Consider the following 69,474-nt stretch of genomic DNA (forward strand, 5'->3'; position numbering starts at 1 on the left):
TGAGCAGTCTCTTCCCACAAAAAGCTGGCACAAGCCTGCTGTTTTCCGCTCTGGCAGGGTGGAAACGAGAGAGTGGTCCTCACAAGAAAAAAAATCAATCCATGCTAGCAAAGTATGGTTTCGATCCATCGACCTCTGGGTTATGGGCCCAGCACTCTTCCGCTGCGCCACTCTGCTTCCTGCTCAAAATGCTGTGGTTATGCAGATCAGGAGCCTTCAGAGGAGTGGCATGGGATCGCTGGAGCTATTCTGGCAGGGCTCTCACCTCATTTGCCTAAGAATGTCACAAGGCATGCTGGGTGCAGAAAATCTTCGCCTTCCCCTCTCACAGTCAGTCATAGGGGAAAGTCAAGGCCCTCTCAGTCACTAGCCATGTCACGCCTTTGTCAAGACAGAAGCACCCCCACCCGCTCCTTCTCTGTGATCCTGCGCTACCATGCTCAGGTTTTGGCCTTACCTGGGAGCCAGAGGTGCAGCCGGTGAGGGCTTGCCCGGTATGAGCGTTCGGGACGTGAGTGGACTTAGGACTGGAAGTTCTGTCCATTCGAAGCAGCCAACCTTCCTGGTGCAGACAGGGGCTGTTCTCTTGGGTTTCTTTCACCTTGCTCTCGGATAAATTTGGTTGTATGCTGCAGTTGCCTGCGATGACTACAAGGTGGCGCTGCTTTCAGGTAAGAGCACAAATATGCAGAAAATGTTGGGGACTTTTGCCACATTTATCGGTGGTTGGTCTCGCACATTTTTTCCAGGGGAGAGATATTGACCTGAAACACTTTTTACTGCAGAGATGCTGCAGTTCTAAAGGCTGGTCGGGCAGAAGGGCTTAGCCGTTTCATTGCCTGCCCCCCTGCAGCCCATTTATTACCAGCAGTTGTGAGTGGTGACTGCTGTTTGTAAAATATAAAAATTTCAGGACATAGAAAGTCCCAGACGGGGCTTTTAGGATGCCTGCCTATGTCTTTGTTTATTATTTATCTAATAGCTGAGAAATCTGGTCAAGATATTTCTCTTTTTTTTAACATATTGCGTTAGAATAGCTACAGCTTGCTTAATGTATCAATATTAGCACTGCGTTGGCCAGGAATCGAACCCGGGTCAACTGCTTGGAAGGCAGCTATGCTCACCACTATACCACCAACGCTCCGTGGCATATGTTTTTTTTAAACTCTAGACATCACAACCCTGAGTTCAATGACTATATTGCACCAGTATCAGAGGTATTTTTGGTTTACAGACCAACATGAAAATCAGGAAAAAAGTTCTTGCAACTGCTAAGGAACTGGAGATTGAAACCAATGCAAAAGCTGCGCAGAAAAGGAGAAAGGGAAAGCAGCAGTTCAAATCATTGAAATAAGCATATATTGGCAGCAAGGGAAAAACAGCAGGGTAGAGAAAGAAAACAGCTCCACGAAATTCACAGGAGATTGATAATAGCAGGACAAAAAAAGGGTATAATAACGTTCCAAGCAGGCTCAGAAAGAAGTGCGAGGGTCCCATCTTTCGTTAATGGTCATAACTGTGCATCATTTCCTTTGAAGTGTAGGGTTGATTCTCTGACCATCTGTCTCCCTGACTTTGAGCAGAGACCGATAGTTGAGCAGTCTCTTCCCACAAAAAGCTGGCACAAGCCTGCTGTTTTCCGCTCTGGCAGCGTGGAAACGAGAGAGTGGTCCTCACAAGAAAAAAAATCAATCCATGCTAGCAGAGGATGGTTTCGTTCAATCGACCTCTGGGTTATGGGCCCAGCACACTTCCGCTGCGCCACTCTGCTTCCTGCTCAAAATGCTGTGGTTATGCAGATCAGGAGCCTTCAGAGGAGTGGCATGGGATCGCTGGAGCTATTCTGGCAGGGCTCTCACCTCATTTGCCTAAGAATGTCACAAGGCATGCTGGGTGCAGAAAATCTTCGCCTTCCCCTCTCACAGTCAGTCATAGGGGAAAGTCAAGGCCCTCTCAGTCACTAGCCATGTCACGCCTTTGTCAAGACAGAAGCACCCCCACCCGCTCCTTCTCTGTGATCCTGCGCTATCATGCTCAGGTTTTGGCCTTACCTGGGAGCCAGAGGTGCACCCGGTGAGGGCTTGCCCGGTATGAGCGTTTGGGAGCGTTCAGGACGTGAGTGGACTTAGGACTGGAAGTTCTGTCCATTCGAAGCAGCCAACCTTCCTGCTGCAGACAGGGGCTGTTCCCTTGGGTTTCTTTCACCTTGCTCTCGGATAAATTTGGTTGTATGCTGCAGTTGCCTGCGATGACTACAAGGTGGCGCTGCTTTCAGGTAAGAGCACAAATCTGCAGAAAATGTTGGGGACTTTTGCCACATTTATCGGTGGTGGGTCTCGCACATTTTTTTCAGGGGAGAGATATTGACCTGAAACACTTTTTACTGCAGAGATGCTGCAGTTCTAAAGGCTGGTCGGGCAGAAGGGCTTAGACGTTTCATTGCCTGCCCCCCTGCAGCCCATTTATTACCAGCAGTTGTGAGTGGTGACTGCTGTTTGTAAAATATAAAAATTTCAGGACATAGAAAGTCGCAGACGGGGCTTTTAGGATGCCTGCCTATGGCTTTGTTTATTATTTATCTAATAGCTGAGTAATCTGGTCAAGATATTTCTCTTTTTTTTAACATATTGCGTTAGAATAGCTACAGCTTGCTTAATGTATAAATATTAGCACTGCGTTGGCCGGGAATCGAACCCGGGTCAACTGCTTGGAAGGCAGCTATGCTTACCACTATACCACCAACGCTCCGTGGCATATGTTTTTTTTAAACTCTAGACATCACAACCCTGAGTTCAATGACTATATTGCACCAGTATCAGAGGTATTTTTGGTTTACAGACCAACATGAAAATCAGGAAAAAAGTTCTTGCAACTGCTAAGGAACTGGAGATTGAAACCAATGCAAAAGCTGCGCAGAAAAGGAGAAAGGGAAAGCAGCAGTTCAAATCATTGAAATAAGCATATATTGGCAGCAAGGGAAAAACAGCAGGGTAGAGAAAGAAAACAGCTCCACGAAATTCACAGGAGATTGATAATAGCAGGACAAAAAAAGGGAATAATAACGTTCCAAGCAGGCTCAGAAAGAAGTGCGAGGGTCCCATCTTTCTTTAATGGTCATAACTGTGCATCATTTCCTTTGAAGTGTAGGGTTGATTCTCTGACCATCTGTCTCCCTGACTTTGAGCAGAGACCGATAGTTGAGCAGTCTCTTCCCACAAAAAGCTGGCACAAGCCTGCTGTTTTCCGCTCTGGCAGCGTGGAAACGAGAGAGTGGTCCTCACAAGAAAAAAATTCAATCCATGCTAGCAGAGGATGGATTCAATCCATCGACCTCTGGGTTATGGGCCCAGCACGCTTCCGCTGTGCCACTCTGCTTCCTGCTCAAAATGCTGTGGTTATGCAGATCAGGAGCCTTCAGAGGAGTGGCATGGGATCGCTGGAGCTATTCTGGCAGGGCTCTCACCTCATTTGCCTAAGAATGTCACAAGGCATGCTGGGTGCCGAAAATCTTCGCCTTCCCCTCTCACAGTCAGTCATAGGGGAAAGTCAAGGCCCTCTCAGTCACTAGCCATGTCACGCCTTTTTCAAGACAGAAGCACCCCCACCCGCTCCTTCTCTGTGATCCTGCGCTACCATGCTCAGGTTTTGGCCTTACCTGGGAGCCAGAGGTGCACCCGGTGAGGGCTTGCCCGGTATGAGCGTTTGAGAGCGTTCGGGATGTGAGTGGACTTAGGACTGGAAGTTCTGTCCATTCGAAGCAGCCAACCTTCCTGCTGCAGACAGGGGCTGTTCCCTTGGGTTTCTTTCACCTTGCTCTCGGATAAATTTGGTTGTATGCTGCAGTTGCCTGCGATGACTACAAGGTGGCGCTGCTTTCAGGTAAGAGCACAAATATGCAGAAAATGTTGGGGACTTTTGCCACATTTATCGGTGGTGGGTCTCGCACATTTTTTCCAGGGGAGAGATATTGACCTGAAACACTTTTTACTGCTGAGATGCTGCAGTTCTAAAGGCTGGTCGGGCAGAAGGGCTTAGCCGTTTCATTGCCTGCCCCCCTGCAGCCCATTTATTACCAGCAGTTGTGAGTGGTGACTGCTGTTTGTAAAATATAAAAATTTCAGGACATAGAAAGTCGCAGACGGGGCTTTTGGGATGCCTGCCTATGTCTTTGTTTATTATTTATCTAATAGCTGAGTAATCTGGTCAAGATATTTCTCTTTTTTTTAACATATTGCGTTAAAATAGCTACAGCTTGCTTAATGTATAAATATTAGCACTGCGTTGGCCGGGAATCGAACCCGGGTCAACTGCTTGGAAGGCAGCTATGCTCACCACTATACCACCAACGCTCCATGGCATATGTTTTTTTTAAACTCTAGACATCACAACCCTGAGTTCAGTGACTATATTGCACCAGTATCAGAGGTATTTTTGGTTTACAGACCAACATGAAAATCAGGAAAAAAGTTCTTGCAACTGCTAAGGAACTGGAGATTGAAACCAATGCAAAAGCTGCGCAGAAAAGGAGAAAGAGAAAGCAGCAGTTCAAATCATTGAAATAAGCATATATTGGCAGCAAGGGAAAAACAGCAGGGTAGAGAAAGAAAACAGCTCCACGAAATTCACAGGAGATTGATAATAGCAGGACAAAAAAAGGGAATAATAACGTTCCAAGCAGGCTCAGAAAGAAGTGCGAGGGCCCATCTTTCTTTAATGGTCATAACTGTGCATCATTTCCTTTGAAGTGTAGGGTTGATTCTCTGACCATCTGTCTCCCTGACTTTGAGCAGAGACCGATAGTTGAGCAGTCTCTTCCCACAAAAAGCTGGCACAAGCCTGCTGTTTTCCGCTCTGGCAGCGTGGAAACGAGAGAGTGGTCCTCACAAGAAAAAAAATCAATCCATGCTAGCAGAGGATGGTTTCGATCCATCGACCTCTGGGTTATGGGCCCAGCACGCTTCCGCTGCGCCACTCTGCTTCCTGTTCAAAATGCTGTGGTTATGCAGATCAGGAGCCTTCAGAGGAGTGGCATGGGATCGCTGGAGCTATTCTGGCAGGGCTCTCACCTCATTTGCCTAAGAATGTCACAAGGCATGCTGGGTGCAGAAAATCTTCGCCTTCCCCTCTCACAGTCAGTCATAGGGGAAAGTCAAGGCCCTCTCAGTCACTAGCCATGTCACGCCTTTGTCAAGACAGAAGCACCCCCACCCGCTCCTTCTCTGTGATCCTGCGCTACCATGCTCAGGTTTTGGCCTTACCTGGGAGCCAGAGGTGCACCCGGTGAGGGCTTGCCCGGTATGAGCGTTCGGGACGTGAGTGGACTTAGGACTGGAAGTTCTGTCCATTCGAAGCAGCCAACCTTCCTGCTGCAGACAGGGGCTGTTCCCTTGGGTTTCTTTCACCTTGCTCTCGGATAAATTTGGTTGTATGCTGCAGTTGCCTGCGATGACTACAAGGTGGCGCTGCTTTCAGGTAAGAGCACAAATATGCAGAAAATGTTGGGGACTTTTGCCACATTTATCAGTGGTGGGTCTCGCACATTTTTTCCAGGGGAGAGATATTGACCTGAAACACTTTTTACTGCAGAGATGCTGCAGTTCTAAAGGCTGGTCGGGCAGAAGGGCTTAGCCGTTTCATTGCCTGCCCCCCTGCAGCCCATTTATTACCAGCAGTTGTGAGTGGTGACTGCTGTTTGTAAAATATAAAAATTTCAGGACATAGAAAGTCGCAGACGGGGCTTTTGGGATGCCTGCCTATGTCTTTGTTTATTATTTATCTAATAGCTGAGTAATCTGGTCAAGATATTTCTCTTTTTTTTAACATATTGCGTTAGAATAGCTACAGCTTGCTTAATGTATAAATATTAGCACTGCGTTGGCCGGGAATCAAACCCAGGTCAACTGCTTGGAAGGCAGCTATGCTCACCACTATACCACCAACGCTCCGTGGCATATGTTTTTTTTAAACTCTAGACATCACAACCCTGAGTTCAATGACTATATTGCACCAGTATCAGAGGTATTTTTGGTTTACAGACCAACATGAAAATCAGAAAAAAGTTCTTGCAACTGCTAAGGAACTGGAGATTGAGACCAATGCAAAAGCTGCGCAGAAAAGGAGAAAGGGAAAGCAGCAGTTCAAATCATTGAAATAAGCATATATTGGCAGCAAGGGAAAAACAGCAGGGTAGAGAAAGAAAACAGCTCCACGAAATTCACAGGAGATTGATAATAGCAGGACAAAAAAAGGGAATAATAACGTTCCAAGCAGGCTCAGAAAGAAGTGCGAGGGTCCCATCTTTCTTTAATGGTCATAACTGTGCATCATTTCCTTTGAAGTGTAGGGTTGATTCTCTGAACATCTGTTTCCCTGACTTTGAGCAGAGACCGATAGTTGAGCAGTCTCTTCCCACAAAAAGCTGGCACAAGCCTGCTGTTTTCCGCTCTGGCAGCGTGGAAACGAGAGAGTGGTCCTCACAAGAAAAAAAATCAATCCATGCTAGCAGAGGATGGTTTCGATCCATCGACCTCTGGGTTATGGGCCCAGCACGCTTCCGCTGCGCCACTCTGCTTCCTGTTCAAAATGCTGTGGTTATGCAGATCAGGAGCCTTCAGAGGAGTGGCATGGGATCGCTGGAGCTATTCTGGCAGGGCTCTCACCTCATTTGCCTAAGAATGTCACAAGGCATGCTGGGTGCAGAAAATCTTCGCCTTCCCCTCTCACAGTCAGTCATAGGGGAAAGTCAAGGCCCTCTCAGTCACTAGCCATGTCACGCCTTTGTCAAGACAGAAGCACCCCCACCCGCTCCTTCTCTGTGATCCTGCGCTACCATGCTCAGGTTTTGGCCTTACCTGGCAGCCAGAGGTGCACCCGGTGAGGGCTTGCCCGGTATGAGCGTTTGGGAGCGTTCAGGACGTGAGTGGACTTAGGACTGGAAGTTCTGTCCATTCGAAGCAGCCAACCTTCCTGCTGCAGACAGGGGCTGTTCCCTTGGGTTTCTTTCACCTTGCTCTCGGATAAATTTGGTTGTATGCTGCAGTTGCCTGCGATGACTACAAGGTGGCGCTGCTTTCAGGTAAGAGCACAAATATGCAGAAAATGTTGGGGACTTTTGCCACATTTATCGGTGGTGGGTCTCGCACATTTTTTCCAGGGGAGAGATATTGACCTGAAACACTTTTTACTGCAGAGATGCTGCAGTTCTAAAGGCTGGTCGGGCAGAAGGGCTTAGCCGTTTCATTGCCTGCCCCCCTGCAGCCCATTTATTACCAGCAGTTGTGAGTGGTGACTGCTGTTTGTAAAATATAAAAATTTCAGGACATAGAAAGTCGCAGACGGGGCTTTTAGGATGCCTGCCTATGTCTTTGTTTATTATTTATCTAATAGCTGAGTAATCTGGTCAAGATATTTCTCTTTTTTTTAACATATTGCGTTAGAATAGCTACAGCTTGCTTAATGTATAAATATTAGCACTGCGTTGGCCAGGAATCGAACCCGGGTCAACTGCTTGGAAGGCAGCTATGCTTACCACTATACCACCAACGCTCCGTGGCATATGTTTTTTTTAAACTCTAGACATCACAACCCTGAGTTCAATGACTATATTGCACCAGTATCAGAGGTATTTTTGGTTTACAGACCAACATGAAAATCAGGAAAAAAGTTCTTGCAACTGCTAAGGAACTGGAGATTGAAACCAATGCAAAAGCTGCGCAGAAAAGGAGAAAGGGAAAGCAGCAGTTCAAATCATTGAAATAAGCATATATTGGCAGCAAGGAAAAAACAGCAGGGTAGAGAAAGAAAACAGCTCCACGAAATTCACAGGAGATTGATAATAGCAGGACAAAAAAAGGGAATAATAACGTTCCAAGCAGGCTCAGAAAGAAGTGCGAGGGTCCCATCTTTCTTTAATGGTCATAACTGTGCATCATTTCCTTTGAAGTGTAGGGTTGATTCTCTGACCATCTGTCTCCCTGACTTTGAGCAGAGACCGATAGTTGAGCAGTCTCTTCCCACAAAAAGCTGGCACAAGCCTGCTGTTTTCCGCTCTGGCAGCGTGGAAACGAGAGAGTGGTCCTCACAAGAAAAAAAATCAATCCATGCTAGCAGAGGATGGTTTCGATCCATCGACCTCTGGGTTATGGGCCCAGCACGCTTCCGCTGCGCCACTCTGCTTCCTGCTCAAGATGCTGTGGTTATGCAGATCAGGAGCCTTCAGAGGAGTGGCATGGGATCGCTGGAGCTATTCTGGCAGGGCTCTCACCTCATTTGCCTAAGAATGTCACAAGGCATGCTGGGTGCAGAAAATCTTCGCCTTCCCCTCTCACAGTCAGTCATAGGGGAAAGTCAAGGCCCTCTCAGTCACTAGCCATGTCACGCCTTTGTCAAGACAGAAGCACCCCCACCCGCTCCTTCTCTGTGATCCTGCGCTACCATGCTCAGGTTTTGGCCTTACCTGGGAGCCAGAGGTGCACCCAGTGAGGGCTTGCCCGGTATGAGCGTTTGGGAGCGTTCGGGACGTGAGTGGACTTAGGACTGGAAGTTCTGTCCATTCGAAGCAGCCAACCTTCCTGGTGCAGACAGGGGCTGTTCCCTTGGGTTTCTTTCACCTTGCTCTCGGATAAATTTGGTTGTATGCTGCAGTTGCCTGCGATGACTAAAAGGTGGCGCTGCTTTCAGGTAAGAGCACAAATATGCAGAAAATGTTGGGGACTTTTGCCACATTTATCGGTGGTGGGTCTCGCACATTTTTTCCAGGGGAGAGATATTGACCTGAAACACTTTTTACTGCAGAGATGCTGCAGTTCTAAAGGCTGATCGGGCAGAAGGGCTTAGACGTTTCATTGCCTGCCCCCCTGCAGCCCATTTATTACCAGCAGTTGTGAGTGGTGACTGCTGTATGTAAAATATAAAAATTTCAGGACATAGAAAGTCGCAGACGGAGCTTTTGGGATGCCTGCCTATGTCTTTGTTTATTATTTATCTAATAGCTGAGTAATCTGGACAAGATATTTCTCTTTTTTTTAACATATTGCGTTAGAATAGCTACAGCTTGCTTAATGTATAAATATTAGCACTGCGTTGGCCGGGAATCAAACCCGGGTCAACTGCTTGGAAGGCAGCTATGCTCACCACTATACCACCAACACTCCATGGCATATGTTTTTTTTAAACTCTAGACATCACAACCCTGAGTTCAATGACTATATTGCACCAGTATCAGAAGCATTTTTGGTTTACAGACCAACATGAAAATCAGTAAAAAAGTTCTTGCAACTGCTAAGGAACTGGAGATTGAAACCAATGCAAAAGCTGCGCAGAAAAGGAGAAACGGAAAGCAGCAGTTCAAATCATTGAAATAAGCATATATTGGCAGCAAGGGAAAAACAGCAGGGTAGAGAAAGAAAACAGCTCCACGAAATTCACAGGAGATTGATAATAGCAGGACAAAAAAAGGGAATAATAACGTTCCAAGCAGGCTCAGAAAGAAGTGCGAGGGTCCCATCTTTCGTTAATGGTCATAACTGTGCATCATTTCCTTTGAAGTGTAGGGTTGATTCTCTGACCATCTGTCTCCCTGACTTTGAGCAGAGACCGATAGTTGAGCAGTCTCTTCCCACAAAAAGCTGGCACAAGCCTGCTGTTTTCCGCTCTGGCAGGGCGGAAACGAGACAGTGGTCCTCACAAGAAAAAAAATCAATCCATGCTAGCAGAGGATGGTTTCGATCCATCAACCTCTGGGTTATGGGCCCAGCACGCTTCCGCTGCGCCACTCTGCTTCCTGCTCAAAATGCTGTGGTTATGCAGATCAGGAGCCTTCAGAGGAGTGGCATGGGATCGCTGGAGCTATTCTGGCAGTGCTCTCACCTCATTTGCCTAAGAATGTCACAAGGCATGCTGGGTGCAGAAAATCTTCGCCTTCCCCTCTCACAGTCAGTCATAGGGGAAAGTCAAGGCCCTCTCAGTCACTAGCCATGTCACGCCTTTGTCAAGACAGAAGCACCCCCACCCGCTCCTTCTCTGTGATCCTGCGCTACCATGCTCAGGTTTTGGCCTTACCTGGGAGCCAGAGGTGCACCTGGTGAGGGCTTGCCCGGTATGAGCGTTCGGGACGTGAGTGGACTTAGGACTGGAAGTTCTGTCCATTCGAAGCAGCCAACCTTCCTGCTGCAGACAGGGGCTGTTCCCTTGGGTTTCTTTCACCTTGCTCTCGGATAAATTTGGTTGTATGCTGCAGTTGCCTGCGATGACTACAAGGTGGCGCTGCTTTTAGGTAAGAGCACAAATATGCAGAAAATGTTGGGGACTTTTGCCACATTTATCGGTGGTGGGTCTCGCACATTTTTTCCAGGGGAGAGATATTGACCTGAAACACTTTTTACTGCAGAGATGCTGCAGTTCTAAAGGCTGGTCGGGCAGAAGGGCTTAGCCGTTTCATTGCCTGCCCCCCTGCAGCCCATTTATTACCAGCAGTTGTGAGTGGTGACTGCTGTTTGTAAAATATAAAAATTTCAGGACATAGAAAGTCGCAGACGGGGCTTTTAGGATGCCTGCCTATGTCTTTGTTTATTATTTATCTAATAGCTGAGTAATCTGGTCAAGATATTTCTCTTTTTTTTAACATATTGCGTTAGAATAGCTACAGCTTGCTTAATGTATAAATATTATCACTGCGTTGGCCAGGAATCGAACCCGGGTCAACTGCTTGGAAGGCAGCTATGCTTACCACTATACCACCAACGCTCCGTGGCATATGTTTTTTTTAAACTCTAGACATCACAACCCTGAGTTCAATGACTATATTGCACCAGTATCAGAGGTATTTTTGGTTTACAGACCAACATGAAAATCAGGAAAAAAGTTCTTGCAACTGCTAAGGAACTGGAGATTGAAACCAATGCAAAAGCTGCGCAGAAAAGGAGAAAGGGAAAGCAGCAGTTCAAATCATTGAAATAAGCATATATTGGCAGCAAGGGAAAAACAGCAGGGTAGAGAAAGAAAACAGCTCCACGAAATTCACAGGAGATTGATAATAGCAGGACAAAAAAAGGGAATAATAACGTTCCAAGCAGGCTCAGAAAGAAGTGCGAGGGTCCCATCTTTCTTTAATGGTCATAACTGTGCATCATTTCCTTTGAAGTGTAGGGTTGATTCTCTGACCATCTGTCTCCCTGACTTTGAGCAGAGACCGATAGTTGAGCAGTCTCTTCCCACAAAAAGCTGGCACAAGCCTGCTGTTTTCCGCTCTGGCAGCGTGGAAACGAGAGAGTGGTCCTCACAAGAAAAAAATTCAATCCATGCTAGCAGAGGATGGTTTCGATCCATCGATCTCTGGGTTATGGGCCCAGCACGCTTCCGCTGCGCCACTCTGCTTCCTGCTTAAAATGCTGTGGTTATGCAGATCAGGAGCCTTCAGAGGAGTGGCATGGGATCGCTGGAGCTATTCTGGCAGGGCTCTCACCTCATTTGCCTAAGAATGTCACAAGGCATGCTGGGTGCAGAAAATCTTCGCCTTCCCCTCTCACAGTCAGTCATAGGGGAAAGTCAAGGCCCTCTCAGTCACTAGCCATGTCACGCCTTTGTCAAGACAGAAGCACCCCCACCCGCTCCTTCTCTGTGATCCTGCGCTACCATGCTCAGGTTTTGGCCTTACCTGGGAGCCAGAGGTGCACCCGGTGAGGGCTTGCCCGGTATGAACGTTTGGGAGCGTTCGGGACGTGAGTGGACTTAGGACTGGAAGTTCTGTCCATTCGAAGCAGCCAACCTTCCTGCTGCAGACAGGGGCTGTTCCCTTGGGTTTCTTTCACCTTGCTCTCGGATAAATTTGGTTGTATGCTGCAGTTGCCTGCGATGACTACAAGGTGGCGCTGCTTTCAGGTAAGAGCACAAATATGCAGAAAATGTTGGGGACTTTTGCCACATTTATCGGTGGTGGGTCTCGCACATTTTTTCCAGGGGAGAGATATTGACCTGAAACACTTTTTACTGCAGAGATGCTGCAGTTCTAAAGGCTGGTCGGGCAGAAGGGCTTAGCCGTTTCATTGCCTGCCCCCCTGCAGCCCATTTATTACCAGCAGTTGTGAGTGGTGACTGCTGTTTGTAAAATATAAAAATTTCAGGACATAGAAAGTCGCAGACGGGGCTTTTGGGATGCCTGCCTATGTCTTTGTTTATTATTTATCTAATAGCTGAGTAATCTGGTCAAGATATTTCTCATTTTTTTAACATATTGCGTTAGAATAGCTACAGCTTGCTTAATGTATAAATATTAGCACTGCGTTGGCCGGGAATCGAACCCGGGTCAACTGCTTGGAAGGCAGCTATGCTCACCACTATACCACCAACGCTCCGTGGCATATGTTTTTTTTAAACTCTAGACATCACAACCCTGAGTTCAATGACTATATTGCACCAGTATCAGAGGTATTTTTGGTTTACAGACCAACATGAAAATCAGGAAAAAAGTTATTGCAACTGCTAAGGAACTGGAGATTGAAACCAATGCAAAAGCTGCGCAGAAAAGGAGAAAGGGAAAGCAGCAGTTCAAATCATTGAAATAAGCATATATTGGCAGCAAGGGAAAAACAGCAGGGTAGAGAAAGAAAACAGCTCCACGAAATTCACAGGAGATTGATAATAGCAGGACAAAAAAAGGGAATAATAACGTTCCAAGCAGCCTCAGAAAGAAGTGCGAGGGTCCCATCTTTCGTTAATGGTCATAACTGTGCATCATTTCCTTTGAAGTGTAGGGTTGATTCTCTGACCATCTGTCTCCCTGACTTTGAGCAGAGACCGATAGTTGAGCAGTCTCTTCCCACAAAAAGCTGGCACAAGCCTGCTGTTTTCCGCTCTGGCAGCGTGGAAACGAGAGAGTGGTCCTCACAAGAAAAAAAATCAATCCATGCTAGCAGAAGATGGCTTCGAAACATCGACCTCTGGGTTATGGGCCCAGCACGCTTCCGCTGCGCCACTCTGCTTCCTGCTCAAAATACTGTGGTTATGCAGATCAGGAGCCTTCAGAGGAGTGGCATGGGATCGCTGGAGCTATTCTGGCAGGGCTCTCACCTCATTTGCCTAAGAATGTCACAAGGCATGCTGGGTGCAGAAAATCTTCGCCTTCCCCTCTCACAGTCAGTCATAGGGGAAAGTCAAGGCCCTCTCAGTCACTAGCCATGTCACGCCTTTGTCAAGACAGAAGCACCCCCACCCGCTCCTTCTCTGTGATCCTGCGCTACCATGCTCAGGTTTTGGCCTTACCTGGGAGCCAGAGGTGCACCCGGTGAGGGCGAGCGTTTGGGAGCGTTCGGGACGTGAGTGGACTTAGGACTGGAAGTTCTGTCCATTCGAAGCAGCCAAACTTCCTGCTGCAGACAGGGGCTGTTCCCTTGGGTTTCTTTCACCTTGCTCTCGGATAAATTTGGTTGTATGCTGCAGTTGCCTGCGATGACTACAAGGTGGCGCTGCTTTCAGGTAAGAGCACAAATATGCAGAAAATGTTGGGGACTTTTGCCACATTTATCGGTGGTGGGTCTCGCACATTTTTTCCAGGGGAGAGATATTGACCTGAAACACTTTTTACTGCAGAGATGCTGCAGTTCTAAAGGCTGGTCGGGCAGAAGGGCTTAGCCGTTTCATTGCCTGCCCCCCTGCAGCCCATTTATTACCAGCAGTTGTGAGTGGTGACTGCTGTTTGTAAAATATACAAATTTCAGGATATAGAAAGTCCCAGACGGGGCTTTTGGGATGCCTGCCTATGTCTTTGTTTATTATTTATCTAATAGCTGAGTAATCTGGTCAAGATATTTCTCTTTTTTTTAACATATTGCGTTAGAATAGCTACACCTTGCTTAATGTATAAATATTAGCACTGCGTTGGCCAGGAATCGAACCCGGGTCAACTGCTTGGAAGGCAGCTATGCTCACCACTATACCACCAACGCTCCGTGGCATATGTTTTTTTTAAACTCTAGACATCACAACCCTGTGTTCAATGACTATATTGCGCCAGTATCAGAGGTATTTTTGGTTTACAGACCAACATGAAAATCAGGAAAAAAGTTCTTGCAACTGCTAAGGAACTGGAGATTGAAACCAATGCAAAAGCTGCGCAGAAAAGGAGAAAGGGAAAGAAGCAGTTCAAATCATTGAAATAAGCATATATTGGCAGCAAGGGAAAAACAGCAGGGTAGAGAAAGAAAACAGCTCCACGAAATTCACAGGAGATTGATAATAGCAGGACAAAAAAAGGGAATAATAACGTTCCAAACAGGCTCAGAAAGAAGTGCGAGGGTCCCATCTTTCGTTAATGGTCATAACTGTGCATCATTTCCTTTGAAGTGTAGGGTTGATTCTCTGACCATCTGTCTCCCTGACTTTGAGCAGAGACCGATAGTTGAGCAGTCTCTTCCCACAAAAAGCTGGCACAAGCCTGCTGTTTTCCGCTCTGGCAGCGTGGAAACGAGAGAGTGGTCCTCACAAGAAAAAAAATCAATCCATGCTAGCAGAGGATGGTTTCGATCCATCGACCTCTGGGTTATGGGCCCAGCACACTTCCGCTGCGCCACTCTGCTTCCTGCTCAAAATGCTGTGGTTATGCAGATCAGGAGCCTTTAGAGGAGTGGCATGGGATCGCTGGAGCTATTCTGGCAGGGCTCTCACCTCATTTGCCTAAGAATGTCACAAGGCATGCTGGGTGCAGAAAATCTTCGCCTTCCCCTCTCACAGTCAGTCATAGGGGAAAGTCAAGGCCCTCTCAGTCACTAGCCATGTCACGCCTTTGTCAAGACAGAAGCACCCCCACCCGCTCCTTCTCTGTGATCCTGCGCTACCATGCTCAGGTTTTGGCCTTACCTGGGAGCCAGAGGTGCACCCGGTGAGGGCTTGCCCGGTATGAGCGTTCGGGACGTGAGTGGACTTAGGACTGGAAGTTCTGTCCATTCGAAGCAGCCAACCTTCCTGCTGCAGACACGGGCTGTTCCCTTGGGTTTCTTTCACCTTGCTCTCGGATAAATTTGGTTGTATGCTGCAGTTGCCTGCGATGACTACAAGGTGGCGCTGCTTTCAGGTAAGAGCACAAATATGCAGAAAATGTTGGGGACTTTTGCCACATTTATCGGTGGTGGGTCTCGCACATTTTTTCCAGGGGAGAGATATTGACCTGAAACACTTTTTACTGCAGAGATGCTGCAGTTCTAAAGGCTGGTCGGGCAGAAGGGCTTAGCCGTTTCATTGCCTGCCCCCCTGCAGCCCATTTATTACCAGCAGTTGTGAGTGGTGACTGCTGTTTGTAAAATATAAAAATTTCAGGACATAGAAAGTCGCAGACGGGGCTTTTAGGATGCCTGCCTATGTCTTTGTTTATTATTTATCTAATAGCTGAGTAATCTGGTCAAGATATTTCTCTTTTTTTTAACATATTGCGTTAGAATAGCTACAGCTTGCTTAATGTATAAATATTAGCACTGCGTTGGCCGGGAATCGAACCCGGGTCAACTGCTTGGAAGGCAGCTATGCTTACCACTATACCACCAACGCTCCGTGGCATATGTTTTTTTTAAACTCTAGACATCACAACCCTGAGTTCAATGACTATATTGCACCAGTATCAGAGGTATTTTTGGTTTACAGACCAACATGAAAATCAGGAAAAAAGTTCTTGCAACTGCTAAGGAACTGGAGATTGAAACCAATGCAAAAGCTGCGCAGAAAAGGAGAAAGGGAAAGCAGCAGTTCAAATCATTGAAATAAGCATATATTGGCAGCAAGGGAAAAACAGCAGGGTAGAGAAAGAAAACAGCTCCACGAAATTCACAGGAGATTGATAATAGCAGGACAAAAAAAGGGAATAATAACGTTCCAAGCAGGCTCAGAAAGAAGTGCAAGGGTCCCATCTTTCTTTAATGGTCATAACTGTGCATCATTTCCTTTGAAGTGTAGGGTTGATTCTCTGACCATCTGTCTCCCTGACTTTGAGCAGAGACCGATAGTTGAGCAGTCTCTTCCCACAAAAAGCTGGCACAAGCCTGCTGTTTTCCGCTCTGGCAGCGTGGAAACGAGAGAGTGGTCCTCACAAGAAAAAAATTCAATCCATGCTAGCAGAGGATGGTTTCGATCCATCGACCTCTGGGTTATGGGCCCAGCACGCTTCTGCTGCGCCACTCTGCTTCCTGCTCAAAATGCTGTGGTTATGCAGATCAGGAGCCTTCAGAGGAGTGGCATTGGATCGCTGGAGCTATTCTGGCAGGGCTCTCACCTCATTTGCCTAAGAATGTCACAAGGCATGCTGGGTGCAGAAAATCTTCGCCTTCCCCTCTCACAGTCAGTCATAGGGGAAAGTCAAGGCCCTCTCAGTCACTAGCCATGTCACGCCTTTGTCAAGACAGAAGCACACCCACCCGCTCCTTCTCTGTGATCCTGCGCTACCATGCTCAGGTTTTGGCCTTACCTGGGAGCCAGAGGTGCACCCGGTGAGGGCTTGCCCGGTATGAGCGTTTGGGAGCGTTCGGGACGTGAGTGGACTTAGGACTGGAAGTTCTGTCCATTCGAAGCAGCCAAACTTCCTGCTGCAGACAGGGGCTGTTCCCTTGGGTTTCTTTCACCTTGCTCTCGGATAAATTTGGTTGTATGCTGCAGTTGCCTGCGATGACTACAAGGTGGCGCTGCTTTCAGGTAAGAGCACAAATATGCAGAAAATGTTGGGGACTTTTGCCACATTTATCGGTGGTGGGTCTCGCACATTTTTTCCAGGGGAGAGATATTGACCTGAAACACTTTTTACTGCAGAGATGCTGCAGTTCTAAAGGCTGGTCGGGCAGAAGGGCTTAGCCGTTTCATTGCCTGCCCCCCTGCAGCCCATTTATTACCAGCAGTTGTGAGTGGTGACTGCTGTTTGTAAAATATACAAATTTCAGGATATAGAAAGTCCCAGACGGGGCTTTTGGGATGCCTGCCTATGTCTTTGTTTATTATTTATCTAATAGCTGAGTAATCTGGTCAAGATATTTCTCTTTTTTTTAACATATTGCGTTAGAATAGCTACAGCTTGCTTAATGTATAAATATTAGCACTGCGTTGGCCAGGAATCGAACCCGGGTCAACTGCTTGGAAGGCAGCTATGCTCACCACTATACCACCAACGCTCCGTGGCATATGTTTTTTTTAAACTCTAGACATCACAACCCTGTGTTCAATGACTATATTGCGCCAGTATCAGAGGTATTTTTGGTTTACAGACCAACATGAAAATCAGGAAAAAAGTTCTTGCAACTGCTAAGGAACTGGAGATTGAAACCAATGCAAAAGCTGCGCAGAAAAGGAGAAAGGGAAAGAAGCAGTTCAAATCATTGAAATAAGCATATATTGGCAGCAAGGGAAAAACAGCAGGGTAGAGAAAGAAAACAGCTCCACGAAATTCACAGGAGATTGATAATAGCAGGACAAAAAAAGGGAATAATAACGTTCCAAACAGGCTCAGAAAGAAGTGCGAGGGTCCCATCTTTCGTTAATGGTCATAACTGTGCATCATTTCCTTTGAAGTGTAGGGTTGATTCTCTGACCATCTGTCTCCCTGACTTTGAGCAGAGACCGATAGTTGAGCAGTCTCTTCCCACAAAAAGCTGGCACAAGCCTGCTGTTTTCCGCTCTGGCAGCGTGGAAACGAGAGAGTGGTCCTCACAAGAAAAAAAATCAATCCATGCTAGCAGAGGATGGTTTCGATCCATCGACCTCTGGGTTATGGGCCCAGCACACTTCCGCTGCGCCACTCTGCTTCCTGCTCAAAATGCTGTGGTTATGCAGATCAGGAGCCTTTAGAGGAGTGGCATGGGATCGCTGGAGCTATTCTGGCAGGGCTCTCACCTCATTTGCCTAAGAATGTCACAAGGCATGCTGGGTGCAGAAAATCTTCGCCTTCCCCTCTCACAGTCAGTCATAGGGGAAAGTCAAGGCCCTCTCAGTCACTAGCCATGTCACGCCTTTGTCAAGACAGAAGCACCCCCACCCGCTCCTTCTCTGTGATCCTGCGCTACCATGCTCAGGTTTTGGCCTTACCTGGGAGCCAGAGGTGCACCCGGTGACAGCTTGCCCGGTATGAGCGTTCGGGACGTGAGTGGACTTAGGACTGGAAGTTCTGTCCATTCGAAGCAGCCAACCTTCCTGCTGCAGACAGGGGCTGTTCCCTTGGGTTTCTTTCACCTTGCTCTCGGATAAATTTGGTTGTATGCTGCAGTTGCCTGCGATGACTACAAGGTGGCGCTGCTTTCAGGTAAGAGCACAAATATGCAGAAAATGTTGGGGACTTTTGCCACATTTATCGGTGGTGGGTCTCGCACATTTTTTCCAGGGGAGAGATATTGACCTGAAACACTTTTTACTGCAGAGATGCTGCAGTTCTAAAGGCTGGTCGGGCAGAAGGGCTTAGCCGTTTCATTGCCTGCCCCCCTGCAGCCCATTTATTACCAGCAGTTGTGAGTGGTGACTGCTGTTTGTAAAATATAAAAATTTCAGGACATAGAAAGTCGCAGACGGGGCTTTTAGGATGCCTGCCTATGTCTTTGTTTATTATTTATCTAATAGCTGAGTAATCTGGTCAAGATATTTCTCTTTTTTTTAACATATTGCGTTAGAATAGCTACAGCTTGCTTAATGTATAAATATTAGCACTGCGTTGGCCAGGAATCGAACCCGGGTCAACTGCTTGGAAGGCAGCTATGCTCACCACTATACCACCAACGCTCCGTGGCATATGTTTTTTTTAAACTCTAGACATCACAACCCTGAGTTCAATGACTATATTGCACCAGTATCAGAGGTATTTTTGGTTTACAGACCAACATGAAAATCAGGAAAAAAGTTCTTGCAACTGCTAAGGAACTGGAGATTGAAACCAATGCAAAAGCTGCGCAGAAAAGGAGAAAGGGAAAGCAGCAGTTCAAATCATTGAAATAAGCATATATTGGCAGCAAGGGAAAAACAGCAGGGTAGAGAAAGAAAACAGCTCCACGAAATTCACAGGAGATTGATAATAGCAGGACAAAAAAAGGGAATAATAACGTTCCAAGCAGGCTCAGAAAGAAGTGCGAGGGTCCCATCTTTCTTTAAAGGTCATAACTGTGCATCATTTCCTTTGAAGTGTAGGGTTGATTCTCTGACCATCTGTCTCCCTGACTTTGAGTAATCTGGTCAAGATATTTCTCTTTTTTTTAACATATTGCGTTAGAATAGCTACAGCTTGCTTAATGTATAAATATTAGCACTGCGTTGGCCGGGAATCGAACCCGGGTCAACTGCTTGGAAGGCAGCTATGCTCACCACTATACCACCAACACTCCATGGCATATGTTTTTTTTAAACTCTAGACATCACAACCCTGAGTTCAATGACTATATTGCACCAGTATCAGAAGTATTTTTGGTTTACAGACCAACATGAAAATCAGTAAAAAAGTTCTTGCAACTGCTAAGGAACTGGAGATTGAAACCAATGCAAAAGCTGCGTAGAAAAGGAGAAACGGAAAGCAGCAGTTCAAATCATTGAAATAAGCATATATTGGCAGCAAGGGAAAAACAGCAGGGTAGAGAAAGAAAACAGCTCCACGAAATTCACAGGAGATTGATAATAGCAGGACAAAAAAAGGGAATAATAACGTTCCAAGCAGGCTCAGAAAGAAGTGCGAGGGTCCCATCTTTCGTTAATGGTCATAACTGTGCATCATTTCCTTTGAAGTGTAGGGTTGATTCTCTGACCATCTGTCTCCCTGACTTTGAGCAGAGACCGATAGTTGAGCAGTCTCTTCCCACAAAAAGCTGGCACAAGCCTGCTGTTTTCCGCTCTGGCAGGGTGGAAACGAGAGAGTGGTCCTCACAAGAAAAAAAATCAATCCATGCTAGCAGAGGATGGTTTCGATCCATCGACTTCTGGGTTATGGGCCCAGCACGCTTCCGCTGCGCCACTCTGCTTCCTGCTCAAAATGCTGTGGTTATGCAGATCAGGAGCCTTCAGAGGAGTGGCATGGGATCGCTGGAGCTATTCTGGCAGGGCTCTCACCTCATTTGCCTAAGAATGTCACAAGGCATGCTGGGTGCAGAAAATCTTCGCCTTCCCCTCTCACAGTCAGTCATAGGGGAAAGTCAAGGCCCTCTCAGTCACTAGCCATGTCACGCCTTTGTCAAGACAGAAGCACCCCCACCCGCTCCTTCTCTGTGATCCTGCGCTACCATGCTCAGGTTTTGGCCTTACCTGGGAGCCAGAGGTGCACCCGGTGAGGGCTTGCCCGGTATGAGCGTTCGGGACGTGAGTGGACTTAGGACTGGAAGTTCTGTCCATTCGAAGCAGCCAACCTTCCTGCTGCAGACAGGGGCTGTTCCCTTGGGTTTCTTTCACCTTGCTCTCGGATAAATTTGGTTGTATGCTGCAGTTGCCTGCGATGACTACAAGGTGGCGCTGCTTTCAGGTAAGAGCACAAATATGCAGAAAATGTTGGGGACTTTTGCCACATTTATCGGTGGTGGGTCTCGCACATTTTTTCCAGGGGAGAGATATTGACCTGAAACACTTTTTACCGCAGAGATGCTGCAGTTCTAAAGGCTGGTCGGGCAGAAGGGCTTAGCCGTTTCATTGCCTGCCCCCCTGCAGCCCATTTATTACCAGCAGTTGTGAGTGGTGACTGCTGTTTGTAAAATATAAAAATGTCAGGACATAGAAAGTCGCAGACGGGGCTTTTAGGATGCCTGCCTATGTCTTTGTTTATTATTTATCTAATAGCTGAGTAATCTGGTCAAGATATTTCTCTTTTTTTTAACATATTGCGTTAGAATAGCTACAGCTTGCTTAATGTATAAATATTAGCACTGCGTTGGCCAGGAATCGAACCCGGGTCAACTGCTTGGAAGGCAGCTATGCTCACCACTATACCACCAACGCTCCGTGGCATATGTTTTTTTTAAACTCTAGACATCACAACCCTGAGTTCAATGACTATATTGCACCAGTATCAGAGGTATTTTTGGTTTACAGACCAACATGAAAATCAGGAAAAAAGTTCTTGCAACTGCTAAGGAACTGGAGATTGAAACCAATGCAAAAGCTGCGCAGAAAAGGAGAAAGGGAAAGCAGCAGTTCAAATCATTGAAATAAGCATATATTGGCAGCAAGGGAAAAACAGCAGGGTAGAGAAAGAAAACAGCTCCACGAAATTCACAGGAGATTGATAATAGCAGGACAAAAAAAGGGAATAATAACGTTCCAAGCAGGCTCAGAAAGAAGTGCGAGGGTCCCATCTTTCTTTAATGGTCATAACTGTGCATCATTTCCTTTGAAGTGTAGGGTTGATTCTCTGACCATCTGTCTCCCTGACTTTGAGCAGAGACCGATAGTTGAGCAGTCTCTTCCCACAAAAAGCTGGCACAAGCCTGCTGTTTTCTGCTCTGGCAGCGTGGAAACGAGAGAGTGGTCCTCACAAGAAAAAAAATCAATCCATGCTAGCAGAGGATGGTTTCGATCCATCGACCTCTGGGTTATGGGCCCAGCACGCTGCCGCTGCACCACTCTGCTTCCTGCTCAAAATGCTGTGGTTATGCAGATCAGGAGCCTTCAGAGGAGTGGCATGGGATCGCTGGAGCTATTCTGGCAGGGCTCTCACCTCATTTGCCTAAGAATGTCACAAGGCATGCTGGGTGCAGAAAATCTTCGCCTTCCCCTCTCACAGTCAGTCATAGGGGAAAGTCAAGGCCCTCTCAGTCACTAGCCATGTCACGCCTTTGTCAAGACAGAAGCACCCCCACCCGCTCCTTCTCTGTGATCCTGCGCTACCATGCTCAGGTTTTGGCCTTTCCTGGGAGCCAGAGGTGCACCCGGTGAGGGCTTGCCCGGTATGAGCGTTTGGGAGCGTTCGGGACGTGAGTGGACTTAGGACTGGAAGTTCTGTCCATTCGAAGCAGCCAACCTTCCTGCTGCAGACAGGGGCTGTTCCCTTGGGTTTCTTTCACCTTGCTCTCGGATAAATTTGGTTGTATGCTGCAGTTGCCTGCGATGACTACAAGGTGGCGCTGCTTTCAGGTAAGAGCACAAATATGCAGAAAATGTTGGGGACTTTTGCCACATTTATCGGTGGTGGGTCTCGCACATTTTTTCCAGGGGAGAGATATTGACCTGAAACACTTTTTACTGCAGAGATGCTGCAGTTCTAAAGGCTGGTCGGGCAGAAGGGCTTAGCCGTTTCATTGCCTGCCCCCCTGCAGCCCATTTATTACCAGCAGTTGTGAGTGGTGACTGCTGTTTGTAAAATATAAAAATTTCAGGACATAGAAAGTCGCAGACGGGGCTTTTGGGATGCCTGCCTATGTCTTTGTTTATTATTTATCTAATAGCTGAGTAATCTGGTCAAGATATTTCTCTTTTTTTTAACATATTGCGTTAGAATAGCTACAGCTTGCTTAATGTATAAATATTAGCACTGCGTTGGCCGGGAATCAAACCCGGGTCAACTGCTTGGAAGGCAGCTATGCTCACCACTATACCACCAACGCTCCATGGCATATGTTTTTTTTAAACTCTAGACATCACAACCCTGAGTTCAATGACTATATTGCACCAGTATCAGAGGTATTTTTGGTTTACAGACCAACATGAAAATCAGGAAAAAAGTTCTTGCAACTGCTAAGGAACTGGAGATTGAAACCAATGCAAAAGCTGCGCAGAAAAGGAGAAAGGGAAAGCAGCAGTTCAAATCATTGAAATAAGCATATATTGGCAGCAAGGGAAAAACAGCAGGGTAGAGAAAGAAAACAGCTCCACGAAATTCACAGGAGATTGATAATAGCAGGACAAAAAAAGGGAATAATAACGTTCCAAGCAGGCTCAGAAAGAAGTGCGAGGGTCCCATCTTTCTTTAATGGTCATAACTGTGCATCATTTCCTTTGAAGTGTAGGGTTGATTCTCTGACCATCTGTCTCCCTGACTTTGAGCAGAGACCGATAGATGAGCAGTCTCTTCCCACAAAAAGCTGGCACAAGCCTGCTGTTTTCCGCTCTGGCAGCGTGGAAACGAGAGAGTGGTCCTCACAAGAATAAAAATCAATCCATGCTAGCAGAGGATGGTTTCGATCCATCGACCTCTGGGTTATGGGCCCAGCACGCTTCCGCTGCGCCACTCTGCTTCCTGTTCAAAATGCTGTGGTTATGCAGATCAGGAGCCTTTAGAGTAGTGGCATGGGATCGCTGGAGCTATTCTGGCAGGGCTCTCACCCCATTTGCCTAAGAATGTCACAAGGCATGCTGGGTGCAGAAAATCTTCGCCTTCCCCTCTCACAGTCAGTCATAGGGGAAAGTCAAGGCCCTCTCAGTCACTAGCCATGTCACGCCTTTGTCAAGACAGAAGCACCCCCACCCGCTCCTTCTCTGTGATCCTGCGCTACCATGCCCAGGTTTTGGCCTTACCTGGGAGCCAGAGGTGCACCCAGTGAGGGCTTGCCCGGTATGAGCGTTTGGGAGCGTTCGGGACGTGAGTGGACTTAGGACTGGAAGTTCTGTCCATTCGAAGCAGCCAACCTTCCTGGTGCAGACAGGGGCTGTTCCCTTGGGTTTCTTTCACCTTGCTCTCGGATAAATTTGGTTGTATGCTGCAGTTGCCTGCGGTGACTAAAAGGTGGCGCTGCTTTCAGGTAAGAGCACAAATATGCAGAAAATGTTGGGGACTTTTGCCACATTTATCGGTGGTGGGTCTCGCACATTTTTTCCAGGGGAGAGATATTGACCTGAAACACTTTTTACTGCAGAGATGCTGCAGTTCTAAAGGCTGGTCGGGCAGAAGGGCTTAGCCGTTTCATTGCCTGCCCCCCTGCAGCCCATTTATTACCAGCAGTTGTGAGTGGTGACTGCTGTATGTAAAATATAAAAATTTCAGGACATAGAAAGTCGCAGACGGGGCTTTTAGGATGCCTGCCTATGTCTTTGTTTATTATTTATCTAATAGCTGAGTAATCTGGTCAAGATATTTCTCTTTTTTTTAACATATTGCGTTAGAATAGCTACAGCTTGCTTAATGTATAAATATTAGCACTGCGTTGGCTGGGAATCGAACCCGGGTCAACTGCTTGGAAGGCAGCTATGCTTACCACTATACCACCAACGCTCCGTGGCATATGTTTTTTTTAAACTCTAGACATCACAACCCTGAGTTCAATGACTATATTGCACCAGTATCAGAGGTATTTTTGGTTTACAGACCAACATGAAAATCAGGAAAAAAGTTCTTGCAACTGCTAAGGAACTGGAGATTGAAACCAATGCAAAAGCTGCGCAGAAAAGGAGAAAGGGAAAGCAGCAGTTCAAATCATTGAAATAAGCATATATTGGCAGCAAGGGAAAAACAGCAGGGTAGAGAAAGAAAACAGCTCCACGAAATTCACAGGAGATTGATAATAGCAGGACAAAAAAAGGGAATAATAACGTTCCAAGCAGGCTCAGAAAGAAGTGCGAGGGTCCCATCTTTCGTTAATGGTCATAACTGTGCATCATTTCCTTTGAAGTGTAGGGTTGATTCTCTGACCATCTGTCTCCCTGACTTTGAGCAGAGACCGATAGTTGAGCAGTCTCTTCCCACAAAAAGCTGGCACAAGCCTGCTGTTTTCCGCTCTGGCAGCGTGGAAACGAGAGAGTGGTCCTCACAAGAAAAAAAATCAATCCATGCTAGCAGAGGATGGTTTCGATCCATCGACCTCTGGGTTATGGGCCCAGCACGCTTCCGCTGGGCCACTCTGCTTCCTGCTCAAAATGCTGTGGTTATGCAGATCAGGAGCCTTCAGAGGAGTGGCATGGGATCGCTGGAGCTATTCTGGCAGGGCTCTCACCTCATTTGCCTAAGAATGTCACAAGGCATGCTGGGTGCAGAAAATCTTCGCCTTCCCCTCTCACAGTCAGTCATAGGGGAAAGTCAAGGCCCTCTCAGTCACTAGCCATGTCACGCCTTTGTCAAGACAGAAGCACCCCCACCCGCTCCTTCTCTGTGATCCTGCGCTACCTTGCTCAGGTTTTGGCCTTACCTGGGAGCCAGAGGTGCACCCGGTGAGGGCTTGCCCGGTATGAGCGTTCGGGACGTGAGTGGACTTAGGACTGGAAGTTCTGTCCATTCGAAGCAGCCAACCTTCCTGCTGCAGACAGGGGCTGTTCCCTTGGGTTTCTTTCACCTTGCTCTCGGATAAATTTGGTTGTATGCTGCAGTTGCCTGCGATGACTACAAGGTGGCGCTGCTTTCAGGTAAGAGCACAAATATGCAGAAAATGTTGGGGACTTTTGCCACATTTATCGGTGGTGGGTCTCGCACATTTTTTCCAGGGGAGAGATATTGACCTGAAACACTTTTTACTGCAGAGATGCTGCAGTTCTAAAGGCTGGTCGGGCAGAAGGGCTTAGCCGTTTCATTGCCTGCCCCCCTGCAGCCCATTTATTACCAGCAGTTGTGAGTGGTGACTGCTGTTTGTAAAATATAAACATTTCAGGACATAGAAAGTCGCAGACGGGGCTTTTAGGATGCCTGCCTATGTCTTTGTTTATTATTTATCTAATAGCTGAGTAATCTGGTCAAGATATTTCTCTTTTTTTTAACATATTGCGTTAGAATAGCTACAGCTTGCTTAATGTATAAATATTAGCACTGCGTTGGCCAGGAATCGAACCCGGGTCAACTGCTTGGAAGGCAGCTATGCTCACCACTATACCACCAACGCTCCATGGCATATGTTTTTTTTAAACTCTAGACATCACAATCCTGAGTTCAATGACTATATTGCACCAGTATCAGAGGTATTTTTGGTTTACAGACCAACATGAAAATCAGGAAAAAAGTTCTTGCAACTGCTAAGGAACTGGAGATTGAAACCAATGCAAAAGCTGCGCAGAAAAGGAGAAAGGGAAAGCAGCAGTTCAAATCATTGAAATAAGCATATATTGGCAGCAAGGGAAAAACAGCAGGGTAGAGAAAGAAAACAGCTCCACGAAATTCACAGGAGATTGATAATAGCAGGACAAAAAAAGGGAATAATAACGTTCCAAGCAGGCTCAGAAAGAAGTGCGAGGGTCCCATCTTTCTTTAATGGTCATAACTGTGCATCATTTCCTTTGAAGTGTAGGGTTGATTCTCTGACCATCTGTCTCCCTGACTTTGAGCAGAGACCGATAGTTGAGCAGTCTCTTCCCACAAAAAGCTGGCACAAGCCTGCTGTTTTCCGCTCTGGCAGCGTGGAAACGAGAGAGTGGTCCTCACAAGAAAAAAAATGAATCCATGCTAGCAGAGGATGGTTTCGATCCATCGACCTCTGGGTTATGGGCCCAGCACGCTTCCGCTGCGCCACTCTGCTTCCTGCTCAAGATGCTGTGGTTATGCAGATCAGGAGCCTTCAGAGGAGTGGCATGGGATCGCTGGAGCTATTCTGGCAGGGCTCTCACCTCATTTGCCTAAGAATGTCACAAGGCATGCTGGGTGCAGAAAATCTTCGCCTTCCCCTCTCACAGTCAGTCATAGGGGAAAGTCAAGGCCCTCTCAGTCACTAGCCATGTCACGCCTTTGTCAAGACAGAAGCACCCCCACCCGCTCCTTCTCTGTGATCCTGCGCTACCATGCTCAGGTTTTGGCCTTACCTGGGAGCCAGAGGTGCACCCGGTGAGGGCTTGCCCGGTATGAGCGTTTGTGAGCGTTCGGGACGTGAGTGGACTTAGGACTGGAAGTTCTGTCCATTCGAAGCAGCCAACCTTCCTGCTGCAGACAGGGGCTGTTCCCTTGGGTTTCTTTCACCTTGCTCTCGGATAAATTTGGTTGTATGCTGCAGTTGCCTGCGATGACTACAAGGTGGCGCTGCTTTCAGGTAAGAGCACAAATATGCAGAAAATGTTGGGGACTTTTGCCACATTTATCGGTGGTGGGTCTCGCACATTGTTTCCAGGGGAGAGATATTGACCTGAAACACTTTTTACTGCAGAGATGCTGCAGTTCTAAACACTGTTCGGGCAGAAGGGCTTAGCCGTTTCATTGCCTGCCCCCCTGCAGCCCATTTATTACCAGCAGTTGTGAGTGGTGACTGCTGTTTGTAAAATATAAAAATTTCAGGACATAGAAAGTCGCAGACGGGGCTTTTGGGATGCCTGCCTATATCTTTGTTTATTATTTATCTAATAGCTGAGTAATCTGGTCAAGATATTTCTCTTTTTTTTAACATATTGCGTTAGAATAGCTACAGCTTGCTTAATGTATAAATATTAGCACTGCGTTGGCTGGGAATCAAACGCGGGTCAACTGCTTGGAAGGCAGCTATGCTCACCACTATACCACCAACGCTCCATGGCATATGTTTTTTTTAAACTCTAGACATCACAACCCTGAGTTCAATGACTATATTGCACCAGTATCAGAGGTATTTTTGGTTTACAGACCAACATGAAAATCAGGAAAAAAGTTCTTGCAACTGCTAAGGAACTGGAGATTGAAACCAATGCAAAAGCTGCGCAGAAAAGGAGAAAGGGAAAGCAGCAGTTCAAATCATTGAAATAAGCATATATTGGCAGCAAGGGAAAAACAGCAGGGTAGAGAAAGAAAACAGCTCCACGAAATTCACAGGAGATTGATAATAGCAGGACAAAAAAAGGGAATAATAACGTTCCAAGCAGGCTCAGAAAGAAGTGTGAGGGTCCCATCTTTCTTTAATGGTCATAACTGTGCATCATTTCCTTTGAAGTGTAGGGTTGATTCTCTGACCATCTGTCTCCCTGACTTTGAGCAGAGACCGATAGTTGAGCAGTCTCTTCCCACAAAAAGCTGGCACAAGCCTGCTGTTTTCCGCTCTGGCAGCGTGGAAACGAGAGAGTGGTCCTCACAAGAAAAAAAATCAATCCATGCTAGCAGAGGATGGTTTCGATCCATCGACCTCTGGGTTATGGGCCCAGCACGCTTCCGCTGCGCCACTCTGCTTCCTGTTCAAAATGCTGTGGTTATGCAGATCAGGAGCCTTCAGAGGAGTGGTATGGGATCGCTGGAGCTATTCTGGCAGGGCTCTCACCTCATTTGCCTAAGAATGTCACAAGGCATGCTGGGTGCAGAAAATCTTCGCTTTCCCCTCTCACAGTCAGTCATAGGGGAAAGTCAAGGCCCTCTCAGTCACTAGCCATGTCACGCCTTTGTCAAGACAGAAGCACCCCCACCCGCTCCTTCTCTGTGATCCTGCGCTACCATGCTCAGGTTTTGGCCTTACCTGGGAGCCAGAGGTGCACCCAGTGAGGGCTTGCCCGGTATGAGCGTTTGGGAGCGTTCGGGACGTGAGTGGACTTAGGACTGGAAGTTCTGTCCATTCGAAGCAGCCAACCTTCCTGCTGCATACAGGGGCTGTTCCCTTGGGTTTCTTTCACCTTGCTCTCGGATAAATTTGGTTGTATGCTGCAGTTGCCTGCGATGACTAAAAGGTGGCGCTGCTTTCAGGTAAGAGCACAAATATGCAGAAAATGTTGGGGACTTTTGCCACATTTATCGGTGGTGGGTCTCGCACATTTTTTCCAGGGGAGAGATATTGACCTGAAACACTTTTTACTGCAGAGATGCTGCAGTTCTAAAGGCTGGTCGGGCAGAAGGGCTTAGACGTTTCATTGCCTGCCCCCCTGCAGCCCATTTATTACCAGCAGTTGTGAGTGGGGACTGCTGTATGTAAAATATAAAAATTTCAGGACATAGAAAGTCGCAAACGGAGCTTTTGGGATGCCTGCCTATGTCTTTGTTTATTATTTATCTAATAGCTGAGTAATCTGGTCAAGATATTTCTCTTTTTTTTAACATATTGCGTTAGAATAGCTACAGCTTGCTTAATGTATAAATATTAGCACTGCGTTGGCCGGGAATCGAACCCGGGTCAACTGCTTGGAAGGCAGCTATGCTCACCACTATACCACCAACACTCCATGGCATATGTTTTTTTTAAACTCTAGACATCACAACCCTGAGTTCAATGACTATATTGCACCAGTATCAGAAGTATTTTTGGTTTACAGACCAACATGAAAATCAGTAAAAAAGTTCTTGCAACTGCTAAGGAACTGGAGATTGAAACCAATGCAAAAGCTGCGTAGAAAAGGAGAAACGGAAAGAAGCAGTTCAAATCATTGAAATAAGCATATATTGGCAGCAAGGGAAAAACAGCAGGGTAGAGAAAGAAAACAGCTCCACGAAATTCACAGGAGATTGATAATAGCAGGACAAAAAAAGGGAATAATAACGTTCCAAGCAGGCTCAGAAAGAAGTGCGAGGGTCCCATCTTTCGTTAATGGTCATAACTGTGCATCATTTCCTTTGAAGTGTAGGGTTGATTCTCTGACCATCTGTCTCCCTGACTTTGAGCAGAGACCGATAGTTGAGCAGTCTCTTCCCACAAAAAGCTGGCACAAGCCTGCTGTTTTCCGCTCTGGCAGGGTGGAAACGAGAGAGTGGTCCTCACAAGAAAAAAAATCAATCCATGCTAGCAGAGGATGGTTTTGATCCATCGACCTCTGGGTTATGGGCCCAGCACGCTTCCGCTGCGCCACTCTGCTTCCTGCTCAAAATGCTGTGGTTATGCAGATCAGGAGCCTTCAGAGGAGTGGCATGGGATCGCTGGAGCTATTCTGGCAGGGCTCTCACCTCATTTGCCTAAGAATGTCACAAGGCATGCTGGGTGCAGAAAATCTTCGCCTTCCCCTCTCACAGTCAGTCATAGGGGAAAGTCAAGGCCCTCTCAGTCACTAGCCATGTCACGCCTTTGTCAAGACAGAAGCACCCCCACCCGCTCCTTCTCTGTGATCCTGCGCTACCATGCTCAGGTTTTGGCCTTACCTGGGAGCCAGAGGTGCACCCGGTGAGGGCTTGCCCGGTATGAGCGTTCGGGACGTGAGTGGACTTAGGACTGGAAGTTCTGTCCATTCGAAGCAGCCAACCTTCCTGCTGCAGACAGGGGCTGCTCCCTTGGGTTTCTTTCACCTTGCTCTTGGATAAATTTGGTTGTATGCTGCAGTTGCCTGCGATGACTACAAGGTGGCGCTGCTTTCAGGTAAGAGCACAAATATGCAGAAAATGTTGGGGACTTTTGCCACATTTATCGGTGGTGGGTCTCGCACATTTTTTCCAGGGGAGAGATATTGACCTGAAACACTTTTTACTGCAGAGATGCTGCAGTTCTAAAGGCTGGTCGGGCAGAAGGGCTTAGCCGTTTCATTGCCTGCCCCCCTGCAGCCCATTTATTACCAGCAGTTGTGAGTGGTGACTGCTGTTTGTAAAATATAAAAATTTCAGGACATAGAAAGTCGCAGACGGGGCTTTTAGGATGCCTGCCTATGTCTTTGTTTATTATTTATCTAATAGCTGAGTAATCTGGTCAAGATATTTCTCTTTTTTTTAACATATTGCGTTAGAATAGCTACAGCTTGCTTAATGTATAAATATTAGCACTGCGTTGGCCAGGAATCGAACCCGGGTCAACTGCTTGGAAGGCAGCTATGCTCACCACTATACCACCAACGCTCCGTGGCATATGTTTTTTTTAAACTCTAGACATCACAACCCTGAGTTCAATGACTATATTGCACCAGTATCAGAGGTATTTTTGGTTTACAGACCAACATGAAAATCAGGAAAAAAGTTCTTGCAACTGCTAAGGAACTGGAGATTGAAACCAATGCAAAAGCTGCGCAGAAAAGGAGAAAGGGAAAGCAGCAGTTCAAATCATTGAAATAAGCATATATTGGCAGCAAGGGAAAAACAGCAGGGTAGAGAAAGAAAACAGCTCCACGAAATTCACAGGAGATTGATAATAGCAGGACAAAAAAAGGGAATAATAACGTTCCAAGCAGGCTCAGAAAGAAGTGCGAGGGTCCCATCTTTCTTTAATGGTCATAACTGTGCATCATTTCCTTTGAAGTGTAGGGTTGATTCTCTGACCATCTGTCTCCCTGACTTTGAGCAGAGACCGATAGTTGAGCAGTCTCTTCCCACAAAAAGCTGGCACAAGCCTGCTGTTTTCCGCTCTGGCAGCGTGGAAACGAGAGAGTGGTCCTCACAAGAAAAAAAATCAATCCATGCTAGCAGAGGATGGTTTCGATCCATCGACCTCTGGGTTATGGGCCCAGCACGCTTCCGCTACGCCACTCTGCTTCCTGCTCAAGATGCTGTGGTTATGCAGATCAGGAGCCTTCAGAGGAGTGGCATGGGATCGCTGGAGCTATTCTGGCAGGGCTCTCACCTCATTTGCCTAAGAATGTCACAAGGCATGCTGGGTGCAGAAAATCTTCGCCTTCCCCTCTCACAGTCAGTCATAGGGGAAAGTCAAGGCCCTCTCAGTCACTAGCCATGTCACGCCTTTGTCAAGACAGAAGCACCCCCACCCGCTCCTTCTCTGTGATCCTGCGCTACCATGCTCAGGTTTTGGCCTTACCTGGGAGCCAGAGGTGCACCCGGTGAGTGCTTGCCCGGTATGAGCGTTTGGGAGCGTTCGGGACGTGAGTGGACTTAGGACTGGAAGTTCTGTCCATTTGAAGCAGCCAACCTTCCTGCTGCAGACAGGGGCTGTTCCCTTGGGTTTCTTTCACCTTGCTCTCGGATAAATTTGGTTGTATGCTGCAGTTGCCTGCGATGACTACAAGGTGGCGCTGCTTTCAGGTAAGAGCACAAATATGCAGAAAATGTTGGGGACTTTTGCCACATTTATCGGTGGTGGGTCTCGCACATTTTTTCCAGGGGAGAGATATTGACCTGAAACACTTTTTACTGCAGAGATGCTGCAGTTCTAAACACTGGTCGGGCAGAAGGGCTTAGCCGTTTCATTGCCTGCCCCCCTGCAGCCCATTTATTACCAGCAGTTGTGAGTGGTGACTGCTGTTTGTAAAATATAAAAATTTCAGGACATAGAAAGTCGCAGACGGGGCTTTTGGGATGCCTGCCTATATCTTTGTTTATTATTTATCTAATAGCTGAGTAATCTGGTCAAGATATTTCTCTTTTTTTTAACATATTGCGTTAGAATAGCTACAGCTTGCTTAATGTATAAATATTAGCACTGCGTTGGCCGGGAATCAAACCCGGGTCAACTGCTTGGAAGGCAGCTATGCTCACCACTATACCACCAACGCTCCATGGCATATGTTTTTTTTAAACTCTAGACATCACAACCCTGAGTTCAATGACTATATTGCACCAGTATCAGAGGTATTTTTGGTTTACAGACCAACATGAAAATCAGGAAAAAAGTTCTTGCAACTGCTAAGGAACTGGAGATTGAAACCAATGCAAAAGCTGCGCAGAAAAGGAGAAAGGGAAAGCAGCAGTTCAAATCATTGAAATAAGCATATATTGGCAGCAAGGGAAAAACAGCAGGGTAGAGAAAGAAAACAGCTCCACGAAATTCACAGGAGATTGATAATAGCAGGACAAAAAAAGGGAATAATAACGTTCCAAGCAGGCTCAGAAAGAAGTGTGAGGGTCCCATCTTTCTTTAATGGTCATAACTGTGCATCATTTCCTTTGAAGTGTAGGGTTGATTCTCTGACCATCTGTCTCACTGACTTTGAGCAGAGACCGATAGTTGAGCAGTCTCTTCCCACAAAAAGCTGGCACAAGCCTGCTGTTTTCCGCTCTGGCAGCGTGGAAACGAGAGAGTGGTCCTCACAAGAAAAAAAATCAATCCATGCTAGCAGAGGATGGTTTCGATCCATCGACCTCTGGGTTATGGGCCCAGCACGCTTCCGCTGCGCCACTCTGCTTCCTGTTCAAAATGCTGTGGTTATGCAGATCAGGAGCCTTCAGAGGAGTGGCATGGGATCGCTGGAGCTATTCTGGCAGGGCTCTCACCTCATTTGCCTAAGAATGTCACAAGGCATGCTGGGTGCAGAAAATCTTCGCTTTCCCCTCTCACAGTCAGTCATAGGGGAAAGTCAAGGCCCTCTCAGTCACTAGCCATGTCACGCCTTTGTCAAGACAGAAGCACCCCCACCCGCTCCTTCTCTGTGATCCTGCGCTACCATGCTCAGGTTTTGGCCTTACCTGGGAGCCAGAGGTGCACCCAGTGAGGGCTTGCCCGGTATGAGCGTTTGGGAGCGTTCGGGACGTGAGTGGACTTAGGACTGGAAGTTCTGTCCATTCGAAGCAGCCAACCTTCCTGGTGCAGACAGGGGCTGTTCCCTTGGGTTTCTTTCACCTTGCTCTCGGATAAATTTGGTTGTATGCTGCAGTTGCCTGCGATGACTAAAAGGTGGCGCTGCTTTCAGGTAAGAGCACAAATATGCAGAAAATGTTGGGGACTTTTGCCACATTTATCAGTGGTGGGTCTCGCACATTTTTTCCAGGGGAGAGATATTGACCTGAAACACTTTTTACTGCAGAGATGCTGCAGTTCTAAAGGCTGGTCGGGCAGAAGGGCTTAGACGTTTCATTGCCTGCCCCCCTGCAGCCCATTTATTACCAGCAGTTGTGAGTGGTGACTGCTGTATGTAAAATATAAAAATTTCAGGACATAGAAAGTCGCAGACGGAGCTTTTGGGATGCCTGCCTATGTCTTTGTTTATTATTTTTCTAATAGCTGAGTAATCTGGTCAAGATATTTCTCTTTTTTTTTAACATATTGCGTTAGAATAGCTACAGCTTGCTTAATGTATAAATATTAGCACTGCGTTGGCCGGGAATCGAACCCGGGTCAACTGCTTGGAAGGCAGCTATGCTCACCACTATACCACCAACACTCCATGGCATATGTTTTTTTTAAACTCTAGACATCACAACCCTGAGTTCAATGACTATATTGCACCAGTATCAGAAGTATTTTTGGTTTACAGACCAACATGAAAATCAGTAAAAAAGTTCTTGCAACTGCTAAGGAACTGGAGATTGAAACCAATGCAAAAGCTGCGCAGAAAAGGAGAAACGGAAAGCAGCAGTTCAAATCATTGAAATAAGCATATATTGGCAGCAAGGGAAAAACAGCAGGGTAGAGAAAGAAAACAGCTCCACGAAATTCACAGGAGATTGATAATAGCAGGACAAAAAAAGGGAATAATAACGTTCCAAGCAGGCTCAGAAAGAAGTGCGAGGGTCCCATCTTTCGTTAATGGTCATAACTGTGCATCATTTCCTTTGAAGTGTAGAATTGATTCTCTGACCATCTGTCTCCCTGACTTTGAGCAGAGACCGATAGTTGAGCAGTCTCTTCCCACAAAAAGCTGGCACAAGCCTGCTGTTTTCCGCTCTGGCAGGGTGGAAACGAGAGAGTGGTCCTCACAAGAAAAAAAATCAATCCATGCTAGCAGAGGATGGTTTCGATCCATCGACCTCTGGGTTATGGGCCCAGCACGCTTCCGCTGCGCCACTCTGCTTCCTGCTCAAAATGCTGTGGTTATGCAGATCAGGAGCCTTCAGAGGAGTGGCATGGGATCGCTGGAGCTATTCTGGCAGGGCTCTCACCTCATTTGCCTAAGAATGTCACAAGGCATGCTGGGTGCAGAAAATCTTCGCCTTCCCCTCTCACAGTCAGTCATAGGGGAAAGTCAAGGCCCTCTCAGTCACTAGCCATGTCACGCCTTTGTCAAGACAGAAGCACCCCCACCCGCTCCTTCTCTGTGATCCTGCGCTACCATGCCCAGGTTTTGGCCTTACCTGGGAGCCAGAGGTGCACCCAGTGAGGGCTTGCCCGGTATGAGCGTTTGGGAGCGTTCGGGACGTGAGTGGACTTAGGACTGGAAGTTCTGTCCATTCGAAGCAGCCAACCTTCCTGGTGCAGACAGGGGCTGTTCCCTTGGGTTTCTTTCACCTTGCTCTCGAATAAATTTGGTTGTATGCTGCAGTTGCCTGCGATGACTAAAAGGTGGCGCTGCTTTCAGGTAAGAGCACAAATATGCAGAAAATGTTGGGGACTTTTGCCACATTTATCGGTGGTGGGTCTCGCACATTTTTTCCAGGGGAGAGATATTGACCTGAAACACTTTTTACTGCAGAGATGCTGCAGTTCTAAAGGCTGGTCGGGCAGAAGGGCTTAGACGTTTCATTGCCTGCCCCCCTGCAGCCCATTTATTACCAGCAGTTGTGAGTGGTGACTGCTGTATGTAAAATATAAAAATTTCAGGACATAGAAAGTCGCAGACGGAGCTTTTGGGATGCCTGCCTATGTCTTTGTTTATTATTTATCTAATAGCTGAGTAATCTGGTCAAGATATTTCTCTTTTTTTTAACATATTGCATTAGAATAGCTACAGCTTGCTTAATGTATAAATATTAGCACTGCGTTGGCTGGGAATCGAACCCGGGTCAACTGCTTGGAATGCAGCAATGCTCACCACTATACCACCAACGCTCCATGGCATATGTTTTTTTTAAACTCTAGACATCACAACCCTGAGTTCAATGACTATATTGCACCAGTATCAGAGGTATTTTTGGTTTACAGACCAACATGAAAATCAGTAAAAAAGTTCTTGCAACTGCTAAGGAACTGGAGATTTAAACCAATGCAAAAGCTGGGCAGAAAAGGAGAAACGGAAAGCAGCAGTTCAAATCATTGAAATAAGCATATATTGGCAGCAAGGGAAAAACAGCAGGGTAGAGAAAGAAAACAGCTCCACGAAATTCACAGGAGATTGATAATAGCAGGACAAAAAAAGGGAATAATAACGTTCCAAGCAGGCTCAGAAAGAAGTGCGAGGGTCCCATCTTTCGTTAATGGTCATAACTGTGCATCATTTCCTTTGAAGTGTAAGGTTGATTCTCTGACCATCTGTCTCCCTGACTTTGAGCAGAGACCGATAGTTGAGCAGTCTCTTCCCACAAAAAGCTGGCACAAGCCTGCTGTTTTCCGCTCTGGCAGCGTGGAAACGAGAGAGTGGTCCTCACAAGAAAAAAAATCAATCCATGCTAGCAGAGGATGGTTTCGATCCATCGACCTCTGGGTTATGGGCCCAGCACGCTTCCGCTGGGCCACTCTGCTTCCTGCTCAAAATGCTGTGGTTATGCAGATCAGGAGCCTTCAGAGGAGTGGCATGGGATCGCTGGAGCTATTCTGGCAGGGCTCTCACCTCATTTGCCTAAGAATGTCACAAGGCATGCTGGGTGCAGAAAATCTTCGCCTTCCCCTCTCACAGTCAGTCATAGGGGAAAGTCAAGGCCCTCTCAGTCACTAGCCATGTCACGCCTTTGTCAAGACAGAAGCACCCCCACCCGCTCCTTCTCTGTGATCCTGCGCTACCTTGCTCAGGTTTTGGCCTTACCTGGGAGCCAGAGGTGCACCCGGTGAGGGCTTGCCAGGTATGAGCGTTCGGGACGTGAGTGGACTTAGGACTGGAAGTTCTGTCCATTCGAAGCAGCCAACCTTCCTGCTGCAGACAGGGGCTGTTCCCTTGGGTTTCTTTCACCTTGCTCTCGGATAAATTTGGTTGTATGCTGCAGTTGCCTGCGATGACTACAAGGTGGCGCTGCTTTCAGGTAAGAGCACAAATATGCAGAAAATGTTGGGGACTTTTGCCACATTTATCGGTGGTGGGTCTCGCACATTTTTTCCAGGGGAGAGATATTGACCTGAAACACTTTTTACTGCAGAGATGCTGCAGTTCTAAAGGCTGGTCGGGCAGAAGGGCTTAGCCGTTTCATTGCCTGCCCCCCTGCAGCCCATTTATTACCAGCAGTTGTGAGTGGTGACTGCTGTTTGTAAAATATAAAAATTTCAGGACATAGAAAGTCGCAGACGGGGCTTTTAGGATGCCTGCCTATGTCTTTGTTTATTATTTATCTAATAGCTGAGTAATCTGGTCAAGATATTTCTCTTTTTTTTAACATATTGCGTTAGAATAGCTACAGCTTGCTTAATGTATAAATATTAGCACTGCGTTGGCCAGGAATCGAACCCGGGTCAACTGCTTGGAAGGCAGCTATGCTCACCACTATACCACCAACGCTCCGTGGCATATGTTTTTTTTAAACTCTAGACATCACAACCCTGAGTTCAATGACTATATTGCACCAGTATCAGAGGTATTTTTGGTTTACAGACCAACATGAAAATCAGGAAAAAAGTTCTTGCAACTGCTAAGGAACTGGAGATTGAAACCAATGCAAAAGCTGCGCAGAAAAGGAGAAAGGGAAAGCAGCAGTTCAAATCATTGAAATAAGCATATATTGGCAGCAAGGGAAAAACAGCAGGGTAGAGAAAGAAAACAGCTCCACGAAATTCACAGGAGATTGATAATAGCAGGACAAAAAAAGGGAATAATAACGTTCCAAGCAGGCTCAGAAAGAAGTGCGAGGGTCCCATCTTTCGTTAATGGTCATAACTGTGCATCATTTCCTTTGAAGTGTAGAATTGATTCTCTGACCATCTGTCTCCCTGACTTTGAGCAGAGACCGATAGTTGAGCAGTCTCTTCCCACAAAAAGCTGGCACAAGCCTGCTGTTTTCCGCTCTGGCAGGGTGGAAACGAGAGAGTGGTCCTCACAAGAAAAAAAATCAATCCATGCTAGCAGAGGATGGTTTCGATCCATCGACCTCTGGGTTATGGGCCCAGCACGCTTCCACTGCGCCACTCTGCTTCCTGCTCAAAATGCTGTGGTTATGCAGATCAGGAGCCTTCAGAGGAGTGGCATGGGATCGCTGGAGCTATTCTGGCAGGGCTCTCACCTCATTTGCCTAAGAATGTCACAAGGCATGCTGGGTGCAGAAAATCTTCGCCTTCCCCTCTCACAGTCAGTCATAGGGGAAAGTCAAGGCCCTCTCAGTCACTAGCCATGTCACGCCTTTGTCAAGACAGAAGCACCCCCACCCGCTCCTTCTCTGTGATCCTGCGCTACCATGCCCAGGTTTTGGCCTTACCTGGGAGCCAGAGGTGCACCCAGTGAGGGCTTGCCCGGTATGAGCGTTTGGGAGCGTTCGGGACGTGAGTGGACTTAGGACTGGAAGTTCTGTCCATTCGAAGCAGCCAACCTTCCTGCTGCAGACAGGGGCTGTTCCCTTGGGTTTCTTTCACCTTGCTCTCGGATAAATTTGGTTGTATGCTGCAGTTTCCTGCGATGACTACAAGGTGGCGCTGCTTTCAGGTAAGAGCACAAATATGCAGAAAATGTTGGGGACTTTTGCCACATTTATCGGTGGTGGGTCTCGCACATTTTTTCCAGGGGAGAGATATTGACCTGAAACACTTTTTACTGCAGAGATGCTGCAGTTCTAAAGGCTGGTCGGGCAGAAGGGCTTAGCCGTTTCATTGCCTGCCCCCCTGCAGCCCATTTATTACCAGCAGTTGTGAGTGGTGACTGCTGTTTGTAAAATATAAAAATTTCAGGACATAGAAAGTCGCAGACGGGGCTTTTAGGATGCCTGCCTATGTCTTTGTTTATTATTTATCTAATAGCTGAGTAATCTGGTCAAGATATTTCTCTTTTTTTTAACATATGGCGTTAGAATAGCTACAGCTTGCTTAATGTATAAATATTAGCACTGCGTTGGCCAGGAATCGAACCCGGGTCAACTGCTTGGAAGGCAGCTATGCTCACCACTATACCACCAACGCTCCGTGGCATATGTTTTTTTTAAACTCTAGACATCACAACCCTGAGTTCAATGACTATATTGCACCAGTATCAGAGGTATTTTTGGTTTACAGACCAACATGAAAATCAGGAAAAAAGTTCTTGCAACTGCTAAGGAACTGGAGATTGAAACCAATGCAAAAGCTGCGCAGAAAAGGAGAAAGGGAAAGCAGCAGTTCAAATCATTGAAATAAGCATATATTGGCAGCAAGGGAAAAACAGCAGGGTAGAGAAAGAAAACAGCTCCACGAAATTCACAGGAGATTGATAATAGCAGGACAAAAAAAGGGAATAATAACGTTCCAAGCAGGCTCAGAAAGAAGTGCGAGGGTCCCATCTTTCGTTAATGGTCATAACTGTGCATCATTTCCTTTGAAGTGTAGGGTTGATTCTCTGACCATCTGTCTCCCTGACTTTGAGCAGAGACCGATAGTTGAGCAGTCTCTTCCCACAAAAAGCTGGCACAAGCCTGCTGTTTTCCGCTCTGGCAGCGTGGAAACGAGAGAGTGGTCCTCACAAGAAAAAAAATCAATCCATGCTAGCAGAGGATGGTTTCGATCCATCGACCTCTGGGTTATGGGCCCAGCACGCTTCCGCTGCGCCACTCTGCTTCCTGCTCAAGATGTTGTGGTTATGCAGATCAGGAGCCTTCAGAGGAGTGGCATGGGATCGCTGGAGCTATTCTGGCAGGGCTCTCACCTCATTTGCCTAAGAATGTCACAAGGCATGCTGGGTGCAGAAAATCTTCGCCTTCCCCTCTCACAGTCAGTCATAGGGGAAAGTCAAGGCCCTCTCAGTCACTAGCCATGTCACGCCTTTGTCAAGACAGAAGCACCCCCACCCGCTCCTTCTCTGTGATCCTGCGCTACCATGCTCAGGTTTTGGCCTTACCTGGGAGCCAGAGGTGCACCCGGTGAGGGCTTGCCTGGTATGAGCGTTTGGGACGTGAGTGGACTTAGGACTGGAAGTTCTGTCCATTCGAAGCAGCCAACCTTCCTGCTGCAGACAGGGACTGTTCCCTTGGGTTTCTTTCACCTTGCTCTCGGATAAATTTGGTTGTATGCTGCAGTTGCCTGTGATGACTACAAGGTGGTGCTGCTTTCAGGTAAGAGCACAAATATGCAGAAAATGTTGGGGACTTTTGCCACATTTATCGGTGGTGGGTCTCGCACATTTTTTCCAGGGGAGAGATATTGACCTGAAACACTTTTTACTGCAGAGATGCTGCAGTTCTAAAGGCTGGTCGGGCAGAAGGGCTTAGCCGTTTTATTGCCTGCCCCCCTGCAGCCCATTTATTACCAGCAGTTGTGAGTGGTGACTGCTGTTTGTAAAATATAAAAATTTCAGGACATAGAAAGTCGCAGACGGGGCTTTTAGGATGCCTGCCTATGTCTTTGTTTATTATTTATCTAATAGCTGAGTAATCTGGTCAAGATATTTCTCTTTTTTTTAACATATTGCGTTAGAATAGCTACAGCTTGCTTAATGTATAAATATTAGCACTGCGTTGGCCGGGAATCGAACCCGGGTCAACTGCTTGCAAGGCAGCTATGCTCACCACTATACCACCAACGCTCCGTTGCATATGTTTTTTTTAAACTCTAGACATCACAACCCTGAGTTCAATGACTATATTGCACCAGTATCAGAGGTATTTTTGGTTTACAGACCAACATGAAAATCAGGAAAAAAGTTCTTGCAACTGCTAAGGAACTGGAGATTGAAACCAATGCAAAAGCTGCGCAGAAAAGGAGAAAGGGAAAGCAGCAGTTCAAATCATTGAAATAAGCATATATTGGCAGCAAGGGAAAATCAGCAGGGTAGAGAAAGAAAACAGCTCCACGAAATTCACAGGAGATTGATAATAGCAGGACAAAAAAAGGGAATAATAATGTTCCAAGCAGGCTCAGAAAGAAGTGCGAGGGTCCAATCTTTCTTTAATGGTCATAACTGTGCATCATTTCCTTTGAAGTGTAGGGTTGATTCTCTGACCATCTGTCTCCCTGACTTTGAGCAGAGACCGATAGTTGAGCAGTCTCTTCCCACAAAAAGCTGGCACAAGCCTGCTGTTTTCCGCTCTGGCAGCGTGGAAACGAGAGAGTGGTCCTCACAAGAAAAAAAATCAATCCATGCTAGCAGAGGATGGTTTCGATCCATCGACCTCTGGGTTATGGGCCCAGAACGCTTCCGCTGCGCCACTCTGCTTCCTGTTCAAAATGCTGTGGTTATGCAGATCAGGAGCCTTCAGAGGAGTGGCATGGGATCGCTGGAGCTATTCTGGCAGGGCTCTCACCTCATTTGCCTAAGAATGTCACAAGGCATGCTGGGTGCAGAAAATCTTCGCCTTCCCCTCTCACAGTCAGTCATAGGGGAAAGTCAAGGCCCTCTCAGTCACTAGCCATGTCACGCCTTTGTCAAGACAGAAGCACCCCCACCCGCTCCTTCTCTGTGATCCTGCGCTACCATGCTCAGGTTTTGGCCTTACCTGGGAGCCAGAGGTGCACCCGGTGAGGGCTTGCCCGGTATGAGCGTTTGGGAGCGTTCGGGACGTGAGTGGACTTAGGACTGGAAGTTCTGTCCATTCTAAGCAGCCAACCTTCCTGCTGCAGACAGGGGCTGTTCCCTTGGGTTTCTTTCACCTTGCTCTCGGATAAATTTGGTTGTATGCTGCAGTTGCCTGCGATGACTACAAGGTGGCGCTGCTTTCAGGTAAGAGCACAAATATGCAGAAAATGTTGGGGACTTTTGCCACATTTATCGGTGGTGGGTCTCGCACATTTTTTCCAGGGAAGAGATATTGACCTGAAACACTTTTTACTGCAGAGATGCTGCAGTTCTAAAGGCTGGTCGGGCAGAAGGGCTTAGCCGTTTCATTGCCTGCCCCCCTGCAGCCCATTTATTACCAGCAGTTGTGAGTGGTGACTGCTGTTTGTAAAATATAAAAATTTCAGGACATAGAAAGTCGCAGACGGGGCTTTTGGGATGCCTGCCTATGTCTTTGTTTATTATTTATCTAATAGCTGAGTAATCTGGTCAAGATATTTCTCTTTTTTTTAACATTTTGCGTTAGAATAGCTACAGCTTGCTTAATGTATAAATATTAGCACTGCGTTGGCCGGGAATCAAACCCGGGTCAACTGCTTGAAAGGCAGCTATGCTCACCACTATACCACCAACGCTCCATGGCATATGTTTTTTTTAAACTATAGACATCACAACCCTGAGTTCAATGACTATATTGCACCAGTATCAGAGGTATTTTTGGTTTACAGACCAACATGAAAATCAGGAAAAAAGTTCTTGCAACTGCTAAGGAACTGGAGATTGAAACCAATGCAAAAGCTGCGCAGAAAAGGAGAAAGGGAAAGCAGCAGTTCAAATCATTGAAATAAGCATATATTGGCAGCAAGGGAAAAACAGCAGGGTAGAGAAAGAAAACAGCTCCACGAAATTCACAGGAGATTGATAATAGCAGGACAAAAAAAGGGAATAATAACATTCCAAGCAGGCTCAGAAAGAAGTGCGAGGGTCCCATCTTTCTTTAATGGTCATAACTGTGCATCATTTCCTTTGAAGTGTAGGGTTGATTCTCTGACCATCTGTCTCCCTGACTTTGAGCAGAGACCGATAGTTGAGCAGTCTCTTCCCACAAAAAGCTGGCACAAGCCTGCTGTTTTCCGCTCTGGCAGCGTGGAAACGAGAGAGTGGTCCTCACAAGAAAAAAAATCAATCCATGCTAGCAGAGGATGGTTTCGATCCATCGACCTCTGGGTTATGGGCCCAGCACGCTTCCGCTGCGCCACTCTGCTTCCTGTTCAAAATGCTGTGGTTATGCAGATCAGGAGCCTTTAGAGTAGTGGCATGGGATCGCTGGAGCTATTCTGGCAGGGCTCTCACCTCATATGCCTTAGAATGTCACAAGGCATGCTGGGTGCAGAAAACCTTCGCCTTCCCCTCTCACAGTCAGTCATAGGGGAAAGTCAAGGCCCTCTCAGTCACTAGCCATGTCACGCCTTTGTCAAGACAGAAGCACCCCCACCCGCTCCTTCTCTGTGATCCTGCGCTACCATGCCCAGGTTTTGGCCTTACCTGGGAGCCAGAGGTGCACCCAGTGAGGGCTTGCCCGGTATGAGCGTTTGGGAGCGTTCGGGACGTGAGTGGACTTAGGACTGGAAGTTCTGTCCATTCGAAGCAGCCAACCTTCCTGGTGCAGACAGGGGCTGTTCCCTTGGGTTTCTTTCACCTTGCTCTCGGATAAATTTGGTTGTATGCTGCAGTTGCCTGCGATGACTAAAAGGTGGCGCTGCTTTCAGGTAAGAGCACAAATATGCAGAAAATGTTGGGGACTTTTGCCACATTTATCGGTGGTGGGTCTCGCACATTTTTTCCAGGGGAGAGATATTGACCTGAAACACTTTTTACTGCAGAGATGCTGCAGTTCTAAAGGCTGGTCGGGCAGAAGGGCTTAGACGTTTCATTGCCTGCCCCCCTGCAGCCCATTTATTACCAGCAGTTGTGAGTGGTGACTGCTGTATGTAAAATATAAAAATTTCAGGACATAGAAAGTCGCAGACGGAGCTTTTGGGATGCCTGCCTATGTCTTTGTTTATTATTTATCTAATAGCTGAGTAATCTGGTCAAGATATTTCTCTTTTTTTTAACATATTGCGTTAGAATAGCTACAGCTTGCTTAAAGTATAAATATTAGCACTGCGTTGGCCGGGAATCGAACCCGGGTCAACTGCTTGGAATGCAGCAATGCTCACCACTATACCACCAACGCTCCATGGCATATGTTTTTTTTAAACTCTAGACATCACAACCCTGAGTTCAATGACTATATTGCACCAGTATCAGAGGTATTTTTGGTTTACAGACCAACATGAAAATCAGTAAAAAAGTTCTTGCAACTGCTAAGGAACTGGAGATTGAAACCAATGCAAAAGCTGGGCAGAAAAGGAGAAACGGAAAGCAGCAGTTCAAATCATTGAAATAAGCATATATTGGCAGCAAGGGAAAAACAGCAGCGTAGAGAAAGAAAACAGCTCCACGAAATTCACAGGAGATTGATAATAGCAGGACAAAAAAAGGGAATAATAACGTTCCAAGCAGGCTCAGAAAGAAGTGCGAGGGTCCCATCTTTCGTTAATGGTCATAACTGTGCATCATTTCCTTTGAAGTGTAGGGTTGATTCTCTGACCATCTGTCTCCCTGACTTTGAGCAGAGACCGATAGTTGAGCAGTCTCTTCCCACAAAAAGCTGGCACAAGCCTGCTGTTTTACGCTCTGGCAGCGTGGAAACGAGAGAGTGGTCCTCACAAGAAAAAAAATCAATCCATGCTAGCAGAGGATGGTTTCGATTCATCGACCTCTGGGTTATGGGCCCAGCACGCTTCCGCTGGGCCACTCTGCTTCCTGCTCAAAATGCTGTGGTTATGCAGATCAGGAGCCTTCAGAGGAGTGGCATGGGATCGCTGGAGCTATTCTGGCAGGGCTCTCACCTCATTTGCCTAAGAATGTCACAAGGCATGCTGGGTGCAGAAAATCTTCGCCTTCCCCTCTCACAGTCAGTCATAGGGGAAAGTCAAGGCCCTCTCAGTCACTAGCCATGTCACGCCTTTGTCAAGACAGAAGCACCCCCACCCGCTCCTTCTCTGTGATCCTGCGCTACCTTGCTCAGGTTTTGGCCTTACCTGGGAGCCAGAGGTGCACCCGGTGAGGGCTTGCCCGGTATGAGCGTTCGGGACGTGAGTGGACTTAGGACTGGAAGTTCTGTCCATTCGAAGCAGCCAACCTTCCTGCTGCAGACAGGGGCTGTTCCCTTGGGTTTCTTTCACCTTGCTCTCGGATAAATTTGGTTGTGTGCTGCAGTTGCCTGCGATGACTACAAGGTGGCGCTGCTTTCAGGTAAGAGCACAAATATGCAGAAAATGTTGGGGACTTTTGTCACATTTATCGGTGGTGGGTCTCGCACATTTTTTCCAGGGGAGAGATATTGACCTGAAACACTTTTTACTGCAGAGATGCTGCAGTTCTAAAGGCTGGTCGGGCAGAAGGGCTTAGCCGTTTCATTGCCTGCCCCCCTGCAGCCCATTTATTACCAGCAGTTGTGAGTGGTGACTGCTGTTTGTAAAATATAAAAATTTCAGAACATAGAAAGTCGCAGACGGGGCTTTTGGGATGCCTGCCTATGTCTTTGTTTATTATTTATCTAGTAGCTGAGTAATCTGGTCAAGATATTTCTCTTTTTTTTAACATATTGCGTTAGAATAGCTACAGCTTGCTTAATGTATAAATATTAGCGCTGCGTTGGCCGGGAATCAAACCCGGGTCAACTGCTTGGAAGGCAGCTATGCTCACCACTATACCACCAACGCTCCATGGCATATGTTTTTTTTAAACTCTAGACATCACAACCCTGAGTTCAATGACTATATTGCACCAGTATCAGAGGTATTTTTGGTTTACAGACCAACATGAAAATCAGGAAAAAAGTTCTTGCAACTGCTAAGGAACTGGAGATTGAAACCAATGCAAAAGCTGCGCAGAAAAGGAGAAAGGGAAAGCAGCAGTTCAAATCATTGAAATAAGCATATATTGGCAGCAAGGGAAAAACAGCAGGGTAGAGAAAGAAAACAGCTCCACGAAATTCACAGGAGATTGATAATAGCAGGACAAAAAAAGGGAATAATAACGTTCCAAGCAGGCTCAGAAAGAAGTGCGAGGGTCCCATCTTTCTTTAATGGTCATAACTGTGCATCATTTCCTTTGAAGTGTAGGGTTGATTCTCTGACCATCTGTCTCCCTGACTTTGAGCAGAGACCGATAGTTGAGCAGTCTCTTCCCACAAAAAGCTGGCACAAGCCTGCTGTTTTCCGCTCTGGCAGCGTGGAAACGAGAGAGTGGTCCTCACAAGAAAAAAAATCAATCCATGCTAGCAGAGGATGGTTTCGATCCATCGACCTCTGGGTTATGGGCCCAGTACGCTTCCGCTGCGCCACTCTGCTTCCTGTTCAAAATGCTGTGGTTATGCAGATCAGGAGCCTTCAGAGGAGTGGCATGGGATCGCTGGAGCTATTCTGGCAGGGCTCTCACCTCATTTGCCTAAGAATGTCACAAGGCATGCTGGGTGCAGAAATTCTTCGCCTTCCCCTCTCACAGTCAGTCATAGGGGAAAGTCAAGGCCCTCTCAGTCACTAGCCATGTCACGCCTTTGTCAAGACAGAAGCACCCCCACCCGCTCCTTCTCTGTGATCCTGCGCTACCATGCTCAGGTTTTGGCCTTACCTGGGAGCCAGAGGTGCACCCAGTGAGGGCTTGCCCGGTATGAGTGTTCGGGACGTGAGTGGACTTAGGACTGGAAGTTCTGTTCATTCGAAGCAGCCAACCTTCCTGCTGCAGACAGGGGCTGTTCCCTTGGGTTTCTTTCACCTTGCTCTCGGATAAATTTGGTTGTATGCTGCAGTTGCCTGCTATGACTACAAGGTGGCGCTGCTTTCAGGTAAGAGCACAAATATGCAGAAAATGTTGGGGACTTTTGCCACATTTATCGGTGGTGGGTCTCGCACATTTTTTCCAGGGGAGAGATATTGACCTGAAACACTTTTTACTGCAGAGATGCTGCAGTTCTAAAGGCTGGTCGGGCAGAAGGGCTTAGCCGTTTCATTGCCTGCCCCCCTGCAGCCCATTTATTACCAGCAGTTGTGAGTGGTGACTGCTGTTTGTAAAATATAAAAATTTCAGGACATAGAAAGTCGCAGACGGGGCTTTTGGGATGCCTGCCTATGTCTTTGTTTATTATTTATCTAATAGCTGAGTAATCTGGTCAAGATATTTCTCTTTTTTTTAACATATTGCGTTAGAATAGCTACAGCTTGCTTAATGTATAAATATTAGCACTGCGTTGGCCAGGAATCGAACCCGGGTCAACTGCTTGGAAGGCAGCTATGCTCACCACTATACCACCAACGCTCCGTGGCATATGTTTTTTTTAAACTCTAGACATCACAACCCTGAGTTCAATGACTATATTGCACCAGTATCAGAGGTATTTTTGGTTTACAGACCAACATGAAAATCAGGAAAAAAGTTCTTGCAACTGCTAAGGAACTGGAGATTGAAACCAATGCAAAAGCTGCGCAGAAAAGGAGAAAGGGAAAGCAGCAGTTCAAATCATTGAAATAAGCATATATTGGCAGCAAGGGAAAAACAGCAGGGTAGAGAAAGAAAACAGCTCCACGAAATTCACAGGAGATTGATAATAGCAGGACAAAAAAAGGGAATAATAACGTTCCAAGCAGGCTCAGAAAGAAGTGCGAGGGTCCCATCTTTCGTTAATGGTCATAACTGTGCATCATTTCCTTTGAAGTGTAGGGTTGATTCTCTGACCATCTGTCTCCCTGACTTTGAGCAGAGACCGATAGTTGAGCAGTCTCTTCCCACAAAAAGCTGGCACAAGCCTGCTGTTTTCCGCTCTGGCAGCGTGGAAACGAGAGAGTGGTCCTCACAAGAAAAAAAATCAATCCATGCTAGCAGAGGATGGTTTCGATCCATCGACCTCTGGGTTATGGGCCCAGCACGCTTCCGCTGCGCCACTCTGCTTCCTGCTCAAAATGCTGTGGTTATGCAGATCAGGAGCCTTCAGAGGAGTGGCATGGGATCGCTGGAGCTATTCTGGCAGGGCTCTCACCTCATTTGCCTAAGAATGTCACAAGGCATGCTGGGTGCAGAAAATCTTCGCCTTCCCCTCTCACAGTCAGTCATAGGGGAAAGTCAAGACCCTCTCAGTCACTAGCCATGTCACGCCTTTGTCAAGACAGAAGCACCCCCACCCGCTCCTTCTCTGTGATCCTGCGCTACCATGCTCAGGTTTTGGCCTTACCTGGGAGCCAGAGGTGCACCCAGTGAGGGCTTGCCTGGTATGAGCGTTTGGGAGCGTTCGGGACGTGAGTGGACTTAGGACTGGAAGTTCTGTCCATTCGAAACAGCCAACCTTCCTGGTGCAGACAGGGGCTGTTCCCTTGGGTTTCTTTCACCTTGCTCTCGGATAAATTTGGTTGTATGCTGCAGTTGCCTGCGATGACTAAAAGGTGGCGCTGCTTTCAGGTAAGAGCACAAATATGCAGAAAATGTTGGGGACTTTTGCCACATTTATCGGTGGTGGGTCTCGCACATTTTTTCCAGGGGAGAGATATTGACCTGAAACACTTTTTACTGCAGAGATGCTGCAGTTCTAAAGGCTGGTCGGGCAGAAGGGCTTAGACGTTTCATTGCCTGCCCCCCTGCAGCCCATTTATTACCAGCAGTTGTGAGTGGTGACTGCTGTATGTAAAATATAAAAATTTCAGGACATAGAAAGTCGCAGACGGAGCTTTTGGGATGCCTGCCTATGTCTTTGTTTATTATTTATCTAATAGCTGAGTAATCTGGTCAAGATATTTCTCTTTTTTGTAACATATTGCGTTAGAATAGCTACAGCTTGCTTAATGTATAAATATTAGCACTGCGTTGGCCGGGAATCGAACCCTGGTCAACTGCTTGGAATGCAGCAATGCTCACCACTATACCACCAACGCTCCATGGCATATGTTTTTTTTAAACTCTAGACATCACAACCCTGAGTTCAATGACTATATTGCACCAGTATCAGAGGTATTTTTGGTTTACAGACCAACATGAAAATCAGTAAAAAAGTTCTTGCAACTGCTAAGGAACTGGAGATTGAAACCAATGCAAAAGCTGGGCAGAAAAGGAGAAACGGAAAGCAGCAGTTCAAATCATTGAAATAAGCATATATTGGCAGCAAGGGAAAAACAGCAGGGTAGAGAAAGAAAACAGCTCCACGAAATTCACAGGAGATTGATAATAGCAGGACAAAAAAAGGGAATAATAACGTTCCAAGCAGGCTCAGAAAGAAGTGCGAGGGTCCCATCTTTCGTTAATGGTCATAACTGTGCATCATTTCCTTTGAAGTGTAGGGTTGATTCTCTGACCATCTGTCTCCCTGACTTTGAGCAGAGACCGATAGTTGAGCAGTCTCTTCCCACAAAAAGCTGGCACAAGCCTGCTGTTTTCCGCTCTGGCAGCGTGGAAACGAGAGAGTGGTCCTCACAAGAAAAAAAATCAATCCATGCTAGCAGAGGATGGTTTCGATCCATCGACCTCTGGGTTATGGGCCCAGCACGCTTCCGCTGGGCCACTCTCCTTCCTGCTCAAAATGCTGTGGTTATGCAGATCAGGAGCCTTCAGAGGAGTGGCATGGGATCGCTGGAGCTATTCTGGCAGGGCTCTCACCTCATTTGCCTAAGAATGTCACAAGGCATGCTGGGTGCAGAAAATCTTCGCCTTCCCCTCTCACAGTCAGTCATAGGGGAAAGTCAAGGCCCTCTCAGTCACTAGCCATGTCACGCCTTTGTCAAGACAGAAGCACCCCCACCCGCTCCTTCTCTGTGATCCTGCGCTACCTTGCTCAGGTTTTGGCCTTACCTGGGAGCCAGAGGTGCACCCGGTGAGGGCTTGCCCGGTATGAGCGTTCGGGACGTGAGTGGACTTAGGACTGGAAGTTCTGTCCATTCGAAGCAGCCAACTTTCCTGCTGCAGACAGGGGCTGTTCCCTTGGGTTTCTTTCACCTTGCTCTCGGATAAATTTGGTTGTGTGCTGCAGTTGCCTGCGATGACTACAAGGTGGCGCTGCTTTCAGGTAAGAGCACAAATATGCAGAAAATGTTGGGGACTTTTGTCACATTTATCGGTGGTGGGTCTCGCACATTTTTTCCAGGGGAGAGATATTGACCTGAAACACTTTTTACTGCAGAGATGCTGCAGTTCTAAAGGCTGGTCGGGCAGAAGGGCTTAGCCGTTTCATTGCCTGCCCCCCTGCAGCCCATTTATTACCAGCAGTTGTGAGTGGTGACTGCTGTTTGTAAAATATAAAAATTTCAGGACATAGAAAGTCAAAGACGGGGCTTTTGGGATGCCTGCCTATGTCTTTGTTTATTATTTATCTAGTAGCTGAGTAATCTGGTCAAGATATTTCTCTTTTTTTTAACATATTGCGTTAGAATAGCTACAGCTTGCTTAATGTATAAATGTTAGCACTGCGTTGGCCGGGAATCAAACCCAGGTCAATTGCTTGGAAGGCAGCTATGCTCACCACTATACCACCAACGCTCCATGGCATATGTTTTTTTTAAACTCTAGACATCACAACCCTGAGTTCAATGACTATATTGCACCAGTATCAGAGGTATTTTTGGTTTACAGACCAACATGAAAATCAGGAAAAAAGTTCTTGCAACTGCTAAGGAACTGGAGATTGAAACCAATGCAAAAGCTGCGCAGAAAAGGAGAAAGGGAAAGCAGCAGTTCAAATCATTGAAATAAGCATATATTGGCAGCAAGGGAAAAACAGCAGGGTAGAGAAAGAAAACAGCTCCACGAAATTCACAGGAGATTGATAATAGCAGGACAAAAAAAGGGAATAATAACGTTCCAAGCAGGCTCAGAAAGAAGTGCGAGGGTCCCATCTTTCTTTAATGGTCATAACTGTGCATCATTTCCTTTGAAGTGTAGGGTTGATTCTCTGACCATCTGTCTCCCTGACTTTGAGCAGAGACCGATAGTTGAGCAGTCTCTTCCCACAAAAAGCTGGCACAAGCCTGCTGTTTTCCGCTCTGGCAGCGTGGAAACGAGAGAGTGGTCCTCACAAGAAAAAAAATCAATCCATGCTAGCAGAGGATGGTTTCGATCCATCGACCTCTGGGTTATGGGCCCAGCACGCTTCCGCTGCGCCACTCTGCTTCCTGTTCAAAATGCTGTGGTTATGCAGATCAGGAGCCTTCAGAGGAGTGGCATGGGATCGCTGGAGCTATTCTGGCAGGGCTCTCACCTCATTTGCCTAAGAATGTCACAAGGCATGCTGGGTGCAGAAAATCTTCGCCTTCCCCTCTCACAGTCAGTCATAGGGGAAAGTCAAGGCCCTCTCAGTCACTAGCCATGTCACGCCTTTGTCAAGACAGAAGCACCCCCACCCGCTCCTTCTCTGTGATCCTGCGCTACCATGCTCAGGTATTGGCCTTACCTGGGAGCCAGAGGTGCACCCAGTGAGGGCTTGCCCGGTATGAGCGTTCGGGACGTGAGTGGACTTAGGACTGGAAGTTCTGTTCATTCGAAGCAGCCAACCTTCCTGTTGCAGACAGGGGCTGTTCCCTTGGGTTTCTTTCACCTTGCTCTCGGATAAATTTGGTTGTATGCTGCAGTTGCCTGCGATGACTACAAGGTGGCGCTGCTTTCAGGTAAGAGCACAAATATGCAGAAAATGTTGGGGACTTTTGCCACATTTATCGGTGGTGGGTCTCGCACATTTTTTCCAGGGGAGAGATATTGACCTGAAACACTTTTTACTGCAGAGATGCTGCAGTTCTAAAGGCTGGTCGGGCAGAAGGGCTTAGCCGTTTCATTGCCTGCCCCCCTGCAGCCCATTTATTACCAGCAGTTGTGAGTGGTGACTGCTGTTTGTAAAATATAAAAATTTCAGGACATAGAAAGTCGCAGACGGGGCTTTTGGGATGCCTGCCTATGTCTTTGTTTATTATTTATCTAATAGCTGAGTAATCTGGTCAAGATATTTCTCTTTTTTTAACATATTGCGTTAGAATAGCTACAGCTTGCTTAATGTATAAATATTAGCACTGCGTTGGCCAGGAATCGAACCCGGGTCAACTGCTTGGAAGGCAGCTATGCTCACCACTATACCACCAACGCTCCGTGGCATATGTTTTTTTTAAACTCTAGACATCACAACCCTGAGTTCAATGACTATATTGCACCAGTATCAGAGGTATTTTTGGTTTACAGACCAACATGAAAATCAGGAAAAAAGTTCTTGCAACTGCTAAGGAACTGGAGATTGAAACCAATGCAAAAGCTGCGCAGAAAAGGAGAAAGGGAAAGCAGCAGTTCAAATCATTGAAATAAGCATATATTAGCAGCAAGGGAAAAACAGCAGGGTAGAGAAAGAAAACAGCTCCACGAAATTCACAGGAGATTGATAATAGCAGGACAAAAAAAGGGAATAATAACGTTCCAAGCAGGCTCAGAAAGAAGTGCGAGGGTCCCATCTTTCGTTAATGGTCATAACTGTGCATCATTTCCTTTGAAGTGTAGGGTTGATTCTCTGACCATCTGTCTCCCTGACTTTGAGCAGAGACCGATAGTTGAGCAGTCTCTTCCCACAAAAAGCTGGCACAAGCCTGCTGTTTTCCGCTCTGGCAGCGTGGAAACGAGAGAGTGGTCCTCACAAGAAAAAAAATCAATCCATGCTAGCAGAGGATGGTTTCGATCCATCGACCTCTGGGTTATGGGCCCAGCACGCTTCCGCTGCGCCACTCTGCTTCCTGCTCAAAATGCTGTGGTTATGCAGATCAGGAGCCTTCAGAGGAGTGGCATGGGATCGCTGGAGCTATTCTGGCAGGGCTCTCACCTCATTTGCCTAAGAATGTCACAAGGCATGCTGGGTGCAGAAAATCTTCGCCTTCCCCTCTCACAGTCAGTCATAGGGGAAAGTCAAGGCCCTCTCAGTCACTAGCCATGTCACGCCTTTGTCAAGACAGAAGCACCCCCACCCGCTCCTTCTCTGTGATCCTGCGCTACCATGCTCAGGTTTTGGCCTTACCTGGGAGCCAGAGGTGCACCCAGTGAGGGCTTGCCCGGTATGAGCGTTTGGGAGCGTTCGGGACGTGAGTGGACTTAGGATTGGAAGTTCTGTCCATTCGAAGCAGCCAACCTTCCTGGTGCAGACAGGGGCTGTTCCCTTGGGTTTCTTTCACCTTGCTCTCGGATAAATTTGGTTGTATGCTGCAGTTGCCTGCGATGACTAAAAGGTGGCGCTGCTTTCAGGTAAGAGCACAAATATGCAGAAAATGTTGGGGACTTTTGCCACATTTATCGGTGGTGGGTCTCGCACATTTTTTCCAGGGGAGAGATATTGACCTGAAACACTTTTTACTGCAGAGATGCTGCAGTTCTAAAGGCTGGTCGGAAGGCTGGTCGGGCAGAAGGGCTTAGACGTTTCATTGCCTGCCCCCCTGCAGCCCATTTATTACCAGCAGTTGTGAGTGGTGACTGCTGTATGTAAAATATAAAAATTTCAGGACATAGAAAGTCGCAGACGGAGCTTTTGGGATGCCTGCCTATGTCTTTGTTTATTATTTATCTAATAGCTGAGTAATCTGGTCAAGATATTTCTCTTTTTTTTAACATATTGCGTTAGAATAGCTACAGCTTGCTTAATGTATAAATATCAGCACTGCGTTGGCCGGGAATCGAACCCGGGTCAACTGCTTGGAAGGCAGTTATGCTCACCACTATACCACCAACGCTCCATGGCATATGTTTTTTTTAAACTCTAGACATCACAACCCTGAGTTCAATGACTATATTGCACCAGTATCAGAGGTATTTTTGGTTTACAGACCAACTTGAAAATCAGTAAAAAAGTTCTTGCAACTGCTAAGGAACTGGAGATTGAAACCAATGCAAAAGCTGGGCAGAAAAGGAGAAACGGAAAGCAGCAGTTCAAATCATTGAAATAAGCATATATTGGCAGCAAGGGAAAAACAGCAGGGTAGAGAAAGAAAACAGCTCCACGAAATTCACAGGAGATTGATAATAGCAGGACAAAAAAAGGGAATAATAACGTTCCAAGCAGGCTCAGAAAGAAGTGCGAGGGTCCCATCTTTCGTTAATGGTCATAACTGTGCATCATTTCCTTTGAAGTGTAGGGTTGATTCTCTGACCATCTGTCTCCCTGACTTTGAGCAGAGACCGATAGTTGAGCAGTCTCTTCCCACAAAAAGCTGGCACAAGCCTGCTGTTTTCCGCTCTGGCAGCGTGGAAACGAGAGAGTGGTCCTCACAAGAAAAAAAAATCAATCCATGCTAGCTGAGGATGGTTTCGATCCATCGACCTCTGGGTTATGGGCCCAGCACGCTTCCGCTGCGCCACTCTGCTTCCTGCTCAAAATGCTGTGGTTATGCAGATCAGGAGCCTTCAGAGGAGTGGCATGGGATCGCTGGAGCTATTCTGGCAGGGCTCTCACCTCATTTGCCTAAGAATGTCACAAGGCATGCTGGGTGCAGAAAATCTTCGCCTTCCCCTCTCACAGTCAGTCATAGGGGAAAGTCAAGGCCCTCTCAGTCACTAGCCATGTCACGCCTTTGTCAAGACAGAAGCACCCCCACCCGCTCCTTCTCTGTGATCCTGCGCTACCATGCTCAGGTTTTGGCCTTACCTGGGAGCCAGAGGTGCACCCGGTGAGGGCTTGCCCGGTATGAGCGTTCGGGACGTGAGTGGACTTAGGACTGGAAGTTCTGTCCATTCGAAGCAGCCAACCTTCCTGCTGCAGACAGGGGCTGTTCCCTTGGGATTCTTTCACCTTGCTCTCGGATAAATTTGGTTGTATGCTGCAGTTGCCTGCGATGACTACAAGGTGGCGCTGCTTTCAGGTAAGAGCACAAATATGCAGAAAATGTTGGGGACTTTTGCCACATTTATCGGTGGCGGGTCTCGCACATTTTTTCCAGGGGAGAGATATTGACCTGAAACACTTTTTACGGCAGAGATGCTGCAGTTCTAAAGGCTGGTCGGGCAGAAGGGCTTAGCCGTTTCATTGCCTGCCCCCCTGCAGCCCATTTATTACCAGCAGTTGTGAGTGGTGACTGCTGTTTGTAAAATATAAAAATTTCAGGACATAGAAAGTCGCAGACGGGGCTTTTAGGATGCCTACCTATGTCTTTGTTTATTATTTATCTAATAGCTGAGTAATCTGGTCAAGATATTTCTCTTTTTTTAGCCAGGAATCGAACCCGTGTCAACTGCTTGGAAGGCAGCTATGCTCACCACTATACCACCAACGCTCCGTGGCATATGTTTTTTTTAAACTCTAGACATCACAACCCTGAGTTCAATGACTATATTGCACCAGTATCAGAGGTATTTTTGGTTTACAGACCAACATGAAAATCAGGAAAAAAGTTCTTGCAACTGCTCAGGAACTGGAGATTGAAACCAATGCAAAAGCTGCGCAGAAAAGGAGAAAGGGAAAGCAGCAGTTCAAATCATTGAAATAAGCATATATTGGCAGCAAGGGAAAAACAGCAGGGTAGAGAAAGAAAACAGCTCCACGAAATTAACAGGAGATTGATAATAGCAGGACAAAAAAAGGGAATAATAACGTTCCAAGCAGGCTCAGAAAGAAGTGCGAGGGTCCCATCTTTCTTTAATGGTCATAACTGTGCATCATTTCCTTTGAAGTGTAGGGTTGATTCTCTGACCATCTGTCTCCCTGACTTTGAGCAGAGACCGATAGTTGAGCAGTCTCTTCCCACAAAAAGCTGGCACAAGCCTGCTGTTTTCCGCTCTGGCAGCGTGGAAACGAGAGAGTGGTCCTCACAAGAAAAAAAATCAATCCATGCTAGCAGAGGATGGTTTCGATCCATCGACCTCTGGGTTATGGGCCCAGCACGCTTCCGCTGCGCCACTCTGCTTCCTGCTCAAAATGCTGTGGTTATGCAGATCAGGAGCCTTCAGAGGAGTGGCATGGGATCGCTGGAGCTATTCTGGCAGGGCTCTCACCTCATTTGCCTAAGAATGTCACAAGGCATGCTGGGTGCAGAAAATCTTCGCCTTCCCCTCTCACAGTCAGTCATAGGGGAAAGTCAAGGCCCTCTCAGTCACTAGCCATGTCACGCCTTTGTCAAGACAGAAGCACCCCCACCCGCTCCTTCTCTGTGATCCTGCGCTACCATGCTCAGGTTTTGGCCTTACCTGGGAGCCAGAGGTGCACCCTGTGAGGGCTTGCCCGGTATGAGCGTTTGGGAGCGTTCGGGACGTGAGTGGACTTAGGACTGGAAGTTCTGTCCATTCGAAGCAGCCAACCTTCCTGCTGCAGACAGGGGCTGTTCCCTTGGGTTTCTTTCACCTTGCTCTCGGATAAATTTGGTTGTATGATGCAGTTGCCTGCGATGACTACAAGGTGGCGCTGCTTTCAGGTAAGAGCACAAATATGCAGAAAATGTTGGGGACTTTTGCCACATTTATCGGTGGTGGGTCTCGCACATTTTTTCCAGGGGAGAGATATTGACCTGAAACAATTTTTACTGCAGAGATGCTGCAGTTCTAAAGGCTGGTCGGGCAGAAGGGCTTAGCCGTTTCATTGCCTGCCCCCCTGCAGCCCATTTATTACCAGCAGTGGTGAGTGGTGACTGCTGTTTGTAAAATATAAACATTTCAGGACATAGAAAGTCGCAGACGGGGCTTTTGGGATGCCTGCCTATGTCTTTGTTTATAATTTATCTAATAGCTGAGTAATCTGGTCAAGATATTTCTCTTTTTTTTAACATATTGCGTTAGAATAGCTACAGCTTGCTTAATGTATAAATATTAGCAATGCGTTGGCCGGGAATCGAACCCGGGTCAACTGCTTGGAAGGCAGCTATGCTCACCACTATACCACCAACGCTCCTTGGCATATGTTTTTTTTAAACTCTAGACATCACAATCCTGAGTTCAATGACTATATTGCACCAGTATCAGAGGTATTTTTGGTTTACAGACCAACATGAAAATCAGGAAAAAAGTTCTTGCAACTGCTAAGGAACTGGAGATTGAAACCAATGCAAAAGCTGCGCAGAAAAGGAAAAAGGGAAAGCAGCAGTTCAAATCATTGAAATAAGCATATATTGGCAGCAAGGGAAAAACAGCAGGGTAGAGAAAGAAAACAGCTCCACGAAATTCACAGGAGATTGATAATAGCAGGACAAAAAAAGGGAATAATAACGTTCCAAGCAGGCTCAGAAAGAAGTGCGAGGGTCCCATCTTTCTTTAATGGTCATAACTGTGCATCATTTCCTTTGAAGTGTAGGGTTGATTCTCTGACCATCTGTCTCCATGACTTTGAGCAGAGAACGATAGTTGAGCAGTCTCTTCCCACAAAAAGCTGGCACAAGCCTGCTGTTTTCCGCTCTGGCAGCGTGGAAACGAGAGAGTGGTCCTCACAAGAAAAAAAATAAATCCATGCTAGCAGAGGATGGTTTCGATCCATCGACCTCTGGGTTATGGGCCCAGCACGCTTCCTCTGCACCACTCTGCTTCCTGTTCAAAATGCTGTGGTTATGCAGATCAGGAGCCTTCAGAGGAGTGGCATGGGATCGCTGGAGCTATTCTGGCAGGGCTCTCACCTCATTTGCCTAAGAATGTCACAAGGCATGCTGGGTACAGAAAATCTTCGCCTTCCCCTCTCACAGTCAGTCATAGGGGAAAGTCAAGGCCCTCTCAGTCACTAGCCATGTCACGCCTTTGTCAAGACAGAAGCACCCCCACCCGCTCCTTCTCTGTGATCCTGCGCTACCATGCTCAGGTTTTGGCCTTACCTGGGAGCCAGAGGTGCACCTGGTGAGGGCGAGCGTTTGGGAGCGTTCGGGACGTGAGTGGACTTAGGACTGGAAGTTCTGTCCATTCGAAGCAGCCAACCTTCCTGCTGCAGACAGAGGCTGTTCCCTTGGGTTTCTTTCACCTTGCTCTCGGATAAATTTGGTTGTATGCTGCAGTTGCCTGCGATGACTACAAGGTGGCGCTGCTTTCAGGTAAGAGCACAAATATGCAGAAAATGTTGGGGACTTTTGCCACATTTATCGGTGGTGGGTCTCGCACATTTTTTCCAGGGGAGAGATATTGACCTGAAACACTTTTTACTGCAGAGATGCTGCAGTTCTAAAGGCTGGTCGGGCAGAAGGGCTTAGCCGTTTCATTGCCTGCCCCCCTGCAGCCCATTTATTACCAGCAGTTGAGAGTGGTGACTGCTGTTTGTAAAATATAAAAATTTCAGGACATAGAAAGTCGCAGACGGGGCTTTTGGGATGCCTGCCTATGTCTTTGTTTATTATTTATCTAATAGCTGAGTAATCTGGTCAAGATATTTCTCTTTTTTTTAACATATTGCGTTAGAATAGCTACAGCTTGCTTAATGTATAAATATTAGCACTGCGTTGGCCAGGAATCGAACCCGGGTCAGCTGCTTGGAAGGCAGCTATGCTCACCACTATACCACCAACGCTCCGTGGCATATGTTTTTTTTAAACTCTAGACATCTCAACCCTGAGTTCAATGACTATATTGCACCAGTATCAGAGGTATTTTTGGTTTACAGACCAACATGAAAATCAGGAAAAAAGTTCTTGCAACTGCTAAGGAACTGGAGATTGAAACCAATGCAAAAGCTGCGCAGAAAAGGAGAAAGGGAAAGCAGCAGTTCAAATCATTGAAATAAGCATATATTGGCAGCAAGGGAAAAACAGCAGGGTAGAGAAAGAAAACAGCTCCACGAAATTCACAGGAGATTGATAATAGCAGGACAAAAAAAGGGAATAATAACGTTCCAAGCAGGCTCAGAAAGAAGGGCGAGGGTCCCATCTTTCGTTAATGGTCATAACTGTGCATCATTTCCTTTGAAGTGTACGGTTGATTCTCTGACCATCTGTCTCCCTGACTTTGAGCAGAGACCGATAGTTGAGCAGTCTCTTCCCACAAAAAGCTGGCACAAGCCTGCTGTTTTCCGCTCTGGCAGCGTGGAAACGAGAGAGTGGTCCTCACAAGAAAAAAAATCAATCCATGCTAGCAGAGGATGGTTTCGATCCATCGACCTCTGGGTTATGGGCCCAGCACGCTTCCGCTGCGCCACTCTGATTCCTGCTCAAAATGCTGTGGTTATGCAGATCAGGAGCCTTCAGAGGAGTGGCATGGGATCGCTGGAGCTATTCTGGCAGGGCTCTCACCTCATTTGCCTAAGAATGTCACAAGGCATGCTGGGTGCAGAAAATCTTCGCCTTCCCCTCTCACAGTCAGTCATAGGGGAAAGTCAAGGCCCTCTCAGTCACTAGCCATGTCACGCCTTTGTCAAGACAGAAGCACCCCCACCCGCTCCTTCTCTGTGATCCTGCGCTACCATGCTCAGGTTTTGGCCTTACCTGGGAGCCAGAGGTGCACCCTGTGAGGGCTTGCCCGGTATGAGCGTTTGGGAGCGTTCGGGACGTGAGTGGACTTAGGACTGGAAGTTCTGTCCATTCGAAGCAGCCAACCTTCCTGCTGCAGACAGGGGCTGTTCCCTTGGGTTTCTTTCACCTTGCTCTCGGATAAATTTGGTTGTATGATGCAGTTGCCTGCGATGACTACAAGGTGGCGCTGCTTTCAGGTAAGAGCACAAATATGCAGAAAATGTTGGGGACTTTTGCCACATTTATCGGTGGTGGGTCTCGCACATTTTTTCCAGGGGAGAGATATTGACCTGAAACAATTTTTACTGCAGAGATGCTGCAGTTCTAAAGGCTGGTCGGGCAGAAGGGCTTAGCCGTTTCATTGCCTGCCCCCCTGCAGCCCATTTATTACCAGCAGTGGTGAGTGGTGACTGCTGTTTGTAAAATATAAACATTTCAGGACATAGAAAGTCGCAGACGGGGCTTTTGGGATGCCTGCCTATGTCTTTGTTTATAATTTATCTAATAGCTGAGTAATCTGGTCAAGATATTTCTCTTTTTTTTAACATATTGCGTTAGAATAGCTACAGCTTGCTTAATGTATAAATATTAGCAATGCGTTGGCCGGGAATCGAACCCGGGTCAACTGCTTGGAAGGCAGCTATGCTCACCACTATACCACCAACGCTCCTTGGCATATGTTTTTTTTAAACTCTAGACATCACAATCCTGAGTTCAATGACTATATTGCACCAGTATCAGAGGTATTTTTGGTTTACAGACCAACATGAAAATCAGGAAAAAAGTTCTTGCAACTGCTAAGGAACTGGAGATTGAAACCAATGCAAAAGCTGCGCAGAAAAGGAAAAAGGGAAAGCAGCAGTTCAAATCATTGAAATAAGCATATATTGGCAGCAAGGGAAAAACAGCAGGGTAGAGAAAGAAAACAGCTCCACGAAATTCACAGGAGATTGATAATAGCAGGACAAAAAAAGGGAATAATAACGTTCCAAGCAGGCTCAGAAAGAAGTGCGAGGGTCCCATCTTTCTTTAATGGTCATAACTGTGCATCATTTCCTTTGAAGTGTAGGGTTGATTCTCTGACCATCTGTCTCCATGACTTTGAGCAGAGAACGATAGTTGAGCAGTCTCTTCCCACAAAAAGCTGGCACAAGCCTGCTGTTTTCCGCTCTGGCAGCGTGGAAACGAGAGAGTGGTCCTCACAAGAAAAAAAATAAATCCATGCTAGCAGAGGATGGTTTCGATCCATCGACCTCTGGGTTATGGGCCCAGCACGCTTCCTCTGCACCACTCTGCTTCCTGTTCAAAATGCTGTGGTTATGCAGATCAGGAGCCTTCAGAGGAGTGGCATGGGATCGCTGGAGCTATTCTGGCAGGGCTCTCACCTCATTTGCCTAAGAATGTCACAAGGCATGCTGGGTACAGAAAATCTTCGCCTTCCCCTCTCACAGTCAGTCATAGGGGAAAGTCAAGGCCCTCTCAGTCACTAGCCATGTCACGCCTTTGTCAAGACAGAAGCACCCCCACCCGCTCCTTCTCTGTGATCCTGCGCTACCATGCTCAGGTTTTGGCCTTACCTGGGAGCCAGAGGTGCACCTGGTGAGGGCGAGCGTTTGGGAGCGTTCGGGACGTGAGTGGACTTAGGACTGGAAGTTCTGTCCATTCGAAGCAGCCAACCTTCCTGCTGCAGACAGAGGCTGTTCCCTTGGGTTTCTTTCACCTTGCTCTCGGATAAATTTGGTTGTATGCTGCAGTTGCCTGCGATGACTACAAGGTGGCGCTGCTTTCAGGTAAGAGCACAAATATGCAGAAAATGTTGGGGACTTTTGCCACATTTATCGGTGGTGGGTCTCGCACATTTTTTCCAGGGGAGAGATATTGACCTGAAACACTTTTTACTGCAGAGATGCTGCAGTTCTAAAGGCTGGTCGGGCAGAAGGGCTTAGCCGTTTCATTGCCTGCCCCCCTGCAGCCCATTTATTACCAGCAGTTGAGAGTGGTGACTGCTGTTTGTAAAATATAAAAATTTCAGGACATAGAAAGTCGCAGACGGGGCTTTTGGGATGCCTGCCTATGTCTTTGTTTATTATTTATCTAATAGCTGAGTAATCTGGTCAAGATATTTCTCTTTTTTTTAACATATTGCGTTAGAATAGCTACAGCTTGCTTAATGTATAAATATTAGCACTGCGTTGGCCAGGAATCGAACCCGGGTCAGCTGCTTGGAAGGCAGCTATGCTCACCACTATACCACCAACGCTCCGTGGCATATGTTTTTTTTAAACTCTAGACATCTCAACCCTGAGTTCAATGACTATATTGCACCAGTATCAGAGGTATTTTTGGTTTACAGACCAACATGAAAATCAGGAAAAAAGTTCTTGCAACTGCTAAGGAACTGGAGATTGAAACCAATGCAAAAGCTGCGCAGAAAAGGAGAAAGGGAAAGCAGCAGTTCAAATCATTGAAATAAGCATATATTGGCAGCAAGGGAAAAACAGCAGGGTAGAGAAAGAAAACAGCTCCACGAAATTCACAGGAGATTGATAATAGCAGGACAAAAAAAGGGAATAATAACGTTCCAAGCAGGCTCAGAAAGAAGGGCGAGGGTCCCATCTTTCGTTAATGGTCATAACTGTGCATCATTTCCTTTGAAGTGTACGGTTGATTCTCTGACCATCTGTCTCCCTGACTTTGAGCAGAGACCGATAGTTGAGCAGTCTCTTCCCACAAAAAGCTGGCACAAGCCTGCTGTTTTCCGCTCTGGCAGCGTGGAAACGAGAGAGTGGTCCTCACAAGAAAAAAAATCAATCCATGCTAGCAGAGGATGGTTTCGATCCATCGACCTCTGGGTTATGGGCCCAGCACGCTTCCGCTGCGCCACTCTGATTCCTGCTCAAAATGCTGTGGTTATGCAGATCAGGAGCCTTCAGAGGAGTGGCATGGGATCGCTGGAGCTATTCTGGCAGGGCTCTCACCTCATTTGCCTAAGAATGTCACAAGGCATGCTGGGTGCAGAAAATCTTCACCTTCCCCTCTCACTGTCAGTCATAGGGGAAAGTCAAGGCCCTCTCAGTCACTAGCCATGTCACCCCTTTGTCAAGACAGAAGCACCCCCACACGCTCCTTCTCTGTGATCCTGCGCTACCATGCTCAGGTTTTGGCCTTACCTGGGAGCCTGAGGTGCACCCAGTGAGGGCTTGCCCAGTATGAGCGTTTGGGAGCGTTCGGGACGTGAGTGGACTTAGGACTGGAAGTTCTGTCCATTCGAAGCAGCCAACCTTCCTGGTGCAGACAGGGGCTGTTCCCTTGGGTTTCTTTCACCTTGCTCTCGGATAAATTTGGTTGTATGCTGCAGTTACCTGCGATGACTAAAAGGTGGTGCTGCTTTCAGGTAAGAGCACAAATATGCAGAAAATGTTGGGGACTTTTGCCACATTTATCGGTGGTGGGTCTCGCACATTTTTTCCAGGGGAGAGATATTGACCTGAAACACTTTTTACTGCAGAGATGCTGCAGTTCTAAAGGCTGGTCGGGCAGAAGGGCTTAGACGTTTCATTGCCTGCCCCCCTGCAGCCCATTTATTACCAGCAGTTGTGAGTGGTGACTGCTGTATGTAAAATATAAAAATTTCAGGACATAGAAAGTCGCAGACGGAGCTTTTGGGATGCCTGCCTATGTCTTTGTTTATTATTTATCTAATAGCTGAGTAATCTGGTTAAGATATTTCTCTTTTTTTTAACATATTGCGTTAGAATAGCTACAGCTTGCTTAATGTATAAATATCAGCACTGCGTTGGCCGGGAATCGAACCCGGGTCAACTGCTTGGAAGGCAGTTATGCTCACCACCATACCACCAACGCTCCATGGCATATGTTTTTTTTAAACTCTAGACATCACAACCCTGAGTTCAATGACTATATTGCACCAGTATCAGAGGTATTTTTGGTTTACAGACCAACATGAAAATCAGTAAAAAAGTTCTTGCAACTGCTAAGGAACTGGAGATTGAAACCAATGCAAAAGCTGGGCAGAAAAGGAGAAACGGAAAGCAGCAGTTCAAATCATTGAAATAAGCATATATTGGCAGCAAGGGAAAAACAGCAGGGTAGAGAAAGAAAACAGCTCCACGAAATTCACAGGAGATTGATAATAGCAGGACAAAAAAAGGGAATAATAACGTTCCAAGCAGGCTCAGAAAGAAGTGCGAGGGTCCCATCTTTCGTTAATGGTCATAACTGTGCATCATTTCCTTTGAAGTGTAGGGTTGATTCTCTGACCATCTGTCTCCCTGACTTTGAGCAGAGACCGATAGTTGAGCAGTCTCTTCCCACAAAAAGCTGGCACAAGCCTGCTGTTTTCCGCTCTGGCAGCGTGGAAACGAGAGAGTGGTCCTCACAAGAAAAAAAATCAATCCATGCTAGCTGAGGATGGTTTCGATCCATCGACCTCTGGGCCCAGCACGCTTCCGCTGCGCCACTCTGCTTCCTGCTCAAAATGCTGTGGTTATGCAGATCAGGAGCCTTCAGAGGAGTGGCATGGGATCGCTGGAGCTATTCTGGCAGGGCTATCACCTCATTTGCCTAAGAATGTCACAAGGCATGCTGGGTGCAGAAAATCTTCGCCTTTCCCTCTCACAGTCAGTCATAGGGGAAAGTCAAGGCCCTCTCAGTCACTAGCCATGTCACGCCTTTGTCAAGACAGAAGCACCCCCACCCGCTCCTTCTCTGTGATCCTGCGCTACCATGCTCAGGTTTTGGCCTTACCTGGGAGCCAGAGGTGCACCCGGTGAGGGCTGAGCGTTCGGGACGTGAGTGGACTTAGGACTGGAAGTTCTGTCCATTCGAAGCAGCCAACCTTCCTGCTGCAGACAGGGGCTGTTCCCTTGGGTTTCTTTCACCTTGCTCTCGGATAAATTTGGTTGTATGCTGCAGTTGCCTGCGATGACTACAAGGTGGCGCTGCTTTCAGGTAAGAGCACAAATATGCAGAAAATGTTGGGGACTTTTGCCACATTTATCGGTGGTGGGTCTCGCACATTTTTTCCAGGGGAGAGATATTGACCTGAAACACTTTTTACTGCAGAGATGCTGCAGTTCTAAAGGCTGGTCGGGCAGAAGGGCTTAGCCGTTTCATTGCCTGCCCCCCTGCAGCCCATTTATTACCAGCAGTTGTGAGTGGTGACTGCTGTTTGTAAAATATAAAAATTTCAGGACATAGAAAGTCGCAGACGGGGCTTTTAGGATGCCTGCCTATGTCTTTGTTTATTATTTATCTAATAGCTGAGTAATCTGGTCAAGATATTTCTCTTTTTTTTAACATATTGCGTTAGAATAGCTACAGCTTGCTTAATGTATAAATATTAGCACTGCGTTGGCCAGGAATCGAACCCGGGTCAACTGCTTGGAAGGCAGCTATGCTCACCACTATACCACCAACGCTCCATGGCATATGTTTTTTTTAAACTCTAGACATCACAACCCTGAGTTCAATGACTATATTGCACCAGTATCAGAGGTATTTTTGGTTTACAGACCAACATGAAAATCAGGAAAAAAGTTCTTGCAACTGCTAAGGAACTGGAGATTGAAACCAATGCAAAAGCTGCGCAGAAAAGGAGAAAGGGAAAGCAGCAGTTCAAATCATTGAAATAAGCATATATTGGCAGCAAGGGAAAAACAGCAGGGTAGAGAAAGAAAACAGCTCCACGAAATTCACAGGAGATTGATAACAGCAGGACAAAAAAAGGGAATAATAACGTTCCAAGCAGGCTCAGAAAGAAGTGCGAGGGTCACATCTTTCTTTAATGGTCATAACTGTGCATCATTTCCTTTGAAGTGTAGGGTTGATTCTCTGACCATCTGTCTCCCTGACTTTGAGCAGAGACCGATAGTTGAGCAGTCTCTTCCCACAAAAAGCTGGCACAAGCCTGCTGTTTTCCGCTCTGGCAGCGTGGAAACGAGAGAGTGGTCCTCACAAGAAAAAAAATAAATCCATGCTAGCAAAGGATGGTTTCGATCCATCGACTTCTGGGTTATGGGCCCAGCACGCTTCCGCTGCGCCACTCTGCTTCCTGCTCAAAATGCTGTGGTTATGCAGATCAGGAGCCTTCAGAGGAGTGGCATGGGATCGCTGGAGCTATTCTGGCAGGGCTCTCACCTCATTTGCCTAAGAATGTCACAAGGCATGCTGGGTGCAGAAAATCTTCGCCTTCCCCTCTCACAGTCAGTCATAGGGGAAAGTCAAGGCCCTCTCAGTCACTAGCCATGTCACGCCTTTGTCAAGACAGAAGCACCCCCACCCGCTCTTTCTCTGTGATCCTGCGCTACCATGCTCAGGTTTTGGCCTTACCTGGGAGCCACAGGTGCACCCTGTGAGGGCTTGCCCGGTATGAGCGTTTGGGAGCGTTCGGGACGTGAGTGGACTTAGGACTGGAAGTTCTGTCCATTCGAAGCAGCCAACCTTCCTGCTGCAGACAGGGGCTGTTCCCTTGGGTTTCTTTCACCTTGCTCTCGGATAAATTTGGTTGTATGCTGCAGTTGCCTGCGATGACTACAAGGTGGCGCTGCTTTCAGGTAAGAGCACAAATATGCAGAAAATGTTGGCGACTTTTGCCACATTTATCGGTGGTGGGTCTCGCACATTTTTTCCAGGGGAGAGATATTGACCTGAAACACTTTTTACTGCAGAGATGCTGCAGTTCTAAAGGCTGGTCGGGCAGAAGGGCTTAGCCGTTTCATTGCCTGCCCCCCTGCAGCCCATTTATTACCAGCAGTTGTGAGTGGTGACTGCTGTTTGTAAAATATAAAAATTTCAGGACATAGAAAGTCGCAGACGGGACTTTTGGGATGCCTGCCTATGTCTTTGTTTATTATTTATCTAATAGCTGAGTAATCTGGTCAAGATATTTCTCTTTTTTTTAACATATTGCGTTAGAATAGCTACAGCTTGCTTAATGTATAAATATTAGCACTGCGTTGGCCGGGAATCAAACCCAAGTCAACTGCTTGGAAGGCAGCTATGCTCACCACTATACCACCAACGCTCCATGGCATATGTTTTTTTTAAACTCTAGACATCACAACCCTGAGTTCAATGACTATATTGCACCAGTATCAGAGGTATTTTTGGTTTACAGACCAACATGAAAATCAGGAAAAAAGTTCTTGCAACTGCTAAGGAACTGGAGATTGAAACCAATGCAAAAGCTGCGCAGAAAAGGAGAAAGGGAAAGCAGCAGTTCAAATCATTGAAATAAGCATATATTGGCAGCAAGGGAAAAACAGCAGGGTAGAGAAAGAAAACAGCTCCACGAAATTCACAGGAGATTGATAATAGCAGGACAAAAAAGGGAATAATAACGTTCCAAGCAGGCTCAGAAAGAAGTGCGAGGGTCCCATCTTTCTTTAATGGTCATAACTGTGCATCATTTCCTTTGAAGTGTAGGGTTGATTCTCTGACCATCTGTCTCCATGACTTTGAGCAGAGAACGATAGTTGAGCAGTCTCTTCCCACAAAAAGCTGGCACAAGCCTGCTGTTTTCCGCTCTGGCAGCGTGGAAACGAGAGAGTGGTCCTCACAAGAAAAAAAATCAATCCATGCTAGCAGAGGATGGTTTCGATCCATTGACCTCTGGGTTATGGGCCCAGCACGCTTCCGCTGCGCCACTCTGCTTCCTGTTCAAAATGCTGTGGTTATGCAGATCAGGAGCCTTCAGAGGAGTGGCATGGGATCGCTGGAGCTATTCTGGCAGGGCTCTCACCTCATTTGCCTAAGAATGTCACAAGGCATGCTGGGTGCAGAAAATCTTCGCCTTCCCCTCTCACAGTCAGTCATAGGGGAAAGTCAAGGCCCTCTCAGTCACTAGCCATGTCACGCCTTTGTCAAGACAGAAGCACCCCCACCCGCTCCTTCTCTGTGATCCTGCGCTACCATGCTCAGGTTTTGGCCTTACCTGGGAGCCAGAGGTGCACCCGGTGAGGGCTTGCCCTGTATGAGCGTTCGGGACGTGAGTGGACTTAGGACTGGAAGTTCTGTCCATTCGAAGCAGCCAACCTTCCTGCTGCAGACAGGGGCTGTTCCCTTGGGTTTCTTTCACCTTGCTCTCGGATAAATTTGGTTGTATGCTGCAGTTGCCTGCGATGACTACAAGGTGGCGCTGCTTTCAGGTAAGAGCACAAATATGCAGAAAATGTTGGGGACTTTTGCCACATTTATCGGTGGTGGGTCTCGCACATTTTTTCCAGGCGAGAGATATTGACCTGAAACACTTTTTACTGCAGAGATGCTGCAGTTCTAAAGGCTGGTCGGGCAGAAGGGCTTAGCCGTTTAATTGCCTGCCCCCCTGCAGCCCATTTATTACCAGCAGTTGTGAGTGGTGACTGCTGTTTGTAAAATATAAACATTTCAGGACATAGAAAGTCGCAGATGGGGCTTTTGGGATGCCTGCCTATGTCTTTGTTTATTATTTATCTAATAGCTGAGTAATCTGGTCAAGATATTTCTCTTTTTTTTAACATATTGCGTTAGAATAGCTACAGCTTGCTTAATGTATAAATATTAGCACTGCGTTGGCCGGGAATTGAACCCGGGTCAACTGCTTGGAAGGCAGTTATGCTCACCACTATACCACCAACGCTCCTTGGCATATGTTTTTTTTAAACTCTAGACATCACAACCCTGAGTTCAATGACTATATTGCACCAGTATCAGAGGTATTTTTGGTTTACAGACCAACATGAAAATCAGGAAAAAAGTTCTTGCAACTGCTAAGGAACTGGAGATTGAAACCCATGCAAAAGCTGCGCAGAAAAGGAGAAAGGGAAAGCAGCAGTTCAAATCATTGAAATAAGCATATATTGACAGCAAGGGAAAAACAGCAGGGTAGAGAAAGAAAACAGATCCACGAAATTCACAGGAGATTGATAATAGCAGGACAAAAAAAGGGAATAATAACGTTCCAAGCAGCCTCAGAAAGAAGTGCGAGGGTCCCATCTTTCGTTAATGGTCATAACTGTGCATCATTTCCTTTGAAGTGTAGGGTTGATTCTCTGACCATCTGTCTCCCTGACTTTGAGCAGAGACCGATAGTTGAGCAGTCTCTTCCCACAAAAAGCTGGCACAAGCCTGCTGTTTTCCGCTCTGGCAGCGTGGAAACGAGAGAGTGGTCCTCACAAGAAAAAAAATCAATCCATGCTAGCAGAGGATGGTTTCGAAACATCGACCTCTGGGTTATGGACCCAGCACGCTTCCGCTGCGCCACTCTGCTTCCTGCTCAAAATGCTGTGGTTATGCAGATCAGGAGCCTTCAGAGGAGTGGCATGGGATCGCTGGAGCTATTCTGGCAGGGCTCTCACCTCATTTGCCTAAGAATGTCACAAGGCATGCTGGGTGCAGAAAATCTTCGCCTTCCCCTCTCACAGTCAGTCATAGGGGAAAGTCAAGGCCCTCTCAGTCACTAGCCATGTCACGCCTTTGTCAAGACAGAAGCACCCCCACCCGCTCCTTCTCTGTGATCCTGCGCTACCATGCTCAGGTTTTGGCCTTACCTGGGAGCCAGAGGTGCACCCGGTGAGGGCGAGCGTTTGGGAGCGTTCGGAACGTGAGTGGACTTAGGACTGGAAGTTCTGTCCATTCGAAGCAGCCAACCTTCCTGCTGCAGACAGAGGCTGTTCCCTTGGGTTTCTTTCACCTTGCTCTCGGATAAATTTGGTTGTATGCTGCAGTTGCCTGCGATGACTACAAGGTGGCGCTGCTTTCAGGTAATAGCACAAATATGCAGAAAATGTTGGGGACTTTTGCCACATTTATCGGTGGTGGGTCTCGCACATTTTTTCCAGGGGAGAGATATTGACCTGAAACACTTTTTACTGCAGAGATGCTGCAGTTCTAAAGGCTGGTTCCGGCAGAAGGGCTTAGCTGTTTCATTGCCTGCCCCCCTGCAGCCCATTTATTACCAGCAGTTGTGAGTGGTGACTGCTGTTTGTAAAATATAAAAATTTCAGGATATAGAAAGTCGCAGACGGGGCTTTTGGGATGCCTGCCTATGTCTTTGTTTATTATTTATCTAATAGCTGAGTAATCTGGTCAAGATATTTCTCTTTTTTTTAACATATTGCGTTAGAATAGCTACAGCTTGCTTAATGTATAAATATTAGCCCTGCGTTGGCCAGGAATCGAACCCGGGTCAACTGCTTGGAAGGCAGCTATGCTCACCACTATACCACCAACGCTCCGTGGCATATGTTTTTTTTTAACTCTAGACATCACAACCCTGAGTTCAATGACTATATTGCACCAGTATCAGAGGTATTTTTGGTTTACAGACCAACATGAAAATCAGGAAAAAAGTTCTTGCAACTGCTAAGGAACTGGAGATTGAAACCAATGCAAAAGCTGCGCAGAAAAGGAGAAAGGGAAAGCAGCAGTTCAAATCATTGAAATAAGCATATATTGGCAGCAAGGGAAAAACAGCAGGGTAGAGAAAGAAAACAGCTCCACGAAATTCACAGGAGATTGATAATAGCAGGACAAAAAAAGGGAATAATAAAGTTCCAAGCAGGCTCAGAAAGAAGTGCGAGGGTCCCATCTTTCGTTAATGGTCATAACTGTGCATCATTTCCTTTGAAGTGTAGGGTTGATTCTCTGACCATCTGTCTCCCTGACTTTGAGCAGAGACCGATAGTTGAGCAGTCTCTTCCCACAAAAAGCTGGCACAAGCCTACTGTTTTCCGCTCTGGCAGCGTGGAAACGAGAGAGTGGTCCTCACAAGAAAAAAAATCAATCCATGCTAGCAGAGGATGGTTTCGAAACATCGACCTCTGGGTTATGGACCCAGCACGCTTCCGCTGCGCCACTCTGCTTCCTGCTCAAA

General features: G+C 46.9%; 16 non-coding genes across 16 annotated transcripts; all 16 read right to left on the bottom strand.

The window, feature by feature from the left end:
* Positions 1–2,673: 2,673 nt before the first annotated feature.
* TRNAG-UCC (transfer RNA glycine (anticodon UCC)) lies at positions 2,674–2,745 on the bottom strand. Its single transcript has one exon. It is a non-coding gene; the product is annotated as a tRNA-Gly (tRNA).
* Positions 2,746–4,277: 1,532 nt separating this feature from the next.
* Positions 4,278–4,349, bottom strand: TRNAG-UCC (transfer RNA glycine (anticodon UCC)). Its single transcript has one exon. It is a non-coding gene; the product is annotated as a tRNA-Gly (tRNA).
* A 7,926-nt stretch (positions 4,350–12,275) lies between these two features.
* TRNAG-UCC (transfer RNA glycine (anticodon UCC)) lies at positions 12,276–12,347 on the bottom strand. The gene has a single exon. It is a non-coding gene; the product is annotated as a tRNA-Gly (tRNA).
* A 3,115-nt stretch (positions 12,348–15,462) lies between these two features.
* On the bottom strand, positions 15,463–15,534 carry TRNAG-UCC (transfer RNA glycine (anticodon UCC)). The gene has a single exon. It is a non-coding gene; the product is annotated as a tRNA-Gly (tRNA).
* Positions 15,535–19,253: 3,719 nt separating this feature from the next.
* On the bottom strand, positions 19,254–19,325 carry TRNAG-UCC (transfer RNA glycine (anticodon UCC)). Its single transcript has one exon. It is a non-coding gene; the product is annotated as a tRNA-Gly (tRNA).
* Positions 19,326–22,451: 3,126 nt separating this feature from the next.
* Positions 22,452–22,523, bottom strand: TRNAG-UCC (transfer RNA glycine (anticodon UCC)). The gene has a single exon. It is a non-coding gene; the product is annotated as a tRNA-Gly (tRNA).
* A 6,334-nt stretch (positions 22,524–28,857) lies between these two features.
* TRNAG-UCC (transfer RNA glycine (anticodon UCC)) lies at positions 28,858–28,929 on the bottom strand. Its single transcript has one exon. It is a non-coding gene; the product is annotated as a tRNA-Gly (tRNA).
* Positions 28,930–32,055: 3,126 nt separating this feature from the next.
* Positions 32,056–32,127, bottom strand: TRNAG-UCC (transfer RNA glycine (anticodon UCC)). Its single transcript has one exon. It is a non-coding gene; the product is annotated as a tRNA-Gly (tRNA).
* A 1,533-nt stretch (positions 32,128–33,660) lies between these two features.
* Positions 33,661–33,732, bottom strand: TRNAG-UCC (transfer RNA glycine (anticodon UCC)). Its single transcript has one exon. It is a non-coding gene; the product is annotated as a tRNA-Gly (tRNA).
* A 6,324-nt stretch (positions 33,733–40,056) lies between these two features.
* Positions 40,057–40,128, bottom strand: TRNAA-UGC (transfer RNA alanine (anticodon UGC)). The gene has a single exon. It is a non-coding gene; the product is annotated as a tRNA-Ala (tRNA).
* Positions 40,129–41,660: 1,532 nt separating this feature from the next.
* TRNAE-UUC (transfer RNA glutamic acid (anticodon UUC)) lies at positions 41,661–41,732 on the bottom strand. The gene has a single exon. It is a non-coding gene; the product is annotated as a tRNA-Glu (tRNA).
* Positions 41,733–44,858: 3,126 nt separating this feature from the next.
* On the bottom strand, positions 44,859–44,930 carry TRNAG-UCC (transfer RNA glycine (anticodon UCC)). The gene has a single exon. It is a non-coding gene; the product is annotated as a tRNA-Gly (tRNA).
* A 7,929-nt stretch (positions 44,931–52,859) lies between these two features.
* Positions 52,860–52,931, bottom strand: TRNAG-UCC (transfer RNA glycine (anticodon UCC)). The gene has a single exon. It is a non-coding gene; the product is annotated as a tRNA-Gly (tRNA).
* A 3,068-nt stretch (positions 52,932–55,999) lies between these two features.
* TRNAG-UCC (transfer RNA glycine (anticodon UCC)) lies at positions 56,000–56,071 on the bottom strand. The gene has a single exon. It is a non-coding gene; the product is annotated as a tRNA-Gly (tRNA).
* Positions 56,072–59,196: 3,125 nt separating this feature from the next.
* Positions 59,197–59,268, bottom strand: TRNAG-UCC (transfer RNA glycine (anticodon UCC)). Its single transcript has one exon. It is a non-coding gene; the product is annotated as a tRNA-Gly (tRNA).
* Positions 59,269–67,167: 7,899 nt separating this feature from the next.
* On the bottom strand, positions 67,168–67,239 carry TRNAG-UCC (transfer RNA glycine (anticodon UCC)). Its single transcript has one exon. It is a non-coding gene; the product is annotated as a tRNA-Gly (tRNA).
* Positions 67,240–69,474: the final 2,235 nt, after the last annotated feature.

The sequence above is a fragment of the Pleurodeles waltl genome, unplaced genomic scaffold (assembly GCF_031143425.1).
Source record: "Pleurodeles waltl isolate 20211129_DDA unplaced genomic scaffold, aPleWal1.hap1.20221129 scaffold_69, whole genome shotgun sequence".
In the NCBI taxonomy this organism is placed as follows: Eukaryota; Metazoa; Chordata; class Amphibia; order Caudata; family Salamandridae; genus Pleurodeles; species Pleurodeles waltl.